Source organism: Budorcas taxicolor, chromosome 13, assembly GCF_023091745.1.
Source record: "Budorcas taxicolor isolate Tak-1 chromosome 13, Takin1.1, whole genome shotgun sequence".
NCBI lineage: Eukaryota > Metazoa > Chordata > Mammalia > Artiodactyla > Bovidae > Budorcas > Budorcas taxicolor.
The window spans coordinates 77,992,091-78,062,955 of NC_068922.1; the positions used below are offsets into that span (position 1 = coordinate 77,992,091).

Genomic DNA, 70,865 nt, shown 5'->3' on the forward strand with positions numbered 1-70,865 from the left:
GAGAACAGCCAAAGTCCTCACTGTGGCCGGCGAGAGGCCCCGAGGGGCTCTGTGACCACCCCGCCCTCCTGCCTTCCAGCCCTCCGCTGCAGCCACAACCAGCTCCTCCCTCTTCCTTGGACCTTAAGGTGACCTCACACCACAGGCCTTCCCTCTGCTTTTCCCAGACATTTAACAATCCCTCCTCCCCTCCCAACTCTGTCAAATGTCACCTCCTCCAGGAGGCCGCCCACCCTGATCTGCCTATTCAATATCTGCCACCGCCTGAACCTTCCTGCCTTCTTTCTCCCTGGCACTGGGTCCTGATACCTTACTGATTTGTCTGTGTCTGTTGCTCTGCCTAAAACACAGGCTCCACAAGGGACAGACAGGGCTGGCTTCTTTACCACTGAGCCTGTAACACAGCCCCCATCAACACACAGTAGCTGGTCAATAAAGGCTAGTGGATTGACCAGTGGGCTCAGCCTCACACCAAGAAGGCTGAGAACTGGAGAACTGATGCTTTTGAACTGTGGTGTTGGAGAGGACTCTTGAGAGTCCCTTGGACTGCAAGGAGATCCAACCAGTCAGTCTTAAAGGAAATCAACCCTGAGTTTTTATTGGAAGGACGGATGCTGAAGCTGAAACTCCAATCCTTTGGCCACCTGATGTGAAAAGCTGACTCATTGGAGAAGACCCTGATGCTGGGAAAGATTGAAGGCAGGAGGAGAAGGGGACGGCAGAGGACGAGATGGTTGGATGGCATCACTGACTCAATGGACATGAGTTTGAGTAAGCTCCAGGAGATGGTGAAGGACAGGGAAGCCTGGCGTGTTGCAGTTCATGGAGTCGCAAAGAGTCAGATACGACTTAGCAACTGAACAATGACACCTCACCCTCCCAAGTTTGTGGTGTCTGGGCAGCGGCTGTGGACAGAAGAGCTGGAGGCTGACAGTTTGCCCCTGGAGTGGAGACCCAGAAGGAACTCCCTGAAGCCAGGGGCTGGAGTCTTCCATATCCCAGCCTCCCTGGTTGCTGGTCCCCTCACCAGGGACAGCAGCGAAGATGGAGGGGACCCCAAAGGCAACTCTCCAACCATTCCAGCGTTTATGGGGCACCAACTGCATGCTCCACTCTAGACTAGGCAATGTAGGGGTTGTACCGCAGTGAATTCGCAGCCACAGGCTGTCACTTAACCATCTCACTGTCCCAGGGTAGGCAGGGGAACACCGGTCATCCATGTATTCAAAGAGTATGAAGCACCTACTGTGTACCACTGACTGTGCTGACTGCACCTACCTGCCAAGAAAGATAAGTCCCAGAGAGTGGATGCGGAGAAAGTCAGTGCATTTTTCTATCAAGGCTTTCAATGATCATTGCTTGTTTACAGAAAGCATTCTTTTTGTAAATAAATAGACTTGGAGAATTCCCAAGTTCAAAAAATACAACCCTATCATCTTCGGATGCCGGGAGGAAGTATAGGGGGCCTTGGGAGCCCCAAGGGGGCGCCTCTGGGATCAAGGAGACTCCCAGGAGAGGCTGAGTCCTAAGCTCAGGCCCCAGGTCTTGTGGGCAGGGACTCAGAACGGGGAGAAGGGTCACTGCCCAGGCGTACCCCAAGGCTCCTCCTCTGGTTGTGGGTGTCCCAAGTCCAAGTTCGCTGGTGGAGTTTACTAGAGCATCTCTTCTGTAATTATCTGTTCCTGTCTCTCCCCAGCCCAGCCCTGCCCTGTCTGGCCCACTGCTCTGTCCCCACGGCCTGGGGCACACAGTAGGCACTTGCAGTGAGCTGAATGGTGTCCCTCCCCCAATTCGCATCCACCGGAAGCTCAGAATGTGGCCTTATTTGGAAATGGGATGTTTGCAGATGGCATTAGTCAGGGACTGTAAGATGAGATCACACTGGACTGGGGGGAGCTCTAAAGTCAACAGCTGGTGTCCTTATGAGTAAAGGACACAGACACACAGAGGCCACGTGAAGAGGGAGGCAGCGACTGCAGGGCAGTGTCAAGGGGCCAGGCAGCACCGGGAGCCCCCAGGGGCTGGAACTGCCGGGGAGGATTCTTTCCTGGAGCCTTCAGAGGGGACAAGGCCCTGCTGACACCTTGATTTCAGAATTCTCCAGAACTGTAGGAGGATGAATTTCTCTCTTTTTCTTTTTTAAATATGTATTTACTTATGGCTGCGCTGGGTCTTCCTGCTGCATGCAGGCTTTCCCTAGTTGCAGGGAGCTGGGGCTATGCTTTGTTGAGGAGTGCAGACTTCAGAAGTTGTGGCATGCGGGCTGAGTGGCTCTGTGGCACGTGGAATCTTCCTGGATCGGGGATTGAACCTGTGTCCTCTGCATCGGCAGGTGGATTCTTATCCACGGCACCACCGGGGAAATCCAAGAATAAATTATTGTTTCAAGCCCCCGGATTTGTAGCAGTCTGTTATGACAGCCACAGAAAATACACACAGATTCCTCAATGCATACAGGTTCCTCGCATGGATGATCACGTGGACAGAGGAAGGAGCCAGGAGCCACTCAGCTTCAGCAGGTGGTCCGGACCAGTCATGTATAGCCCCATGACTCTGTGACTGGGTTTGCAGTCTGGGGTCCCTGCTTGGATTCTGGGGGTAGGGGGTGCTGGAAGTGGGTCTAGCCAGCGTGGAGGTGGCTGTGAGGAGCTGTTGAAGTTGGTTGGCTGAGCTGACAAGGAAATCAGGTTCTGCAGGCATCACTCCCTCCCAGCCCCCGAAACTCATGTCCACTCCCCACTTGGACGCCTGGGGCTGAGGTTCTGGGGACCTCACCCTCCACGACACAGATGCCTTTCAGACACGCTGCAGCCAGCACACCTCCCCACATCCTGGACACTCCACCGTGTGTCCACCCAAGAGACTCGTGGCAACTTCCGTTAGAGCCCAGATCCCAGGACGTGGGGAGAGAAGTTCTCCACCTGTCTGCCCTTAGTCCCTCTCACTGTGGCCTCTGGAGGTTGGGAGATGGCGGGATGCAAGGGAAGAGCCTAGAACCTGACTCTGCATTGAGTGATGGGATGGGTGAGTGCTTGTCCCGCCCTGAGCCTCAGTTTCCCCATCTGTAACCGGCGGAACGCTGTCAGCTTCCCGGAAACTGCCGTGGACAGTGGATGAGATGAAGTCTGCCTGGGCGGCCAGGGCACCTGCCCCTAGGTGTCCGCTGAGAGGAGGGGGCCTGTGGTCCAGCTCTCCCAGAGCGAGACTGTCCCTCTGATCCTTTCAGAGCCCAGTCCCCTGCCCCGTGGGCCTGTCCAGTGACCCCACAGGGCCACCCCACCCCTCAGGAGCTCCATGTCTCCAAAAGGACCAAGGCTTGGATTTCATGCCCATAAAATGCCTGAAATCAAAGCAGAGCTCACAACATGGAAGGTTTTGAAGTCAGCTCAGGACAGGGGGCATGAAATGCCCAGGGATTTGGCCCTTCTCTTGGGATCTACCATAAAGCAGGGTCTATGGCCTGGGAAGAAGGGTGGTGGCTGGGCAAAAGGGGCACCTGGCATTTTAGCAGCGATCTGAATTCCAACGAAGGCTTAGTTGTTCCAAGTTTTAGAGAAGACAACTGGGAAAACTCAACTGAAAAGATCCCTTTGCTTGATGTTCGAGGCAGTGAGGGACCTCATGGTGGAAGGGTGGGGACTTCGGTTCCGAAGTGACAGTTCTGATCCCTGCTCTGACAATTACTGTGTGACATTGGACAAGTTGCTTAACCTCTCTGTACCTCAATTGCTTCATCTGCCAAATAAGGGATGAAAACTGATCCCTCCCTCAACTGGTTGGGTGAGGGAGATCGGAGGGGCTTTATGCGACGTGCGGCCCCACCCCTGGGGCATGTTATTATTGTTTTTCCTAGTGACACAAACATTCACGTCTCCGGACTTCAGGATCTGCTGAGCCAGCCCCTTCACAGATATGATCTCACTGAATCTTCCCTTGGAGGTGTGCTCCCCCGACCACAGCTGTTGCTCAGAGTGGTAAGGACACTTGCCTGGGGGCACACAGCTGGCGCGATGTGATGTAAACCCCAGTCCTGGCTGCAGAGCCCATACTCTTAACCATTTCTCTCTGGGAAACAGGATAAGCTAAAGGAAAGAGAGACCCCGCCACCCCGGGTGTCCACACAGGCTAGAGCAGAGCTTCTCTGAGCTGGGGACCACCACGGACGCTGTGGGCTGGCTCACTGTCTGGGGTGGGGAAAGACTGTCCTGGGCACAATAGGATGGTAGGATGGCCTCTACCCATCAGATGCCAGTCGCACCCCCTCCCCCACCAGTTGTGACAATCCTAATGTCTCCAGATGTTGCCAAGGGTTCAGGGACAGGGCTGCCCTGGTCCGAGAACTGGCTGGAGTGAGCGTGTTAACATACTGGCATGTTTCCTTCTGGATTTTTTCCCCTGCATTCACACACACACACACACACACACACACACACACACACACACACACACGACATTCTTGCCTGCTCCTCAGATTCCAGGACCCCGGCACTCGTCTCGAGAGCCCCCCTCCGGGGTCAGGACTGTAGCAGCTGCAACTGATTTGCGGTCTGGCCACAGAGCAGAGATGCTCAGACCCCCATTGGAGCCCCCGGCAGCCAGCTGTGTGTCTCGGGTCACCAACACCCTTCTGAGCCCCGGGGTGCGGCCCACGCCCTCCTCCCACCCGAGGGCTGTGTTGGCCTTCGGGAACTCGGGACGTCCCCAGCATCCGGTCAGGGCCTCCGCTTTGGTGACTCATTTGAACAGAGCTGTGGTGGGTGCAGAGACCCCCACACACGGCCCTTGCAGATTCAGTCCGGCCTGGCGGGCTGGGGTCTGCCTCCCTGGGCCTGGCTCACACCAGGGTCCCTGCTCTGCTGGGACTGAGGGTCTCATGTCTATAATTTTGCAGGAAGCACAGGCCTTGGGTATAAATGTCCCAGGACATCAGCCTGCCGGTCTTGGGCTGGGAGTGAGGAGGGAGGGGTAAGAGCACCCCCTGGGGCTGAGTTTGTGAGCGGGCGTTGGGGGTGGGGGACTCAGGGCTCTGAGTCATGGCCTGTGGTCAGGCTGGGGGCACTGAGGTTCCGGGGCCAGAAATCCGCCCGAGTCACCCAGCATCGCTAGCCTCTCCCGCCACCTCGGGGGCCTTCGGGAAGGATGGGGGGAGTGGGGACACCAGGAAGTGCAGTGGCTCGTGGATCCCCTAAGACAATCAGTTAGACCTCAGCTTCTCCTTCCATAAAATGAGATCGATAAGGTGTCCCTGCCTCTTAGGGCTGTGGGTGGTATTTCCATAAATGTGCCCAGCATGCAGAAAACTGGAGTCAAACCTTGACTGTTACTCTTTTCTTTTTAATTAAAAAAAAAGATTTATCTGCTTATTTTGCCCGTGTTGCGCGGGCTTTTCTCCAGTTGTGGCGAGTGGCGGGGCTGCGCAGCTCAGCAGCTGTGGGCCCAGGCCCTAGAGCGCAGCTCCATAGTTACGCACGGGCCAGGTTGCCCTCCGCCCGTGGGATCTTCTCGGATCAGGGATTGAACCTGCGTCTCTTGCATTGGCAGGTGGATTCTTTACCACTGAGTCGTGTCTACTATTCTTAATCCCGAGGCCATCTGTCTTTTTCCTGCCCGGGGGGCACAGAGGGAAAACTCTGGACCCTGACCCTGCCAGGTTCAGATCCCAGCTCATGTGGCTCACCCCAAGCTAGTGACTTAATCTCCTAGAGCCTCATTGTCCCCATCTGTCAAATGGGGACCCCAACCACACGGGAGGATGGCTGGGAAGGATGTGAGTTCGGGGGTGTGCGCTCAGGCACTGTGAGTTATTCGGTCCATGCCGAGTCACTGGACCTGGCCAGCACGTTGAGTAGCTGATCATCTCCCTGGTGGAGGGGGGCAGTGGTTGGGGGCAGGCAGTTAAGGCAGTGTGACGGGTTCGAGGCCACGCTGGTCAGAGCTGAATCTCACTGAGTGGCTCAGAGCCGCATGACCTGGGGCCTCGGGTTTATCCTGTTACCATCAGAAGACCCCAGGGCCGCGCAGCAGAGGGCTGAGTGAAACGTGGGGTCCAGTCCCGGGTCTGCTCTGAGCCTCACATGAGGCTGTGCCCCCAAGAGGCAAAGGATGTCCTCGCCCAGGTGGGCCCCACGTGCAGGACGGGGACCTCTTCCCGCTTTGAAAGCTGCGGCCGGGCTGCAGAGACTTCCCCATCTCTGTCTGCCCTTGTTGACCCCCCACCTGCCCCGGGGAGCTCAGACGCAGGCCCTAAACTCCACTTCAGGGCGCCCCCCCACCCTGTCCTGGCTGCCCCGACGCGGATGCACCGCGATGTAACTCTCACACCTGCCCCTGGATGCCCCCCACCAACTGGCTGCTCCTGAGCCTTCCCTGGGGGCAGGAAAAGGCCATTTCCTGGGCGCGGCCCAGGCCTGGGGGCACCCCTGGCTCCTCCCCTCCCAAACCCCACATCCACCCCTGGAGCGTTCCCCGCAGGCCCCCGTTGTCTGAACATTCCACATCTCAGTGAACCTAAAAGGGCAGGGAAAATAGTGAGAGGCAGAAGATGGGACAAGGTGCCCCTTCCCTGATCAGCAGCACGTTCGTTGTCCGTGCCTGCCCACTGCCCGCTTGCTCTCCGGGGGCGCCTGGGGGGCTCCCTCCTCTCCTCGCCACCTCCCCACCGGGGGTCTGCTTCCGGCTCCTCTCTGGCCTTCTGTTCCACCGTTGCCCCTGCGGCCTGCAGGGACTCCGTGAACGCCTGGGTCCCGCCGCTCCTCCTTCGCACAGTTCCTGCCTGCCTCGGGGGAGAGGGGGCTCCTGCCCCGGTCTGGGGCTCAACCGCCCCTTCCCCCTCACCCACTCTCTTCCAGCCACACTGGCCTCCTGGGGGTTTCTCCAATCAAGAAGGCATGCTCCAGCCTCAGGGCCTTTGCACCGGCTGTTTCCTCCACCAGAATGACTCTTCTCCCAGGTGCCTACAAGACTTGCCCCCGTGCCTTTCTCAGGCTTGTATTTGAATGCCATCTTCTTGAATTTCAGGCTTTCCCTGACTGACTCCTGTCACCAGCACCCCCTCTTCTTCCTCCGTGTCCTTCATGGAATTTATCACCAGCCACTACGCTGCGTAATTGAGTGTTCACTTGCTTATTGCTCCGCCTTCACCACACGCAGAAGGCCAGTTTCGTGAGGGCAGGTGTTTCTGCCTAGTCTATTCCCTGCTGTGGCCCCGGCCCTAGGGCAGAGCCTGGCACACCATGCTGTGCTGTGCTCAGCCGCTCAGCCGTGTCTGACTCTTTGCGACTCCATCGACCCCGCAGGCCTCCTCTGTCCACAGGATTTTACAGACAAGACTACTGGAGTGGGTTGCCATTCCCTTCTCCAGGGGATCATCCCAGCTCAGGGATCAAACTCAAACATCTCTTACGGCTCCTGTATTGGCAGCAGGTTTCTTTTTTTTAACCACTAGAGCCACCTGGGAAGCCCAGCTGACACTCAGTAAGTGTGAAAAGTGAGAGTCGCTCAGTTGTGTCTGGCTCTTTGAGACCCCACGGACTATATAGTCCATGGAATTCTCCAGGCCAGAATACTGGAGTGAGTAGCCTTTCCCTTCTCCAGGGGATCTTCCCAACCCAGGGATCAAACCCAGGTCACCCCATTGCAGGTGGTGAGCCACCAGGGAAGCCCGACACTCAGTGGGTGCTTATTACACACTTGCTGAATGAATGACCCTGCAAGAGTGGATGCTGCCACGTCCCTGGGTGAAGTGGGAAGCTCCAGGGAGCCCTATGGTTCACGATCGCCCTGTGAACTGTCGCGCACCGTGTTCCCTGGAATCCACGGCTGGGTAGGCTTGTTCTCAGTGGGGGTTTGTGGGAAAGGGGTGGCTGAGGGTCCTAAGTGTTTGCTGTCAGATTCCCAGAGCTGGGTGCTTTTCAGGGGCAGGGCGAGAGAGGGGGACACGGGGGCTCCTGGGTCTGGCTTCAGGCCTCTGACCACAGTGTCAAGTTTGTGGAGTGAGAGGGTCAGGAAGCTGCAGTGAGAACAGTGCGGCCGGAAGTGGCCGTCTTCTGGCCTCAATTATCTGGGAAGAAAAATAATCGCGTTCCCAAGAACCCATGGCCTGGGCGCCGGGAACCAGTGCTGGGGCTGAGGGTGGGGGTGGGGCTGGTCTGGGCAGGTGGGCCCCGATGGAGGCTCAGAAGGTTGAATCCCTCAGCTCAGGGTGACCGGAGGGAACTAGGGTGCAGACTGGGCCGGTGCAGAGGCCTCCAGACTGTGAGTGTCTGGGGCGTGGCAGCAGGGTACGGCCTCTCGGGAGGGGAAACCGCCGCTGTAGGCTGGGGTGCCCCTCAGGGAGGCCCCTCCAGCTCCTGGAGCTGCCTGAGCCTCACCTCCTACCAGGCCTGTTCGTACCCCTCCCCCAGGTCCTGGTGGGGGCAATGGGCCAACACAGGGGACCGCTATGCTACAAGCCACAGATAAAACCTGACAGCCCTCCTTGGGATGGTCCCAGGACCAGACCCAGGGCAGACGATGGTGATTGATAGTGACAGTAATAATAATAGCTCATATTGTGTTTCAGCCACTTTCTGGCACTGTCCCGTTTAACCCTCACGTCACCCCATGAGGTGACCACGCTCACTCTTCCCACCACAGCAGTCCTCAAGGGCCTGGGAGGGCTGCCTTCATCCCACTACTCTCTCCTACCACAAATAGCCTCGCATACTCGTGTCCAGCTGCACTGATTTCCTTGCTGTTCCTCGGTCCCGCCAAGCTCACGCCTGCCTCAGGACCATTGCACCTGCTATTCCTGCAACTAATTCTTTCTCCGATGAGCTCTCAGCTCAGATGTCATTCCTTAGAGGTCGTCTCTGACCACCCATGTGAAGCAGTTCCCACCCTTTCTCCTTTCTACCACGTCAGCTCACTGTACTGTTCTTTTTTTTTTTTTTTCTAAAAAATTATCTATTTTCGGCTGTGCTGGGTCTTGGCTGCTGTGTGCGGGCTCTCTAATTGCAGCAAGCAGAGGCTACTCTCTAGTGCGGGGCGTAGGCTTCTCGTCGCAGGGCACAAGCTCTAGGGCGCGGGCTCAATGGCCGTGGCGCACGGGCTTCATTGCTCCACGGCCAGCGGGCTCTTCCCACACCAGGGATCCAACCCGTGTGCCCTGCACTGGCAGGTGGGTTCTCAACCACCGGCCCACCACCTCCCTGTCCTGTTCTTACAGCCCTGACTCCGTTGTGAAATTATCTTGTTGATTCATCATTTCTGTACCCTCTGTCTCCCATGCCTGGAATGACGGCAGAGACTTTTCTGAAAATTTCTGCATTCCCAGCGCCTGGCGCAAAGGAGACCTTCGGAGACCTTCAGACAGACAGACAGACAGACAGGCAGACAGATGTCCATTCTCTGTGTGCTGCTCATGACTGCATGGGCCAACTGGCCATCCTTCAAGAAAGATGGTATTTCATCTAGGCTGGACCCCAGCCCAGGGCAAAGGTGGGGTGGGGGCTTCTGTAGCCCCCAGATCACTGCCTTCCTCTGGGTACCGGCCTGATGTTCCCAGAACCTCCTGCCAAAACTCGACCCAGGGAAATCAGATATCAGCTCATTTCCCTCTCCACCCCCGACTCCTGGACAAGCCACATGGACTCTGGACAGTTTCTAGGCCACAGAAAAGGGGGCTCAAGCCAGATTGGGAGAAGACATCTGGGACTGTACAAGGCCTTTTCAGCCAGAGATAGGCCCGGACAATTCCCAGCCAGGCTGAATATGAGGCCAGAGTGTGTAGGGAGAGACTTGGGACCAAGGTGCTGAAACCAGGGCAGAAGCAACTGACTTCGGGCAAATCCTGGGTCTGTTCTTCTACTCGCTCATCAAGCGTCGCCTCCCCGGTGCCCGGCACGGGGCGTGGTGCAGCACATCCTTGTGCCCACTGGGCCATCGGTGCAGAGTGCCCATTATGTGCCAGGCACTGACAGCTGCTACCACGGCCACGTGGCACGCCTCTTCCTGCCCCAGGGCCCTTGCTCCGTGGTTCTCTTCACTCAGAACTGTCCACCCTGCCGAGCTCTGGGCATGTAATTTCTTCCACACATTTGAAGACGTTACCTCTGCAGAAAGGCCCTCCCTGCCCAGGGTGACCTTCCCATCTTGTTCTCTTGATGGGATATTTCAGGTATGTGCTTAATACTTTGAAATGACATTGTCAATTCACTCTGTCTGTTTTGTCTCTTCTATTCCAAAAGGGAAGTCGCTCAGTCGTGTCCGACTCTTTGCGACCCCATGGACTGTAGCTCACCAGGCTCCTCTGTTCATGGGATCCTCCAGGCAAGAATACTGGAGAGGGTTGCCATTTCCTTCTCCAGGGGATCTTCCCAACCCAGGGATCAAACCCAGGTCTCTTGCATTGCAGGCAGATGCTTTAACCTCTGAGCCACCAGGGGCAGCAATTTTAGTTTGCTTTGTTCTCTGCTGTGACTCTGGTATAGAGGTCTGCACACAGAAAGAGCTCAATAAATGTTTGTTGAATAAATGAATGAACAAACCAGTGAGTGAAAGCTCAGGGAAAGGGTTTGGCTCCTAACCCAGAGGGAGGAGGAGATCTATAACCTGAGGCCTGAGGGAGGGGGAGAGGGTGGGCTAGTGAAGACAGGGGGAGAAGGGTTTTGCCTTAAAATGCTTTTCTCCAAGGGAGGGTTAAAAGGTAGCTCAGAGGTGGTAAGGTGATTAAAATGTTAAAAGCCTTTAATCTATTGATACCATGAAAGTTGAGATATTTTACTAAATCTTGATGTCTGGCTTCTGTCTCAAAAAACGTAAAGATATGGCCATCCTGAGCTCTCATTCCAGAGGCAAGAAGGTCAGTTTCCCAGCTTGTAACATCAGCCCCTTGAAGCCTTTGAGTCTGTGACCCCTGAAGCCAGAGGCCGCCTTGGCATCGCTGCAGGACCCCACCGCAAACACCCGGGCTGGGCGACCTTGGGGACGCCTTCTGAGTCCTAGGTTCGTCCTCAGTAAAAGTGAGCTGTTAGCGCAGGTGCGCTGGTCCTCCAGGTGTGGGGTTTGGAGTGGATGCGCGCCAAACGCACACGCCCAGATGCTTGCGAGGCCGCTGAGAAATGGTCCTTCTTGCCCCGTCCTCCGGGCGTCCGTCTGCAGCGCGCGAGCGCCCTCTGCTGGCCCGAGCGGGGACGCAGCCCTGAGCCTCAACCTGGAGCCCTGGGGCCTGCAGACCTGGAGAGTTTGTCTCTGGTGCAACAGGGTGATTTCACAGTAGCTTGAAGGGTTTGCCGTGTGCTGAGGACCGTGAAAATCTCACGGGCGCATAAAATGTTACGTAATGCTTAGCACAGTCCTTTGAAGGGAGCCCAAGGGCTCTGCCCAGAGCCACACAGCCATAGGTGTACTGGGGTTGGCGTCCATGACTCCAGGTCATGTGCTGAGATCCGGGGAGAGAGAGGTGACATGTGAGCCTCTCTGCTCACCCACCCGCGTCTTCACCAGCTTTACCTGGAGCCGCTAAACTCCTTACTGGGCTGGTCCCTCTGTTCGCCCTCCCAGTTGGCCCACAGTCCCTCTGTCACTCCGCGAGTTCTCGGCAGAGCCACCGGGACCCTGCCCTCGTCACTGCCCTGGGCCTGGAGAGGAAGGCGAGGCCCCGCTCTGGAGAAGGATTCCTGAGCTCGCGGAAACCTTCTCAGTGTGTCCCAGGACAGCTTTTGTCGCTGGAGGCAGGGATGTGGATGAGCCAGGTGAGCACCGACCTGCATGGTGCCCGTTCCAGAGAGGGAAGGAGGAATCAGTAACCGAATAAATCAGTTCGTTAGGTATGAATACTTGCCAGGAGCAAAACAGCATCGGCTAATGAGGACAGCCAGCCCACAGTGGCTGCTCTAGAGGGGCCAGGGCTCTCTCGGGGGTGGGGGGGCGTACCTGTGCTGCCTGTGGTGGGAGCCCACCCCTGGACACAAGGAAGCAAGTCCTGGGCCTGGGCACCAGACGGGCGAGAGATAGCCACGTTTCGCCTGGGGGTGACGGGCGGAGAGCCCAGGGAGGGGGCCCCTGGGGTAGGAGGGGGAGGGCATGAGAACTGGCTTGGGGAAGCGAGAGGTTTCTGAAGTGCCAAACTAGTGCGCTGGCCGGCTGCTGCAGCGTCTCCGCTTCTCGAAGACCCCGGGGCACGGTGGGTCAGCGCACAGAACGCAGGCCAGCGTCACCCAGCCCCGCTCCGTGCGGTGTCAGGAGGCCACCGAGCCTGCCTGTCTTCCACCCTACTCGCCCACCGGACCCTGAAGTGGACAGGCCTCGAGGAGGGACCAAAAACGTGTCCCGCCAACCACCCAGAAGGGCTTCTGATCTGAGCTCTTTGCATCCCAAGGGCCCGGCGGTGCCTGGTGAGGGCGGCCACCCATAGCTGCCCCCGCCAAGCCACACAAGAGCCATCTGTTTATGCTTCAGATGACCGTCTCAGACGGCGAGGATGCCTGTGTGAGGCACTCCTACAAATCCGGAGGCAAAAGGAACAGAGATGACGTAATTGAGAGGGATAAAGGGCTTCTCAGCTCGAGGAAAGATACTCAGCGTATCACATGACAAAGCGCACAGGAAGCCATGAGCTAGTCAGCTCAAAGATGGGCGGGCAAGGACGTATGAGCGCAGATAAAGGGAAGGGAATGCAAGGAACTACCTTGCGTTGTTGGTGGGAGGGCGAGTTTGCTACTTCTTCGTTTGGAGGCAGTTTGAAAATGACAGGATTAAAACTGCCCATGTCCTTGGCCGGAGAAGTCTTTCTAGGCATTCTCTTGGCGCGGGTGCGCCCCGGTGCGCTCCGGTGCGCTGAGGCTGCTGGGCTGGGGCAGAACGTCAGGGATGACCTCAGGGTCTCCATGAGGCCCTGGTCCCTGTGGGTGGCACACGGACAGCGCTCAGCAGCTGTCCAGGGGCCTTGAGAGGTCCTGTGGGTGAAAGACATGTCTGGGGGAAGAGCGGAGTGGAGGCCACACGCCCAGTTATGCTAACTGGGAAAAAAAAAAAAAAAACAACCAGAGGGCGATGGGGAGCGGGTCACGGCTTGCGCATGCCTGCTCGACCTCGGAAGGATGTGCAGCGCGGCGGGCCTCGCCTTGAGGGGCGGGGTCAGGAGAGGGAGGGAACCTCACCTTCCGTTCTGCCCCCTGCTACTGTTTGAAGCACTGTTCAGGTTCCTGTAGTCTCTCTTTGGTGAACATAAAAGTGGGGTCTCCAGCTCAGATTTCTCATCACTAGAGTAAGGGGCAGGTTAATTTTTTTTTTAGCAAGGGAGCTGATGTGGTCTCTGTCTTTCACTGCTGAGGTGGCTGCCACCTCTGTGCTTATCACAACTGAGATACTCTGTGGGTGCTGTGCCAAGTCGCTTCAGTCGCGTCCGACTCTGCGGCCCCGTGGACTGTAGCCCACCAGGCTCCTCTGGCCATGGGATTCTCCGGGCAATGATACTGGCGTGGGTTGCCATGCTCTCCTCCAGGGGATCTTTCCGACCCAGGGATCACACCCAAGTCTCTAACGTCTCCTGCATTGGCAGGCAGGTTCTTAACCACTAGCACCACCTGGCAAGTTCAAAGTACATACATTGGCCAGGCATTGAACCTGCATCTCCCTCGTGGGAGGCAAGAATTCTACGACTGAACCGTCAATGCCTTGTAGACAACTCTTTACTCGTCAAACCTAAAATGTTCACTTATTAACCTCTTAACATTTCTGGAACTGGGACATTCCTTACAATCAGTGGCATCTTTATAATTGGCAGTTTTTTCTTGGTAGTGCATAAAATAATGGTCCATCTCACAGAGCAGGATCTCAGACTCAATGAAATGTGGGTCTGTTTCTTGGGGCCCCCGCGGCCACCCCATTACTTGGCACCTTCCACCTGGGCCACAGGGGTCCTGCCCATGCTCTGAGGACCCACCACATGTCCCTGGGTAGAGCTTCAAGGACTGCAGGCCTCCCAGGGGTCAAAGGCCACCTAGATGACAATCTGGGGAGGAGAAGGTACAGCTGGTGATGGAGCTTTACGTCCTGAGGCCTCAACTGTGGCCAGCCAGCTGTGATGGTGCTCCTGTTCTATACAGGAATGAAAAAAATGTGTGTGGCACATTAATGTTGGGAGATCTCACATAAAAATCTGTATCAGAAAGATTACAACTAAAATTAATATAATACTGTAAGTCAACTATACTTTAATTAAAAAAAAAATCTGGCATTCACTGAGCCCACATTCCCAGCACGTCAGGCACACACCGGAACCCCGAAGACATGGCCAGTGCCTTCCAGTGCCTTCCAGTGCCAGGGCCAACAACTGCGAGGCTGGTGCTGAGTGCTAAGTCCTCCCCTCTTTCAAGGCTGCCTGCAGCCACAGGTAACTTCATGGAGCCCCCAGGAGGAGGCCCCAGGGGGTATGTCCAGTTGTCACCCCCATAGCCCACAGCCACGTGTGGCCCATACAGCCCACCCTAGCATCTTCCTTCTCTCAAATTGAAAGAAGAGATGCTCTCACAAGCTGCCCTTCCTTAGAACGTTCTCTGCTCGAATCCTTGACGTCAAGACCAGAGTCCTTCACAGAGTTCTGTGGAGCAGGTGCAGGCCAGGGAAGGGAAGAGGACTGAGTGTCCACTTGCCATGGGGGTGAGGGGGTGGGAAGGGCAAGAGGCCCAGCGGGACTGGCTGGCCGCCAGCCAGAGGAGCGGGCCCTTGGCAGGGCCGGGGCTGACCTGATACCACCCATGTTGCTGCTTTACAGCCAGAGGCAGCAGGGCGCCGGTACCCCTCACCCACCCCCACCCAGGGGCCCCAGAGCTATCTCAGCAGAGAAGCAGCTCAAGGGCGCTGCCCTCCCCACAAGGTCGTGGACAGAGGTCACGGGGCAGCGGAGACCCCTCGCTGGTTTGCTGGTGGTCAGTCCAGGGGGGTGCTTCCCTCCCCAGCACCATCAGGCCTGCAGGTCCACATCGTGAACAGTGACAGCGGAGGGACCTTCTCTCATGGGCAACCTGGCAGGGACTGGGGGTCGGGGGCTACCCCGCTGAAGAAGTGCTCTCTGCACCTCGAAAGAGCGCTTCCTCTCTGCCCCATGTGTAGGCCGTAAGCTTGAGACCACCTGTGAAAGCACCGGCCGAGATAAGGGGCAAATCGCCCGACCGTGGGACGTATCCACAGACCAGCCTGGAGGCTGTGCCAGGAGGCTCCAGGTGAGTCCCGAGGCTCTAGGCCCCAGTTCCCCGTAGCCACCAAGCAGGTACCAGGTGCGGAGTCTCCGCTTTCCTGTCTGGAGGTGTCCGCACTCGTAGACTTGGCCCTGGGGGTGTCCTGGCAGCGTTCTGAAGCTCCCCTCCTCTTTCTCCCTTGTGAGCTGACTGAGGGTGAGGAGCCCGAAGACGTCCCTGGCCCGACCCCCTTTCAGGGGAGCTTGAGGCAGCAGCTCACTCCAGAGGACGGGCTCATGAGGACCTTTAGCAGAAAGTCTGGCAGCCCTTTCTGGAAGGTGGCCCGCTGTGAACCACCCGACTCCCTCCAAGCAGTCACTGACGTCCGCTCTGGCCCCAAGGGACAATCTGGCTCCTGGCACAGACACCCGGGTGGTGCCTGCTGGTGGTCGGGACCATGGCAGGGAGTGCAAATTCTGAGTCAAGATGGCCACGGACACGTCCTCACCCCTCACACAGTGGATGGCAGACACACTCTCCATCCGAGCAAAATTCTTGTTTCAAATGCTAGAAACACATGGGAGAATCTTTTCCATCCAACAGACAACTAAATCCAGCTACTAAGTACTAATAGTTGTTACTAGCAGAGACTTAATAGCTTGAGTTTCACAAAGCAACATTTTAAATCTAAGGGAAAACCCTACCCCTCCTTTGCTGGTTTTTTAAGACAGGGGTTGGCAAACTATGGTCCATGGGCCAGGTCTGGTCCACTGCCCAGTTCTGTTTGGCCCCTCAAATGAGGAACAATCTATACAGAGGAACGTCTGCAATTGATCTGGTAACAGGGAATACTAACTTTGAATCCCAATTACGTTATCCCCTAAAAAAAAGCATTCCATTCTTCTCAGTGTACCTGTTACCATTACAAAAAACTGTACTCAATTATGTTTTGAATTTCATCCAAAAGTTGTGGAAATTTTGTTTTCTCATTAAACACACACATAATTTCTTTGATTTTGCCTCTTGGCCAATAACGCTTAAACAGTTGGGGATTCTCTGGCTGAAGAATGGTTAGGACTCTGCCCTCACTGCTGAGGGCCTGGGTGCAACCCAAGATCTCACAAGCCAGATGGAAAAAAAAGCCTAAATGTTTACTAACTTGAACCCACTGTAGAAAAAGTTCCCCAACCCCTGCTTTTGGAAGTCAAATTGAACACCAAAGCATCTAAGACATTCAATTCTAATCCTGAATAAATTATATGCTGAGGAAGAAGAGCACAGCTTCTTAAATATTAACGCACACTTCTTTTTATTATATTAAAATCAGGCAATGGTCTGACAATAAAAAGACTGCTTATGGAATACTGTTATGTTAAACTTTACTTACAGGATGTTAAACCCTTAGAACTAAGGTTTCCTCCAGAAAAAGATTAATGGAAACATCAATTGCTTTTCAGACTTGATAGTTGCTGCTTCAAAAGGTAGTTTTACACAGACACTAAAAAAAAAAAAAAACCCTTGGAGCACAATGAATTGATTTTATTTCGGTAGGCATCCACATCTCAGCATTTAGTGGTCCTGAACAGAAGAGTGGAAAAACGCAGCGATTCGCCAGGAATTTCGGGGATCTGCCGTGCACACCGAGGTCTTTCGTGATCCCTGCTGAGGGCCGGGAGAAGCAGCAGCACCAAAACCAAAGTATGCACCGGATTCAAGGCTCTTTTCGCTCCAGTCGTCAGCTTCCGAACCAGACCCGAGTGGACTCAAAGGACGGCCCAGTGAGAGCCCTGTGTAAAGCTTCTTCCATGTTAGAAAGCCAAAGCCTCTACAGGAAAAGGACAATTCATTCAGAGGGGTCGTGTGTGCTTCCAAGTGGCCTTCCTCCAAGTTTAACCACCAAGGAGGCCGCGAGCTGGCAGGCCTGAGTAACCCTGGTGACTGTTCTTTTCACCTTATCGAAACCTGAGCTAAAGAAACGCATCAGCTGATGATGACAGCAGAGGGTGGCAAGGCTGAGAACCCAGTATTTGTTTCCCAGGCTGGTGGAGAGTAAATTGTGGTTCCAAGACTAAATGAGGGGAGGTCAGAGACTCTTTCCAACCTTACCTGATGGCTTCTGGCCAAAGCAAGGAAGCATCATGGCAAGTGTCGGGTGGTGGTGGTGCAGAAAGGGACTTGAGGAGGAGGAAGGAAAAAGCAGCACCCCTCGATTAAGGTGGGGGGAGAAGATACGGGGAAAGCCCTGAATTCCTCACCAAAGGCCAATTTCAGAGGGGAGCAGAGGGGTTACAATCTATGCCTCGGCCAAGGGCAGCAGTGGAGGGTGCGGGGGGGGGGGAGGAGGATTGATGGCTTGGAAGAGGGGCGTCACTTAAGACTTAGAGAGAGACCAGGGATGCGGACAGAGCAGCCCACACGCCAGCAGTGTCCCCCAGGCTGTGACCTGAAACCTTCACGCCTACTCTAATAAGCCACGCCTAGCTGGAGGGCTGTTGCAGGGAGTGGGGGGGGAGGCAGAGACCCCAGGCCGTGGAATCAGCAGCAAGGTGGCTGTGTGATGTGTCTTTTCACAGTTGAGTTAGACGTGCCCCACCGGTTAGGATGGGAATCAATTTAAATATCACTTTCTTGATCCCGGAAGTTCAACTATGTGGACAGTGGTTACACTTGACAGGATGATTTGTTATAGCACAACTTATATATTTCAAATGGACAAAAAATTAGTATCATTTACAGTATCTTAAGATAAACTGCCTTTGAATGGGAGCTTTCTTTCCAGTACTTTGAGGTCTACAAGACGAATCTAGAAAATTTACTACTGTGGAAAATGAAGACTGCTTAAATCGAATGGGGGCAGGGGAGGGCCTGTGGTTTTTCTTTTTGATTAATTGCTGTAACACTGTCCTTCAGGCGGCTGAGGGAGTTTCATATTTTCTTTAGACATCATTAGGCGCCGAAGCTCTTGCAGGACAACTTTGATGCTATACGAATTCTGCCATTTTGCTAGCACTGATATGGCTCTTGGGTCCACCTATAGAAAGGCAAAGATAAAACAAATTACTGTCAGGCTCTCAAACAAAAGGAAAGCTGTGTGCTGGAGCTAAGCTATAGCAGAAAAGTGAGTGAGAAGCATTTTCCAGGTGGAACATGCTGGTCACCCAGCAGGACTGACACGCGGAATGCCCACGGGGTTCCCTCCCTCCCACTGGTCTGCTTTGCCCTTGTTGGGTCCCAAACCCTCATGGCCTGGAAGGAGGGAATTAAGGGCAAGTAAAAGCCGCCTTTACAGATGAGGCACCAACGCCTGGTGAGGCTCAGCTGGCTGTGAAATGACGGCTCCGCCTGCTGGGCCAGCTGCGGCCACCGCCCAGGGCCTGTCCTGCCCACTCTGTGCCCAGGTGGCGGGCGATGCCCAGGGCCTGTCCTGCCCACTCTGTGCCCAGGTGGCGGGTGATGTTCAGGGCCGGTCCTGCCCACTCTGTGCCCAGGTGGTAGCCACCGCTCAGGGCAGTAGGGAGAGTGAGGCAACAGCAGCCTGGACCCGGGCTCTGCAGACCAGAGCCTGCCCGAGCCACCCTCCTCAAGTCAGTGCAGTGCCCCCCTGGAGAAATGCCTCCAAGCAGGAACTTCTCCTGGGTTTAGGAAATCAGGCGGGCCTCAGAGGCTCGAGTGCCTTTGGCGCGCGGCGCGGGGCCGTCGGCCACCCCTGCTCTGCTTTTACAGCGTTTACTGTGGTGTCACCACCAGCACCTGCTTACGGCAGATGAGACTGGTCTCCATTCACGGCAGTGAAAACAGTGGCAAAAATAAGAAAGCAAGGCCATTACAAGGAGAAAGTATTATATGTCCATGGTGCACAAATAAGGCCCGTGGGGAGAAGCGTGGCGTTGGGGCGGTCTTTTCCCTCTCGGCCTCCATTTCCTTGCCTCTGCCTCTTGGGGGTGAAGCAGGAAGGCTGAAGGAGCGCTCCTCTCAAAGTGACCGGCACAGGCTGAGTGATAACAGCCCAGAGCCAACGCCATGCAAGTTGTGCTGAAACACAACTGGGAAACAGGCCCTCCCTCCAAAACAGCACGTGTGTGTCCTGCGGTACATGTCATCATCCAATAACCAAGGAACAAATGCAATCAGGCCCCAAGCGCCCCTGACATTCGAGCACAAAGAATTTGGGGGACCCCCAGGGGACAAGGAGGGGCAGCAGAAACAACTTACCACTCCATTAGAACTATTAACTCCATTCATATTAATTTTTGTTACAAATCTTACAAAGGGGGCTGCTTCTGGGTATTTAGGTCCACATTCTATTTTAAGGCTGTATATTCGGTTTTCATAAATTGTCTGGAAAAAAAATAGAAGGCATAGCCATGTCAGGCAATTACAAAGAATTAAAAAACCGCACAACTTCTGAAACCCCATTTATTCCCCATGCAGAGCTGGTGCGTCTGCTGCCACCATTCAGAGTCTACTCGCTGTTTGCTAAGTTAGTCGTAATCAGTCCCTGCACCAGCGCCTTTGCATCCTGGCTTTGGGGGAATATAAACAAGCCAGGAAATTTAAGCCAGTGTCACTGAAGTCTTAGGGTGGCATCATTAGGCCCAATCAGATGGACTTGGCTTTTCTGTTCATTTGTCTACACTCTGGAAAACGACGTGTAAGAGGCATCCTTCACTCTGGGAAGTCACACCGATGTCTACTCATGCTGGGATCATCAGCCAAGGCACTAAATACCATCGTGCACAGAGTAAAGAACAAGCAACTCTAGAGAACTTTGAACTCAAGCACAAGGTCGGAGTGGGCACAGACACAAGGGTTGCCTTCCAGTCCTCACCACCGGGGCCACGCTCTGGGAAGGGATCTCAGCCACGGGCACTCCGTCCCTGCTGCCTTTAGGACCACCCGGCATCGAGGAGGTGTGTGGGGGGAGGGGGCCGAGGACGCCAGACCTGCCCAGGAGAAACGGTCCTTCTCCGAGCGCCAACCGAGCCTCCGCTGAGAAACACCGAGTCCCACCTCATGCCCAGGGATGGCTCCCTTGTCACTTCTGCCCCGTGAGCAGTGGAGTGCGCCGCCTTCTCCAGGCGGCTCCTTCTGCCTGGAGTGCTGAGCCCCCACTCGGACCACCTCATAGCCTTCGAGACCCAGTTCAAGCAGCATGTAAAACAGAAGGCTGTGCACGGTTTTCTCATGTGAAGCTGCGTTATCATCATTTGCGTGTCTGAAGACCACACCAAAGCGCGGCTGACACCTCCCGGTCAGACTGGCCCCCTTGCAGGGAGACCGGCCTCCTCCGGGGCCCTCACCCGCGCCCTGTGCCCTCTGCACCCCGGGCTGCACAAGAAACGGCCGCTGTGTGAACAGTGACATCTAGCGGCCTTTGGGGGGAGCACATTAAGAAGGATGATTAAAAGGCTTGAAAACATTCCATCCCTAGCTTAAAAACTGGAACATATATTTTAAGATCCAGAAGGCATAATATTCCCATACCACATCCACTTCACAGGGACCCCAAGCTGTGACAAAAGCTCAACTCAGGATTTCCCCCCACCTGCCTTCTTCCCTGGTAAGCAGGAGCACCATCCGGCAGTTAGAGCAAACTGGCAGCCAGCCATGACTCCCTTTCCCCTCGCTCCTTATCCCAGGCATCAGAAGGGATGCACACTCACCCAACCTTCCTCTACTGTCACGCCTCCTCCAGATGACCCCAGGCCTCTGCCTTCTCTCGCGCCCCTAGCACCTGCTCCCCAGACAGCCCTGGAAACTGTGCCTGTGGCCTCACCCCTCCAGTGGCTTCCTGGAGACCTGAGAAAGGGGGGCCCGGTTCCTGGACTGGACCCCACGCGGCCCTGCCCTCCTCTCCGTTGCTTCTCTTTCCTCATCCCGCCCCTCCGGCCTCCTCGTCACACTCTTCAGACACACTGAGTTCTCTCCTTGGGGTGCTCATACCAGCTGCTCCTCTAAGCCTCGCAGCTCAGCTCCCATGCATGTTCCCCTCAGAGTTCTCGAGACCCCTCGTTTGAAGACTGACGCCCAGTCACCCGCCAGACACCCCTCACTAATCTCAGAACAAGGCGGGCAGGGGCCTCAACCGAACTGGTACTCATCTGTTTATTGAATGAATGAACATTGCAACTTTCCTGTAAATCTGGAAGTACTATACAATGAATGTTTGCTTATTTATCTATTTATATAGCAATACAGTTGACAGTATTAGTTCCTGGCATACAACAGTGACTCGGTATTTTTGTAGATGACACTCCATTTAAAGTTATTATAAACTATTGGCTACATCCCCTGCGCTAATCAATATATTCTTGGAGCTATTTATTTTCATTCATGGTAGTGTCTCTCTCAATCCCCCATCCCTCTTTGCCCCTCCTCCCTTCTCTCTCCCTACTGGTAACACCAGTCTGTTCTCTGTATCTGTCTATTTCTGTTCTACATTCATTTATTTTTTAGATTCCAGGGAAAAGTGGTAACATACAGTATTTGCCTCTAACTTATTTCACTAAGCATAACCCCTTCCGGGTCCATCCACGTAGTTTGAAATGGCAAAACTTCAATCTTTTAAAAGTGTTTTTAAGACATGAGACATGAGAAAGTGAAAAAGGTATTGGCTGCAAAAATACGCAAAGCACAGCACAAAATCTCAATTAGCATAAAGAAGACGACGTCAGGTGCACTGGTCAACCACCGCTCAGCTCAAATGCTAGTTACATGGCAGGTGTGCTCAGCGTACAAGGGGCACGTGCTGTCAGAATAAAGGCTGGGGCTCTCAACAGGAGATGGGGTGCAGCCTGAGAGGACCCCCATGACGGAGGCCACGGACAGGCAGCAATGTACAGGAGGCGTGGGAGGAGACACGTCAAACCACTGCTCACGGTCAATCTGGGGATGATTAACCCCAGATTTCTGCTAGGGGATTTGAAAATCAGGGAAAAGCTTGGGAAAAAAGACACCACACTAGGTATTTTTAACAAAGAATTTAATATAGGAAATCGGTTAAACCTGTATTACTGGACTGAAAAAAGTTTTGAAAGAGGAACCTGAACAAACACAGAGGTAATGACTGCAGGGAGCAGATACTATCTTTGTGTTAGTTTAGGGTTACTGCTTTTTGCCCCCCTGAAGGCTGGGGGACAAAGGAAGAAAGCTGTAGCTGATCAGATCCAGAGGCTCAGAGGAAGAGGGTTCCAGAGTTGAACCCAGGTCTCTGAGGAGAGGCTGCTGTGAGGCTGATGCTGGGGGTGCCCCCAAAAGTTGGAGGAACCCCCAAAAGCTGGAGGCCGGGACCCACTGCTGATGCCAGGATGAAGGGTAATCACCAGAGTGGCGCAGACAGAGGAGAGGCAAGCAGGAAGGAACAAGGCTTCCTCTCTGCCTTTCAGGCTCTCTGCTGCGTCCTCCCCTGGCGCCTGACAGGAAGCCAGCTGACAGAGGAAACATGTAGCTCACAGATGCCAGCGCCAGGATCCAGAGCTGAGCAGGGAAGGTGGGCTTGGAGCTCACTACCCAGCACCTGCCTGGCCCACTCCAGACCAGGCAAGACAGACTTCCTCTGCACAAAAACTCTGTTCCCGTCAGTCAGGGCATCTACATGAGCCACAGGCCCTCTGACGGCAGTGCTAATTGGTCGTTTCTTGACTTCAATCACAGTGCCACCTGAATACTGTACAGCTGAAGACTTAAGTTGCTGAGCTGACTGCACAATGGCAATGAAAAATAAAAAGGCAAAAGGAGGCCCTCTTTCCTTCCCCTTTGCTTTCTGTTCCCATCAGGGTCACTCTGGCCCGAGGCCCCGTCTTGGCAGTGAGAGCTGTCTCTGGGCTAAGCCCCTGGCCTTTCGGGGCTCCTCCAACCAGCTCTGTGGGCCCCACAGGGACAAACAGCAGAGGGTGCCTGTCCTCCAAGTGATAGGTTTCAGTGGTCCTAGCGTCCCCTGACTCAGCCTTCCAGACCCAGGCTGTAGTTATTTTTTAGTGTTATCTGTGTTCCCCTGCTGCTGCTGCTAAGTCGCTTCAGTCGTGTCCGACCCTGTGTGACCCCACAGATGGCGGCCCACCAGGTTCCCCGTCCCTGGGATTCTCCAGGCAAGAACACTGGAGTGGGTTGTCATTTCCTTCTCCAATGCATGAAAGTGAAAAGTGAAAGTGAAGTCGCTCAGTGGTGTCCGACTCCTGACGACCCCATGGACTGCAGCCCACCAGGCTCCTCCACCCATGGATTTTCCAGGCAAGAATACTGGAGTGGGCTGCCATTGCCTTCTCCGTGTGTTCCCCTAGTAGGCTTTTTTTTCAGCCCAACACCTATTTGATCAACTTTCTATATTAAATTATCTCTGTTGAAATAATATTTAGTACGGTTTCTCTTTTCCTGACTGACACAAAGAATTAAATGGTACAAAGTGAACTGCTTAATCTGTATTGTTTGAAAAACTTTATGAGAATACATTCACATAGACATGTAACCGAAAGCTTTTAAGAAGGAGACAGGTATACTGATATGGAAAGATGTCTGTTAAGGGTAAAAAAAAAAAAAAAAAAGCTGCAAAACATTAAGCACAGCAAGGTCTCATTTTTATTAAAATGGTTATGTCTAAAAAAAAAAATAAAAAATAAAATGGTTATGTCTTTAGGTTTGTGTACCCACAGTAAATGCCAGGAGAAACACACCACACGCCACGTGACCAGTGTTTATTCTGTGGAGCGCATAATGAAGCGGGGAATGGATCAGTTCACACACTCCTGTAATTCTGTTTGTTCCTAAGTGTGCACAGAATACTTTTAGATAAGTATGTGTATAAACACACAGCTAGGCTCTCACCCAGCCATAAAAGCATCATCATGGAGAACTCCAGAGGTGTAGCAGTGCTGCTCACCCAGGGCGACCCCGCCCCTGTCCCACTCCCAAAGTGGTGGGAAGCAGGCTGCACCTGGAGACGTCTGTGGCTGGTACAACCCCGGGGGCGCTGCTAAACACCTGTCTAGTGACAGGACAGCTCCAAAACTAAGAGCCGCCCAGCCCGATGTGTCAGTGCCAAGGCTGAGGAACTCTGCTCTATAACCCGGCTACCATTACCACCCCATGGTCAAAGTACAAATCCTCTATATGGAATGCCGTGGACAGACATGTTTGCCAAATTTTGCAAGGGGCACTTGGACAGGAAGCTTTGCTTTTAGGTTTGGAAGATTTGCTTTACAAAAAGAAAAAATATATATACATATCTATTTTCAAATAGCTAACATACTCATATGATTAAAGCACACTCAAGGAGTCCAAAAAGGTATTAGGAATAAGTCTCCCTGCCCGCAGCCCTAGCGAGTGATTCCTTTGGAAGAACACAACCACCGACATCAGCTTCTTCTGTTTTCCGAAGTGTTCCCAGCGCACTGAAGCACAAGCTGTCCACCTCCTCCTCCGCCCTCATCCAGCCCGACCCCAAGTGACAGCATGTTCTGCACACTGCTTTGTACCTTTTTCCCACTGAAGTATCATGGAGATCACTCCATTTCCACACACATACATCTGTCTCATTCCTTTGAAAAGCTAAACAGTACATTCTATGGTCTACTGAAAGACACTGAGGTGGTGTCCAGTATTTTGCTAGTACTGAAAATAACGCATGAGGTAATTCTGTACAGACAGGATTCGGGGCAGCACGTTCGAGAGCAGAGGGGCAGATTCCTAGTAGAGCTGCTGCATCATTTGGCACACGCTTTTTAAACACTGGTGGAGGATTCTGTTAGTAACACAGCAAAAATATAACAGGGAGAGGAGCTCCTCAGGCTCTATTTAGAAGCTTTAATAATGAGGCTGGCTCTTCAGTTGCACAGCATATACCTTGTATGTTAACCACAAAATAGACTGGTCACAGGAAGCACCTAGAAGCAGGCAGTTCCTTTTATGTCTTTGCTTTTAACCTTAGGGAACAGAAACTGTAAGAGTAAAAAGGCCCGATAATAAGAACTGGTAAAGACGGAGAGAAACGCACACCCCATGCACTGCTGGCAGGAGTGTAAAATGGTGCAGCTACTCTGGGAAACAGTTTGGCAGTTGCTTGAAATGCTAAACAAAGTTGTCATATGATCTAACAATTCTACTCCTATGTATATACTTAAGAGAAGTGAAAACATCTGTCCCCATAAAAGCCTATACACAAATATTCATAGCAGTATTATTCATAATAGGAAAAAGTGAAAAAAATTCAAATGTCCATCAATTAATGGATAAACAAAACTTGGTATATCCATTAAAAAAGAATATTATTCAGCCATAAAAAGGAAAAAACTACTGGTAAGTGGTATAACATGGATGAACCTTGAAAACACCATGATAAGAAAAAGTCAGTCATTAAGGCCACATATTGATCCCAATCACATGAAACGTCAGAATCGGCAAACTCACAGACAGAAAATCAGATTGTCAAGGGCGAGGAATGCGAGGGTAGAGGGCAGAATGGGAGTGCCTGCCAGTGGGCATGGCGTTTCTCTCTTGGGTAATGAACATGCCCTCAAGTTAACGATAGCTGCACAATGCTGAATATGATTTTAAAAACCCACTGAACTGAACACTTTAAAAGTATGCTCTATGGAAGCGAATTCTCCATTGTGAATTATGTCTCAATTAAAAACAAAAAAAAGATGTAAAGGATATATGGGAAGTACCTTGCAGACTGCAGCTACTCACTAACAGCTTCCTTTGGAAAGGTCAATTGAAATTCAGGGTAATCTACAGTGTCTTAGATGGAATAGGATATCTTTAACAGAGCTGAGTGTTCATTTTATCTGTTCATGTGTTTGTGTAAGTATATAACTCAGTGGTACCACTGAGTGTATTCACTCAACACACTCAATTGTGGAATAATTTAGTGTATTCACTGTGGCACACTGGTTCATCCTTACTACGTTAAAGTCTGAAAATCGGTCTGTTGATTAACAAATCTATTGAACAACTACCTCATTCTGAGTCATTTCTAGGTGTTCTGGAGAGTAAAGAGGAGGGAAGAATAGTTTTCATCTTCAAAAAACCTAAACCATTCTTAAGAAGAGATGAAACGCAGTGAAGGAAACCATCACTATACAAAGGGCTTGCAGAGGCAGCAAGAGATGATCTGTGTGAAGACAAAAGCCTTCTGCATCAGGTTTTCCCTAGTACTTAGGAGATTCAGAAAATCCTGATTTTCACAGATTAAAATAAAAAAGATCAAAAAAAGAGTAAAAGCAGACTGCACATTTTTCAACCACCCCCACCCCCCTTAAATAAAACTAAGGCAAAGCCAGCCATTCACCCTGAGCATCTACGACAATCTCAGATGAACAACAGGCTGTCCTGCACTGAGCGGGCCCCACACTCTTTCCTTCTCAGCCAGGGCCACATCCACTTGTCTTTCTACCTCCCAGAACTAGTGCAGAGCCTTGCACAAGACGAACAGAATGACTGACCATCCTCAAGCACAAGCAGACACAGGAAAGGGCCTGCTACGCTTAAAATCTCCTACAGCTCGTCTGAAACGAGTGTCACATTACTGGAATCTATCTTCACTCCCACATCAAATTATTACTTAACACTAGATAACTTTATAATGGGAACAGCTGAAAACTCAAAATGTAAATAGGAAGGAAACAATATAGGCTAGTAGTTAGGAATACAAGCTCTGGGTGAGACCCGGTTTGGGAATTATCAGCTAAGTAACTGTGCAGACTTCTCCAAGTTGGCTTCTCTACAGTGGAATGCAACTACCCAACAAGAGCGTCCCAACAGCGGGCTCTTGGGAGAATTAAATGATGTTTCTGGGGAGTTGACTACATGCCATAAAAAAAGGTTAGCTGGCATTACGAAGACTGGGAACTCTTGCTAATTACACAGCTTAAGAGAGGTCACATTTCTCGTCCCCACTGTCTCTGTCTTCTTTGCAAAGGTCTCTGGGCTAAACAGTGCCTGGAACAGACCAGAGCAGACCACGCAGGCAATGACCCTTTGCTGAGTGGCCCAACGAACCAGGACACAGACACATGACAGGACTGGGACACGATGAATAAAACCCACAACCCAGAAGGCTTTCCACAGCCCATCTAGACCGTGCCTTCAGGAATGCCGGCTCTATCTGGAGCCTTGTTATTTGTAAGGCCAAGAATCTGTTCTAAACTACATCTAAAGGTACAATTACCTCAAACCTCACTGTCCACATTGTCATGTAAATCACACTATGAGTCTGAACAGGTTTTTGCTTACCATTTAGAGAGATTAAACAGCATCAGAGGAGGTTCAAATATATAAACTGAAACTGGTCAAAAAAGAATAGCCACATTTCAGAAAATACACCATTGGTGAGCTTTTCCCGTGACAAGGCTAACAGTTTTTAAAAGGAGGCACAGTGAATGTAAGACATTGACATTTATAGCCGTAGCTCGACGCTTACTCTTGGAGGCCCAATTATCATCCCTGTCCATCTTGTAAGTGTCATGTCTTCGTCATCTTCTAGACCCCAGCTAACTGTGCCATCTCCTACTCCTTTCTGGCCTTCTTCGAGTTCTTCCAACAGTCGGAAATTTCGAGGGACTTTTACTCCTAAAATAAATGGAAAGAGATTCAAGATACTAGCAACTCCAGGGGAACTTGCAAGCCTAGAGCTGGTCGCTCATCATCACTACCTGACGATAAAGATGCTCACATGCAGAACCTGCGGGAGCCACCGCGCCTCGAGCTTGCCTCAAGCTTGCCGCTTACGGAGCTCTCGGTGCTGACGAGCACAAGAAGGGGGGCACGGGGTTCCTTACCGGTGCAGTGACGACTAAACCATGGCTCGGAGACGGAACCTAGAAAGTGCCCCGCCCCCGCCCCTGGAGCGCTGACAGACTTCACAAAGGCTTTACGAGTCCAAATGTTCATTTGGGCCCCCGAGTTTGACATGAAAACCATAAATAAAGTGTTGACACAAGCGCCTTGGAAGAACAGAGGCCATTTCTTTTGTTTTACTCTTGTTCTACATTTCTAAGGGTGTGCTCCTTTGCTGGAATAACTCTTAAAACTACCTTAGAGGGAACAGCTGCCCTACTCCGAGCACGTAACAACAGTGTCCCCTTCATCAACTCAAGAGTCAAGTGAAGGCAACGGATGAAAATTTTCAAATATTTAAGTCACAGTTTCTCTCTCGTGAAAAAGCTAAAGGAGGGTAGCCAGTTCTCTGCTTTACCTGTTTCTAGAATCCCCCAAGCCTGGCAAGCAGCTCAGGGAAGCAGGCACACAAGCACCTGTCCAGGTTCACACCACTGGGCCCAAGTTCAGGCTGAGGCGTGCACTGCTGCAGGGTGTCTTCCAGAACAGAGCCTAGGTACTGGGGCCAGGTGGGGGTGCTCCTCTCCCAACCAGGCCTGCCCACCTGCCCCTCACCTCCCCTGGCACTCAGACTATTTCCTCAGGGAAAAACTCGGGATCCAGGCAAGTTACTAGCTTTCTTTACTGAGCCCCCAAGGCCAGACTCTCAGAGCCAAGCAGCACTTCACGGATGATTGTGAAGAAAGACCCACTTGGAAGGACTCAAAGCTGTGGGAGGTGTTTCCAGTATATTTTAGTATTTTCCAAAGTGCAGAACCCGCTACTATTAATTCGACTGGAATAAATATCTGAGGACATCAGATACTTTTCCAGGCACCAGGAAATAAGCTGTGAACAACACAAAAACGCCTGCCCTCACGGAGCTTACATTCTAGAAGGAAATACATGCAAATTATTAATATGACAGATGGTGGTGTTCTGGAGCAGAGAGTACTGATGGGAGAAGTTACAATTTTAAATAGGGAGTAGGATTTATTGATAGCTGAAAGGAGAGTCTTCCAGGCAGGGGCAAAGGTCCTGAAGCACAACCTTGCCCAGAGTGTCAAAGAACAGCAAAGATACCAATTTAGCTAAAACCAAGTCAGTGAGATGGAAGATTAGTAGGAAATCAGGGGCTCCAACTGTGAAAAAAAAACACTGGAGTTGTGAGCAGAGGAATGACAGGATCCAACCTGTTTTTAACAGGATCCCTCTGGCTGCTGTATGAAGAACACAGTGAAGGGAGCTAGGGCAGGAACAGGAGGCTCTGGCAATAATTCCAGCAGAAGCTCGCAGGGGATGGCAGTGAAGGTGGTGAGAAGCTTTGCTATTTCAGAGGCCTGAGTGGTGAGATGTGCTGTCAGGCTGCCTACGAAGTGCGACAGAAAGAAGAGTCTATGGCCCCCCAGCTTTTTGAAGATGGTACATGAGTGAACACTTCACTCTACAGTCATGCATTTATTTTTGAGAATAGCCTATTTAGGGCACGTAACATTATACTAATTTTTCACTTATGACAATGATAAAATTTTCCTTTTAAGAATAAATATAAGCAAAAGAGTCAGCTGACTGAAGAAAAATATTAAACAGCACAGATGGTACTTGAAACTTAACAGAAAAGTCCTGAAAGCATTCTTGAATGGTCCATTTGGAAAACACTAGCATTTTTCACCCACAGACTAGCCAACTGGATTATGCAGCTACAGTGAATAATTAAGTCTCCTCCAACACACACAAAACTAAGGGAGGTTTTTGATATTATAAGCAAGAAGCCAGACAATAGAATGCCTCTTGTTTAGAAAGAGTGAAATCGTTAACAATCCTAACTAATTTGGCTCAGGGAGAAAACTCACTGCGCATTGCCACCGCTATTACACTGGCTGGTATATAACCCTCTCCAATAAAAACGAATATTCCAACAGCGCGGAGCTGCACTGACAGGGAGACTGATGAATATCTGAGGTAGCTGTTCACAGATGGGGTGATGGGCTGACTTGTGTCCCGTCAAATTCATACACTGAGCCCTAGCTCCTGGCATCTCAGAATGTGCCCATGTCTGCAAACGGCCTTCCAGAAGGTGATTAAGCGGAAATGAGGCCACGGGGGTGGGCCCTGCTTCAGTCTGCCTGGTGTCCTTCTGAGAAGAGGAAGCCCAGGTGCCCAACAGGCACGCACACCTGTACGGGGTAAAGACCACACGAGGACCCAGTGAGAAAGCGACCACCTGGAAGCCAAGGAAGTCGAACCTGCTGACACCCTGATCTTGGACTTCCAGCCTCCAGAATTCTGAATTTCCATTATTTCAGCAACCCAGTCTGTGGCACTCTGTTCTGGCAGCCCTCGCAAACTAACACAGATGCTAAGTGACATCTTAAGAGATCTGGAAAGGAAGCTAAGAGGGTGACAGAGGTCATCTCTGGGTGCAAGAATGATGGGCGACTCCAACCCCTTTCTATATTTTATGATTGAAAAAACCCCCAAACCACGATTGTGGTATTTGATCAAGAAAACACTTAGGAACCACTCAACCAAAGCGCACTTGCGATTTGCTTTGCTCGCACGCCTCCCCCAGGTGAGTCACATGGGTCACGCTCCCTCACCTTCTCCAAGCCTTTAGTTACAGGGCACCTGACTGAAGTGAGGACTGAGGATTTCCTGAGAGGGGGAGTCTCACCTAATGGTATTCCCTAAGAGACTAACTCTAAGCGGACTGTGTTTCTTAGTGTTACCAAAACCTGTTCAAGTACAATGATCAACAGCAAAGTCCAGTAGTTCCCATGGCTAAGCCCTTCATCACTGAATGAAGTTATACATGTGATCTGTATTTCAACTTACTCTCTTTGGCAAGATAAAAAAATGGGCGTTTTTTGGGGGGCGGGGCGGGGGGGGGGGGGGAGCTGTGCCAGTTTGCAGGACCTTAGAGATTGGAGCCAAGGAAGGTCCCAGAAAGCACCAGGTCTTAACCACTGGAGCGGGAAGAAATTCCAGAAAAACTGTGCTATTTTTTGGTGTCAGATCTTTAAAGTCAGGTTGGATTAATTACTTTAGGTGTAACTGTTCCTCCTATAAACTTTAGCAAAGAATATCCTTATGGCTGTAAATGTTCCCTCTTCATCTAACAACCAGGTCTAATTAGGAAATCCTTTTCGTAAAACAAATTTTTTTGCTACACCACTCGGCATGTGGGATCCTAGTTCCCAACCAGGGACTGAACCCGAGCCCCCCGCGGGGGAAGCAGAGTCTTAACTGCTGGACCACCAATGAGGGCCCCCTGATTAGGAAATCTTCATCCAAATATCACAAGCTCGTTGCTATTAGTTTCAAAGCAGGTAGTGAATTCAAGTTATATCTTTCTGATGCTTCATTTTTTTTTTTTACTGGTGAAGTAGGGAAAAATATTATATCAGTAAAGAATCTTGTACTTCCAAGTACTTCCACTGGAGTAGACATTCAGTTACTTAAAGCGTGCAAAGTCCACATACACAACTGAACAACAACAAAAAATGAGGCAGTTAAATTTATTTTAGGTTAGCATTTGGAACAGTAACTGAGCACCACAGAGGACAAAGTCAGCTTTTGTTACTTCCAGACTGACATTATAGGATGATTCAGTTTGAGTCAATTATGAAACAGGCATTAAAACAGCTTAATAAATGACAAACTTTGGATTGGCCAGTATCTACTAGGCAGTCTAGAAATAGTGCAAGCAGGAGTTGGAATATACATATAAATATCAGAATAACTGTAATATATACTGATTAATTACAGTAAGCATTTATTCTATTTGAATTGCAGTTCTCAACTTTTTTGGTCTCAAGACCCTTTTATACTCTTAAAAATTACTGAAGATTTCAAAGAGCCTTTGTTTATGTGGGTTCTAGCTACTGTTATTTATCAAATTAGAGAATTAAAACTGAGAAATTGTAAAAATATTTAACTCACGTAATAACTAACCACAACAAACCACTATGTGTTAAGATAAACAACGGACAACTATATTTTCCAAAGAGTAAAAATAAATTGGTTAGAAGAGTGGTATGGCTTTGCAAATTTCTTTAAAATGTCTGGCTCAAAACAACAGGAGTGTGGAGAACTGGAGAACTCATGTCCCGTCTGAAGCGCACAGCCACTCCTTTGCTCTGGCCAAGCGTCTGTGGTTCGCATTCTGTTTATGAGCTGCCATTCTGCAACATCTGAGGTCACCTAATTGTTCTCAAAAATCCCTTTGAGCCTTAACACGCAAGGTTTACCTCCGAGGATATTTTAACCCTCTAAGGGTAAGAATACGTAAAGACTGATAAAGGATGTATCTGGCATCGGGCAGTTATGTACTCAGTTAACCTTTATTTAGCTAAATCTTGAAGAATTTAAGTCCACAAAGTGGACAGCTTTTTAAGAGGGCTGTTACTTTTTAATCTTCCTTAAGCCATAAACGTATTTTCACTCGAAAACTGATTAAAAGCCTGGGGAAGAACAGCCAGCAGCTATCAGCAACTGAAAACACACACAAAGTGTGCAGAGATTCATGCAGCTGCTTCTCATCTTAAGAGAAGCGGCTGATGAGTGCCTGGTTAGCCGATATACTGAACTCCATAAGGCGGGAGAAGGGGATGACACAAGATGAGGTGGCTGATGGCATCACTGACTCAATGGACGTGAGTCTGAGTGAACTCTGGGAGCTGATGATGGACAGGGAGGCCTGGCGTGCTGCAGTTCATGGGGTTGCAAAGAGTTGGACACGAGTGAGCGACTGAACTGAACTGATTTAGTAAAGAACCGTCTAGGGTTCCATGTTCCATGTGTCTAAAACTGAGCTCACTCCACGTTCACAAGCAAAATCCTCACATTTAGGACAGCAATTTTGAAAGCTGGCGAGGCTTTTTAACTGTTTCTCAACATTCCCCTACCCATAAACTGGTCAGTAATATATATGTACACACACTTTTCAGTACAATGATGACCACTCACCCTATGCTAGACCTTACAAGGGCTATGAATGAAAGACAAAACAGGGGCCTCCCAATCAGAGCATGAAGTCTCACTATGGACACAAGACACACACACATGAAGTCCAATAAAACAAAGCTATTAAAACATACAAGAGAAATATAATCACAAGACAACGTTTCTTTAACCTTTGAGAAGGTCACAGACCCCTCGGAATATGACGAAACCTAAAGAGGTGGGGCTGTGTTTCTAAGAGGGACTAGCCTTTATCCTGAAGGTAATTAGTGGGGAGCTGCAACAGGCTCTGAGCAGGGCAAGAGATAAGGCAAATCTCCCCGGTAATGTTCAGGATGTGCCGAAGGATTAGAGGCCAGGTTAGGGATGTGTTACTCTGAACATCTCAGGATACAAAGGCAGAAGCATCTGCTTGGAGCAAATATTGGGACAACAGAACAGGTCATCAAACGACTTACAGGCTGAGGTAGGTGGGATGTTAAGAGATTTAAGGTAGCACATATTAATTTGTATGACTGTGGTGGTGGTTCTCATTTTTATAAAGAGATATTAAAACACTGGCCTTTACATGGTAGGCTTTAGATGAATATTTGTTGACAATTTAAAAGAAACTGAGTGAAAAATAAAAAGGTATGTACAGTCCATTTTATAAAAGATAAACACAAAGTCAACCCATGCATCCCTACATGTCTCCCCGACCCAGGGGTCGAGCCCATGTCTCCTGCGTCTCCTGCAGTGAAGGCGGGTTCTTTTCCTCGGGGCCATCGGGGAAGCCCCTTACACGTGTATACTCACATAAATTATCTTTCGATGTCATGGAAGTGAAAAAAACGAAAGTGTTAGTCGCTCGGTCCTGTCCGACTCTTTGTGAACCCATGGACTGTAGCCTGCCAAGCTCCTCTGTCCGTGGAATTCTCCAGGCAAGCATACTGGAGTAAGTTGCCACTTCCTACTCCATGGGATCTTCCCACCCCAGGGATCAAGCCTGGGTCTCCGGCAATGGGGGCAGGTTCTTTACCCTCTGAGCCACCGGGGAAGCCGTGGAAGCAGAATCACAAGCGGAAGGGTGTCTGGTGACCACTCTATTCTGAAAAGGCTGCTCAGAGTCATGGCGAAGTGGCCTCCCACAAGCAAGAATCAGAACCTAACTTCAGAGAAAACTCTACAATCTCTCAGCAGAGGACTAAGAGCACGGACCTAGGCTCAGGTCCACACTCCGCCACTTACTAGCAATCTAGTTGAGGGACCGTGCAAGTTACCTTGAACCTCAGCACAACAGGGGTGCCGATACTCCTTGCTTCTGCAGGAGGTGAGGAAGAATCAACACGCTGAAACCTATAAGGCACTTGGTGTTATACCAGGCGCAGAGCCTGAGTCCCCTCCGCCGGCACACCATCACAGTGTAAAAACCCTCACTTGATCCCATATCCCCTTCTAGCTACTAGCGCATTGTTTTGCTTGTTTTTAGCAAAAAAACAAGAGGGCTGTCTTGACTCCTTGTCTGCAGTTTTTCACCTGACCTGCACCTACTCCACTCAAGGTTCTCTAGCGAGTCACTCACCCAAACTGCTCCCCAGGGCGCGAGGCCCCTAGCCAAGCCCTGTGAGGGACGCTCAGTTCCCACCTCCCGATCTGGAGCGCCGGCAGCGCCCCCCGCTGGTCCTGTGACTCCTCCCTAAGCCTCGGGCTCTCTGCAACCTCACGCACCGAGGAGCCTCATCACCCTGACCTCCTGCCACTGGCTGCCCGGCCTCAGTGCACAGCTCACTGACCGCTGTTTTTCTGTCTACTTGACTCCCCAAGTGATCTTACCCAGATCAAGGATGCTAATAACTCTCCAATAAGAGGTGGGAAGAATACACAGAAGAACTGTACAAAAAAGATCTTCACAACCCAGATAATCACGATGGTGTGATCACTCACCTAGAGCCAGACATCCTGGAACGTGAGGTCAAGTGGGCCTTAGGTAGCATCACTACAAAGAAAGCTAGTGGAGGTGACAGAATTCCAGCTGAGCTATCTCAAATCCTGAAAGATGACGCTGTGAAAGTGCTGCACTCAATGTGCCAGCAAATATGGAAAACTCAGCAGTGGCCACAGGACTAGAAAAGGTCAGTTTTCATTCCAGCCCTAAAGAAAGGCAATGCCAAAGAATGTTCGAACTACCGCACAATTGCACTCATCTCACAAGCTAGTAACGGTAATGCTCAAAATTCTCCAAGCCAGGCTTCAGTAATACGTGAACTGTGAACTTCCAGATGTTCAAGCTGGTTTTAGAGAAGGCAGAGGAACCAGAGATCAAATTGCCAACATCCGCTGGATCATGGACAAAGCAAGAGAGTTCCAGAAAAACATCTACTTCTGCTTTATTGACTATGCCAAAGCCTTTGACTGTGAGGATTACAATAAACTGTGGAAAATTCTGAAAGAGATGGGCATACCAGACCACCTGAGCTGCCTCTTGAGAAACCCGTATGCAGGTCAGGAAGCAACAGTTAGAACTGGACATGGAACAACAAACTGGTTCCAAATAGGAAAAGGAGTGCATCAAGGCTGTATATCGTCACCCTGCTTATTTAACTTATATGCAGAGTACATCACGAGAAACGCTGGGCTGGAGGAAGCACAAGCTAGAATCAAGATTGCTGGGAGAAATATCAATAACCTCAGATATGCAGAAGACACCACCCTTACGGCAGAAAGTGAAGAAGAACTAAAGAGCCTCTTGATCAAAGTGAAAGAAGAGAGTGAAAAAGTTGGCCTAAAGCTCAACATTCAGAAAACTAAGATCATGGCATCCGGTCCCATCACTTCATGGCAAATAGATGGGGAAACAGGGGAAACAGTGGAAACAGTGTCAGACTATTTTTCTGGGCTCCGAAATCACTGCAGATGGTGATTGCAGCCATGAAGTTAAAAGACGCTTACTCCTTGGAAGCAAAGTATGACCAAGCTACACAGCGTATCAAAAGGCAGAGGAGACATTACTTTGCCAACAAAAGTCCGTCCAGTTAAGGCTATGGTTTTTCCAGTAGTCACGTATGGATGTGAGAGTTGGACTATAAAGAAAGCTGAGCGCCGAAGAATTGATGCTTTTGAACTGTGGTGTTGGAGAGGACTCTTGAGAGTCCCCTGGACTGCAAGGAGATCCAACCAGTCCATCCTAAAGGAGATCAGTCCTAGGTGTTCACTGGAAGGACTGATATTGAAACTGAAACTCCAATCCTTTGGCCACCTGATGCGAAGAGCTGATTCATTGGAAAAGACCCTAATGCTGGGAAAGACTGAGGGCAGGAGAAGGGGATGACAGAGGATGAGATGGCTGGATGGCATTGTTGACTCAATGGACAGGGGTTTGGATGATCTCCGGGAGTTGGTGATGGACAGGGACACCTGGCATGCTGCGGTTGATGGGGTCACAAAGAGTCGGACAGGACTGAGCCGACTGAACTGAATTTACATTTGGAATTAATTGCCTGCTAGCCATCTCCATTTAGATGCCTAACAGGCCTCTCCAACTTGATTCCAAACAAAACTCCCTTGCACTCCCCAAGAAACAAAAACTACCCACCCCTCGATCTCAGTGTACGGCACAGATTTCCCAGACTGGAGACCCTGGAGTTACGGTAAGAAATCTTTCCCTTATAACCCCATATTTAACCCATTTCCAAATATATCCCCAGCACGACCGTCTTCACCATCCGGACCGCAAGCACCACAGCACACACCGCCTCAGCCCCCCGGTTTCTGTCTACTGGCCATTCTCTACAGCGAGCTCTTTAAAGGTAACTCAGACGCCACGGCTCCCCTCTCACCACCCTCCGCCGGCTGCCTCTTCCAACTAGCCCCAAACTCCTGAGCTCACCCACAGAGCCCCGCTGACTTCCCTAACACCATTTCCTGCCTCCCGCCCCTTGCTCCTCGCCCTCCTCCAGCCACACCAGCCTCCCTGAGCTTTCTGAACAGGCCATCTGATGTTGCTTTGCACTTGACGCTCGCTCACCCCAGAATTCTCTGCCCCAGAGCTGGGCATGGTGGCGGGCTCCCTTTTTCTTCATCTAAAGTCTACCTTCCCATTCCCTTATCATGCTTTATTTTTCTTCACAGCATCATTACCACTCGACATTTAAATGTACAGTATTCATTTCCACGTCATTAGTTGTTTATGGTCTGTCTCTCCCATCTGAACATAAATTCCCTGAGAGTAAAACTTCTGTTTCGTTCCCTACTGAATTTCCAATACGTCAGAGTGCTCTGCCAAAGCATGCACTCAAATGCCTGCTGAATGACTGAATGGGTAGCTGGGTGTTAGCTACGGATGTTGTTTGAGAATGAATAATGCTCATGTCACAAAATTCTAACTCTGGTTTATTTTTGAAAACATGGCAGGGAAATATTCACAGCACTATTAAAAGGGAATCTAATATTATAAAGATTATCCAAGGGACTAATATGGATTTTAAATCACCCAGGAAAGTTATACGTTAAATTTTGAATGTGAGGATATGAAGAAGAAACACCCATCTTCAGCGAGGAGCTGGGCAGTCTGTAGCGGGCCTCTGAGAGCCGCTGGCCCCCTACCCCATGGTCCTTCACACAATGACTGTGCCGCACCTTTTCTTTTTCTTTAAATTTCATCTTCTTTCCTTTTCATTGTCTGACTCACTCTCGCAGCTTCTCAAGCTAAGAGCTGTGACTCACTCCACTCCCTCTCCCCAGGATCCGGTGTGCTCCCTGGTATGCAATGGTGCTCAATTAATGCTTCCTGACTCAAGAAAAGGCAGCACCTCCTCCTCTCCTATCATAGCCTCTAATATGGTCTGCTGTGGCCAAAACACTGAATACTGATACTATGTAAGTGAGATACCAAAGGTTCTTTATTTTGAGGTAATTAAAATTCGGTAAGTAGTTTTATTTTTTAATGAAGTGTGATCAAGACTTTTAGAGAACCCCCCCTTTTTTTTTAAAAGAGGGAAAACTGTTTCTCTCCCCAGACCACACAAGTTAAGGATTCTTTACAAACTGAACTTTGCTTCATTACATATATATGAAAGCATGTTACTGATATTTCAAACCATTTAGAAACTGCTTACAAAGTTAATACACCAATATTTTCTACAAAACAAGAGCATTTAGCTCTGAATGGCCTGACCACACCCTTCTTCTAGAACCTCAGGGGCAACTCCAGGGATAAAAATCCAAATACTTGTCAGAGATCCTACGGACCCTGTGAGTGTATCAGTCACAGGGGGACTTCATCCCATCCCAATGAGAGAGAATGGGTTCAAAATCATGATACATTACTTTAAACAAAAGACTTCAGTGAATACATTAAAAATTAAATCCATATATGTCAAAACCCAGAAGTATTAACAGGTTAGAAAAACTCAGGAACACTAACATATTTTCTTCCTCTGGCACTCAATCTACTGAATTAACCTAAATTTTAAGATTCCTAAAATTTCTAAAATCTCCTAAAATTTCACCTAAAAGGCAGCTGAAAAAACAGCTTCAAGAGACAATACCTTTACACGAGTATGTAAAAATGGACTCTTGTTAAGCTTAATAAACTGTAACTATTCAAAGGTTAACTATGAAAATGTTAAGATAACTTTATCAAGGTGCTAAAATAACACAGCAATCCAAGATTTATAAAAAGAAAACATTTGTTACTGTTACTTCAGAATTCTTCTTTCCAGAAGGATTTTTCCTGGATCTGTGTCAGTATTAACAGTCAGCCAGTTATTCTCTTGGCTAAATATAAACTGAAAAGTCAGCAGCTGCAGGATATCACGAAGAAAAGATGACAACCAGGTTAAAAAAGCATGAATAACTGATAGGGTTTTACATCACGTCCTAGTAAAACATTTAAATGCAGTAACGTGAAATACAGTAACATATTAAAATATTTGTGGTACAAAAAGAATTTTGAAGCCCTTTAAAACAAGTGGCAGGTATCTCAGCAGGTCAACCCTGGAAAACCCTGGCCTGGCTTGGGTCTTGATTTAAAATGGCAGCGCCTCACAGGTCTCTCTGGAAAGAAAGCCACCAGCTGAAACTGACTTTGGTGCCCATTCAGGGAAGACAGTGAACTGAGCTAGGAGTTTGGTGGTGCTACCATCTGGGAAAATAAGGATACCTGGAAGGTGAAGCACCTGGATTAAATGCTCCTGACATAAAGTGAGGGGGCAGGTAACTTTTATTTCTGAGCAACCAGCATGTGAAGTCTGGGTGCCTACTTAGGACCTGTCCCGAGGAGGATGTTTCTTCTCTCCTTCTCTATAGGAATGATTCTCCCAAGTATGGTCCCCAGACCCGCAGCCTTCACATCACCTGCGAACCCACTAGAAGTATGAATTCTCAGGCCAGACACCAGAACACTATGCTACAGCACAGAATTATCCGATCAAAAACTGAGGGTAGAGCCCAGCAACCTAACAAGCCCTCCAAGTGATTCTAAAATGTTCCAGTTTGAGAACCGAAGAAGGCGATGGCACCCCACTCCAGTACTCTTGCTTGGAAAATCCCAGGGACGGAGGAGCCTGGTGGGCTGCAGTCCATGGGGTCGCTAGGAGTCGGACACGACTGAGCGACTTCACTTTCACTTTTCACTTTCATGCACTGGAGAAGGAAATGGCAACCCACTCCAGTGATTGCCTGGAGAATCCCAGGGACGGCGGAGCCTTGTGGGCTGCCGTCTATGGGGTCACAGAGTCAGACACGACTGAAACCACTTAGCAGCATCTAGGGGAAGAAACATCCCCCCTTTTATCATCCTTTAGAGTCCAGGCGATGTGACAACAAATAGCTGGTGACAAAATGCAAGGCCCCATGTCTCTCTGCTGGGGTGATGAAGGCCAGAAACTGCATTTCCTCTGAAAGGGGTGGAGACGAAGAATAAGGTGGTAAGTGTCTCAGGACACTAGGGAAGGAGAGGACAGAGCTAATGCTATTCTAAAATCCCCCTGTAAGTACCAACTCATCAGGGCAAGAGCTTTCCTTTTTGAAAGGCTGAACAGGCATTTTCGCTTCTGTCCTTCCGGATTAGTTCACTGTGACACTCAGTGTCTGTTGAGCACCTGCTATTTGCTAGGGACCACACGAGTGCTAGGGACACAGCAAAGAGCAAGGCAGAATCCTGTCCTACTGGAGAGGCCCAGAAAATATGCTTAGAAAAAAACACTCTCAAACAAACAAAAACACCCTGAGAAACCTTCAGACAAGGTTAAGCAAGGTTTAGAAGAGAACAGAACAGAGCTGTGATGGGTGAGAAGACCAGGCTGAAAAGGGTGGGAAGGACGGCCTTTCTGGAGAGCTGAGACCTGAAGGAGGAGAAGCAAGCAGTCAGTCACATGCAGGCCAAGCTTCCCAAAGCGGAAGGGCAGGAGCAGAGGTGCTGTATCACGCGAGGTCACAGCAGGCAAGGCCAAGACTACGGCAGGCCCTGAGGGCCATGGGAGAGAGACGGATTTTATTCTAAGCGCAGCAAGAAGGGCTTTCTGCTGGGAGTGGCAGTTTGTTTTCTCATCTGCGAGAAATCATTCTACTTCCTCTATAGAGAATGGATTGGAAAAAGGCATGACTGCAAGCAGGAGGCCTTTGCTGTCTTCTAGGCGAAAGGAAGGTGGTTCTGCTGGGAACCACTGTCTCGGTGGCAATAATGCCGAGAGAGGAGGAGGATCTGGCGTCTATTCTGGGGTTACACCTATGGATTTGCACAGGGTGAAAGTGACAATGAAGAAAGAACCCTACTCGGTGTTATTATTACCACCCATGAAGGAACCAATTTGCCAAGGCAGGAATGTCAACAGACCTGCCAATGGCTGAAGGAACTTGAGATGCCCAGCTGGAGAACAGGTAACAGGGGCTGGTAAAACGCTGCCATCGCCAAACCGCATGCCCTGGAGCAGAGCTGTCCCAGTTCTGCACCCCGGATCCCCCGCCCTGGCTCTGGGCTTCAGGCGAGCCATTTCTCTTCTCTGGGCCTCAGTTTCCTCATCTTTACAATAGATACCTGCTTCAAAGGGTTACTGTCAGAAACAAGATGATGTATTTAATATAGCGTCTAGCACATAGTTAGCCCTAGAAGTGCCATTTAAAAAGAAGTCTGAAAGGCCTGCATGTAACTGAGGACCAGGACTGACAGACTTTGTACACGACATCACGGAGCCCCAACGAGTGTGAGTTATTGAGTGTGAAGTATAAGCAAGAGCAAGCAGTGGCCTTCAGTCTCATCAGACAGCACACAGCCCAGAATGGGATAAGACGTGGTCAGGGATGCTATGAAGAGTTTCTGCTACAGGTGGCACTAACTTCTCATTAAAGCCCATTCTCACCAAGATTAAACACGCCAAGACCAAGGAAGAGCACACAGGCAAATCCACGCCTTTCCATTTCCTTCCGAAGGTGCTGGAGTAAGCTGGGGAAGGACCAGGAGTCAAAACCCCTGGCTCTAATCTTGGGTGTCACCACGCCTCGGCCAGCCACCAATCTCCCTTGGGAATGCTATGGGGCCAACACCGCCCCTGGAGAGCACACGAGTTGTGGAGGGCTGAATGAGATGATATAACAGGTAAGTCAAAGCATGAGGAAACCTCTAAAACACTATATGCAATGTGAAAGAAACAGTTTTAACATCTCTCCGCCACCCAATGTGCTGCTCTGTACTTCCCTGGGGACTTTCAGAATTAGAGACTTGAGTGAAGGCGAGAGAAAGAGAATACAGTTGGGGGGAGAGGGTGGTTTTAAAGTTCCTGTGAAGGGGAAAATCATGGCCATCACACCCTGGCAGTCCCTAAGAGGAACCATAGGTTGTTCTGGCCCAACACAGCGTTTCCCTCCATCACTGGGGCAGACTGGTACTTCTTCAGCTGAGCACCACGTGACGTTCTCTTGAAAGCAGAGTCCCTGTTGTACAAAAGGCACCTACCTACAACCGGCACAAGAAGATGCTCACACAGTGAGACACACGGGAAGGAGGCAAGCTAAGAGACTACAGGTTCTCTCATCTGCCTGCTCCAGCTTTCTGGGGAACACTCTTGAACGGAACGCAAGACCGTAAGCTCCACCGCCCATGTGGTGACATGTTCGTAAGAGGGCTGTGTGCATGAGGCCGCTCCAAAACATGTGGGTTTAAAATGTAACGGGCTTACTCTCCTGGCACTACGCTTTTGGTTAACTGTCAGGGTAGCCTGTGGGATGCTGGGTCAGAGGAAAGACCTGGCCGCCAAGGGTTACTCTTTGAGGCCCTGCAATCTTGGTCAAGGCAGGAGGAAGTAACCTGTCCTAACACGAGCATCCTGAGGACTCTGGTGGGGATTTCACAGTTCCACCCTCTAAGATCTATGCAGAAATCACACACTGCAGAAGCAAAAGAGGCAGAAAGGTGCTGTCACCAAGCGCTGAAAGCTGTGGCCACGGAAAACAGAGCTCAGCCCTTACAGGAACTCAGAGGCTTCACAGCTGTTTCCTGGGACCCAGGGGCCCAGACTCATCAAGAGGCTTGTTCTAAAGCTGCCTCAGGAAGGCCTCGGGGCCCCTGACCACACCTGAAAGACTTCTCAGGGTTAGAAAGCAGAGGGGCCTGTGCACTTGTTTCAGTCTAACCCAGCAGCCTGCCCCAAGTCATAGCAATACAATCTTTCTGCTTCCCACTTCAGCGCTCTACACTCCTCTTACTGCCTGGGAGGAGAGGTCAGATCCTGCCATTCTTCTCTTTTTAAGACCCTCATTCATTCACTCACCAAATATTTACTGAATGCCTACTTCAGACAAGGTGCTTGTTCAATGGCTTCCTTTCACACTGAATAAAATCCAGAGCCCTCTCTCTCTAACCTATCTCTTTAACAAGCCTCCCTTGCACACTGAAGTCTTCGGTTCTTTCAATCTGCCAAGCGGATTCCTGTCACAAGGCCATTCCACTCACTGTCCCCCAACCCTGGCCTGTGACACACACAGCCAGCTCCTTCCATCATCTGCTTCAGTCCAAATACCCGCTCTTGGAGAAGCCTTCCCTGACCACCTCTCCGGACAGCACCATATCACACAACTTCCTTCACAGCGTTTACTGCTATCTGAAATCTTAATTATGTATTCCTTTAATGGGCTTCTCCTTGACTAGATTAGAAGCTCTTTGAGGACAGGGGCTATGTCCACCCTGTTCACTCTCCATAAAGGGGCATAGTAAATTCTTAACAAATATCTGTTGAACGCACAGACAAAGGAGTTCTCGGAAGTCCAGTTCCAGGGCATCTCAAAACCTGTTCCCTGTTACCTAAACCATGCCAAGTGCTCTTGTATGCCACTAGACAGCAGCTGACCATGTTTTATCTGATGACCACAGCATTTAGGAAGCACTCTTCAACTGGGAGGATCTCAAGAAGTTAGAATTAAGTAGCTGTTAAACCGGATTATAGATAGCCAATCTCCAGTCACTGCCAAGGAGCTGAGCGGCAATACCACCGTAAGGACGGCGGCTATGGGCAAAGCCGTGTGAACAGCCTCCCCGGTCCACAGCAACCTGGCCGGGTGTTACTCCGCTGAGAGGAGCCTCACGGCAGTCTGGCCTGACTCAGCCCCTCTTCTGAGAATGTCCGTGGCAGTCTCTTGGTAAATGAATTGACTCAGCACTGTTCCAACTGAATCCAAATCCAGGAAAGGGAGGTGTGGTTTCCTCTATCCTTCAGGAAGACCCCATGGCTTTCAGTGTAAAAGACAGCTTGTGGTAGGTGACTCCGGTCAGACCCCCGACGTCCAACTCCTTCCATGCCCATCTCACAACCAGACAAAGATGGTCCCTCAGGACACTAGAGGAGTCACATGCAGGGAAGACAGACTCCCTCACCCTGCTCACTTCAGGTCACCAACCTTTCCTACCACTGCTGCTGCGGCCTTATACAGCTGGAGGATTCCAGTGCCCAGCCCGGTGGTCCTGTTTGTTTCCTCCCTCAGAGGCCGCCCACAGTCACCTCATTTGGGAGGACTTCTTTGGCCAATTTCACTGCCAGACACCTCAGGGGACACCCTGCTCGCCAAAAGGGAGACGCTCCGTCACTCCCAAATCCTGCACTTCCAGAATCTGACTCTCTTGCCTCACTGGCCCCTCTGGGGGACCTTCCCCAAACAATCATCACCCTGTCTCCTCCAGAAGGCCACCTGAGTCCATCCCCTGCTCCCCAGCTGTGAATGTTCACTCTGAAACAGATTTCTTCAGGACTTGACCCTCTGGAGCATCTTAGGGGAGTACAGAGCAAGGAATGCAAAATAAATGCTGCTTCCCTTTACCTACCAGAGTCTGGAAGAACTCCCCCTGGCCCAAAGTGCAGCCCCCTCAATCCCTCTTGCATCTTGATTTTCTTCTCCAGTTCCCATTTCATTTATTCCTCTCCCCATGACCATCCAGCCACTGGGGAACTTGTGACCTGAACCCCCATATGTTACCAATACCTGAAAGAGTGGAAGAGAGACAGTCTCCATATGAGACACTCCTAAGGTATGTTTCCCTCACCCAAATAAAAGAGATGTTTCTTCTCTAAGAAGAACATCTCTGAAACCTGATTTCCAGTCTCACTCACTGCATGGGGCTTCCCTCAGTCGACCCTTCCCCTAACACACACCTCCAGGGCTCCCAACTCATCTGTTCTTCACCCAGGATCGCAAGCTTCCACCGACTGCCCTACTCAGAGCTCGCCTCCTCAAACCTAACATCTATCTCCTCAAATAGGGGCCTGGTAATGATGGGGCCATTGCACTTTCAGCTGCTCCAACCAAATCCCTCTGGAATCTGAGAAATCCCTCTCCCCTTCTCACGTATCCTGTGGAGATGCCCTTAATTCCAGCTCGCCCACCGCAAAAGCTGCCATCCCAAGACGCCCACCTTTCTAATCAGTGTAAAAATTTTCTCAGCTAACCCAATGCCCTAAACTTACACGGATCATGCCCTTAAACAACGGGGCATCCTATCACTCACCCCTCAGGATCCCGTTTCCGTCCCTCATTCTTCCTCAGGGGCTTCTCGGAAGTCAGGGCCAAACAGACATCCCCAAGGCTCCTCCCCCCGCTCAAACACCCAGCATCCAATAAAGGACTTCCATCTCTTTAGGGGGGCCTCCTTGTCCTCTAGGGGACCCCCCGATCTCGTCTAAGGAGCCGCCAGCCCCCGACTCCTCCGGAGTGGCCCTGGGTTCCCCCTCGCCCGCTCCGGCCGTTCTGCAGCGCCGCAGGGCCGGGCCCTTCCTCTCCGCAGGGCCCTCACGCCGCCCGGGGGAGCCTCGGCCTCACCGCGCCGCCCACAGGCCCCTCAGGCCCCCGCCCGTGCTTCCGGCCACCGCCTGCTCCTCCTCCCCGCTCAGGCCGCCCGCGTCGCCGCCGCGGGGCCCAGCGGACAGCGGCCCTGCAGAGGCCCTGGCCCCGCAGCAGGGGCCTGTGCGGGTCTCCGGCCCCCGGCCCAAACCCGTGCCCCCTCGGCCGGCTGGGCCCGGCGCCCCCGCTCACCCGAGCCCGTGGTGGCTGCCATCTTGCGTCGCTGTCGCTCAAAGGCCGGCCCCTTCTTCACCCCCCACCGTCCCCGGGCTTTTCTGCGCAGGCGCGTGCGCAGGCGCGGACGCCTCTCTGACGCCTGCTCCGCGGGCCGCTCGACCCGTTGCCTGGAAGGTTCTTTTTCCCCCTGCCCTTTTAGAGCGAGGAAACATTTGCGTGCGTGAGGGCCCAGCAACCTGCAAGGCCCTCCAGACTCTGGTGCGAGGCAGGTATTGAGGTGCTTGGTGAGAAGGGCAAGGGTGATCAGACTGGGAAGGGTGTGATTAAAAGACAGGAAAGCTTTAAAAGAGCGCCTGTTGTCATAATCTATAATACAATGTAATCTGAAGAAAAAAAAAAAACAACCCACCAAAACCCCAAAACCTGAATCACTATGCTGTACACCTGAAACTAACACCATATTGTAAGTTAACTATACTTCAATAAAAATAAGCAAATAGATGCAAATTTATAATATTGTTTAAAAGCACTTATCTTGCCCTGGGCTTTTTCCTCTGTGAGGTTTGGGTTAAAGTGAAAAATGAAGGCGAGAGGGGTTAAGATATTTATATAAACTCAGCCCTTAAGTAATTGAGTCAGAATTTGAACCCAGGCCATATGCCTTGCTTCCAAGATCAATGCTTCCAGGTCAGAAGGGGCTTGAAGCAGGGCGGTTACAGGATTCCGGGGCATATATATATATTACTATATATATATATATATATTACTACCTATATATATATATTACTATATATATATAGGTGGCAGTGAAAACATTTACTAATTCACTCAAATATTTACTAAGCATCTACTATGTGCCAGACACTTTCATAGGTGCTGTAGATGGATATACATCCCTGAAGAAGCAAGCTCCTGCTCTCATGGGCTTACATTTTAGTTGGAGGCAGGAAGCAACTAAACAAATAGGGAAGAACCTAATTATAATAGGATAGGAAATAAACCAAGGGAGGAGTGGTCAGGCCTCTTATGGAAGTCACATTTCAACAGAGACCTGAACGATGGGAAGCAGATGGTGGGAGTGACATGTGCAAAGCCCCAGGAAACATATATTGGCAAATGTTAAATTCAAGAAGTTGACTCCTCTAGCATAAGTGGTCTGAGAAACCCTTATGTGGATGTGAAGACTGAGGCTGGAAGAGAGGAAAGGTTTGCCTCATGGTGGCACAGCTACACACTGGCAGAGAAAGGACCAGAACTTTCAGTACAAAGGAACAAGGAAGCTGGACACCTGCACCCAAGTCACCTGGTTCTGACAGCAGTGCCTCCTAAGCATCTCTCTACCCCATCCACGTCTAGGCTCCCCTTGTCTCCCACGTGGAGGATCCCAGCAGCCTCCATTCTTGCCCCCATGTTCCATTCTCCTTATGACAGCCTGAGTCTGCTCAGTTGCTCAATCGTGTCTGACGGTAGCCCGCCAGGCTCCTCTGTCCATGGAATTCTCCAGGCAAGAATATTGGAGTGGACAGCCATTCCCTTCTCCAGGGGATCTTCCCCACCCAGGGGATGGGTTGCTATTTCTCCAGGAGATCTTCCTGACCCACGGATGGAATCCAGATCTCCCGCATTGTGGGCAGACTCTTTACGGTCTGAGCCACCAGGGAAGCCCCTTCCCACTACTGGTCACATGCAGTCATCTTGACATTACACCCTGTATCAAGTGATTCAAATTTACCTTGAAGGGCACACAAAATATTTGCCCTGGACTTTCAGTCACCATACAATGTTAAATAACAGATGAGAAGCATTTGGGTTCCTAAAGTGGACTCACCTCTGGAGTGAAATGTTCTGGGTTCAAGTTCGCCACTCACTTGGCTGTGTGACTTGAGGCAAGAGACTTGAACCTCTCCTGGCATCAATTTCCCCTTCTGAAAAGGGTGATAAGGATACCAATCTCATGGGATTGCTATGGAGATTAAATGCGCTGATAAACGCTTGGGCACCCAAAGAGGAGGGGACATCTACCAAGCTGTCAAATTCAGCTTTTAATCCTCACAGCTCAATGACACGACAGCTCCTAGGAATATCCTCATTTTAGAGATGAGGAAACAGACGCAGAGCTAACAGGTGGAGGAATTAGGGTTAGAACAAAAGCCCCTTATTCATGATGCGCATATGTGTTTACCCGCATAGATTCCTTGGTTCCCGTGGGGAATGTCTGTCAAGCGAAACTGACCATAAAGAGAATTTCTGCACAGTCCGCCTGGCAGGAGGACTAAGTGAAGGGCGACAGCCCGGGGCATGCTGGTTGTTGTAGTCCAGCGGCGCGGCAGAGCCTATTGGGAGTTGTAGTCCTCCGCGTGCTAAAGCGCTCTCAGAGTCACAGCCAGTCCCCAGAGCCGCATCGCTCTGGCGCCTGCGCCCCAGCCTCTCCCTGCGTTTGAGCTGGTAGCTTCAGCTGATTCCGTTGGGAGTCCCGTTTTATCGGATGCGTGGGAAGGTGAAAATGGGTAATACAGCTAAAGAATTTAGAAAACAGCTTGACACAGTGGAAGGGCTACAGAAGGATTGGCTGCTGGCTGTCAGTATTTATTTCCTCGATGACTTTTGCAAAGTTGGCTGTTATCTCCACATTTGTCAGACTTGGAAACTGAGATTCGGTGGAGTAAGATGGCTTCCCCAGGTCAGGCAACAAGAGAAGTAAAATCAGGTTTGGAATCCAGTTCTTTTAACCCTGGGGCGCTCGGTGTTCCCTCTGCGGTGAGGGACCTGAAGCCTGGGAAGCTTTAAGCGAAATGACGTGGGCAGGTTTGCATTTTAACAAGTGCAGCCTGGCTGCCTCAAGGAAATTGAATTGGGCTGCAGCAAGACTGGAGGTGAGAGGTTCAGAGAGGAGGTGTACCAGGCCGTCGTGTCCTTCTGTCCTTCAGAAGCCTGGTTTTGTTTAGGAGGCCGAAGGTTCGGCCTCCAGGTGTGAACCCAAGCCAGTCACAGGCACTGCCATTTCCTCTTGCCAGTGGTTGGTCCAGGGGTGTGCCTATGACCTAGATCTTTCTGACCAGTGAATTGGGGAGAAGGCATGTTTGGAAGTTTCCTCTCATGAAAATAGCTGGGGAGAAAGCCTTTTTTGTCCCCCCCTTTTTTTTTCCGCATAATATGATGTTGTGATGGTTGGAGCTGTGGCACTCATTAAGATACCATGAGGCACAAGCCTGATGCTGAAAAGCCAACACACCAAAGATGCCAGCACAGAAAAATGGCAAGAGCTAGGTAGGACCTGGATGATGTAGTTGAGCAGTTGAACAAATCTCAGAGCTGCCTACCTATAGGGTTCTTAAGACATGTGATTTGATTTAGGTCATACCTGAATGGTCTAGTGGTTTTCCCTACTTTCTTCAATTTAAGTCTGAATTTGGCAATAAGGAGTTCATGATCTGAGCCACAGTCAGCTCCCAGTCTTGTTTTTGCTGACTGTATAGAGCTTCTCCATCTTTGGCTGCAAAGAATATAATCAATATGATTTCAGTATTGACCATCTGGTGATGTCCACGTGTAGAGTCTTCTCTTGTGTTGTTGGAAGAGGGTGTTTGCTATGACCAGTGCGTTCTCTTGGCAAAACTCCATTAGCCTTTGACCTGCTTCGTTTTGTACTCCAAGGCCAAATTTGCCTGTACTCCAGGTAGCTCTCAACTTCCTACTTTTGCATTCCAGACCCCTATAATGAAGAAGATATCTTTTTTGGGTGTTAGTTCTAGAAGGTATTTTTTATTTTTTTATTTATTTAAAAAAAATTTTTAAAATTAATTATTATTATTTTTTTACTTTACAATACTGTATTGGTTTTGCCATACATTGACATGAATCTAGAAGGTCTTATAGGTCTTCATAGGACTGTTCAACTTCAGCTTCTTCAGCATTACTGGTCGGGGCATAGACTTGGGTTACTGTGATACTGAATGATTGCCTTGGAAATTAAGAGAGATTATTCTGTTGTTTCTGAGATTGCATCCAAGTACTGCATTTTGGACTCTTTTGTTGACCATGATGGCTACTCCATTTCTTCTAAGGGATTCTTGCCCACAGTAGTAGATATAATGGCCATCTGAGTTAAATTCACCCATTCCGGTCCATTTTAGTTCGCTGATTCCTAAAATGACGATGTTCTCTCTTGCTATCTCCTGTTTGACCACTTCCAATTTGCCTTGATTCATGGACCTAACATTCCAGGTTCCTATGCAGTATTGTTCTTTACAGCATTGGATTTTACTTCCATTACCCGTCACATCCACAACTGGGTGTTGTTTTTGTTTTGGCTCCATCTCTTCATTCTTTCTGGAGTTATTTCTCCACTCTTCTCTTCAGGCAGTGATCAAGACCAAGAAAAAGAAATACAGAAAGGCAAAATGCTTGTCTGAGGAGCCTTACAAATAGCTGTGAAAAAAAGAGCCGTTAAAGCAAAGGAGAAAAGGAAAGATATACACATTTGAATGCAGATTTCCAGAGAATAGCAAGGAGAGAAAAGAAAGCCTTCCTCCATAATCAATGCAAATAGAGGAAATAGAGGAAAACAATAGAATGGGAAAGACTAGAGATCTCTTCAAGAAAATTAGAGATACCAAGGAAACATTTCATGCAAAGATGGGCTTAATAAAGGACAGAAATGGTATGCACCTAACAGAAGCAGGAGCTATTAGGAAGACGTGAGAATACACAGAAGGCCTATACAAAAAAGATCTTCATGACCCAGATAACCACGATGGTGTGATCACTCACCTAGAGCCAGACATTCTGGAATGTGAAGTCAAGTGGGCCTTAGGAAGTATCACTACAAACAAAGCTAGTGGAGGTGATACCGTCATAACAATCCTTCCCTGGTAGCTCAGCTGGTAAAGAATCCGCCTGCAATGCAGGAGACCGTGGTTCAATCCCTGGGTTCGGAAGATCCCCTGGAGAAGGAAAAGGCTACCCACTTCAGTATTCTGGCCTGGAGAATTCCATGGACCATATAGTCCATGGTGTTGCAAAGAGTCGGACACGACTGAGTGACTTTCACTTCACTTTCACAACGACCCTATGATGTAGTTACTCACCTTACAGATGAGGAAACTGAAACACAGAAAAGATTAAGTAACCTGTGCAAAGAATCACACTTGTAAGGGGCAGAGCTGGGATTTGAACTCTAGGCTCTTAACTACCACTGTCCTGCCTCCCCATCCCCACCTACCACGCTCCGCCCCCCTCATCTGGCAAAAAAAGAATAGAACACATACAGAGTAAGAAAATGCAATAGAATAGCCAATCCCACTCAACATATTCTATTTCAGTGATTCTAAGAGGCAAATTTTATATTCAAACATTTCTGAAATCAGGTGCATGGTACAATCAATGATATCTTAGATTCAGTGAAATACAGTAAGAGAAATGCAAATTAAAACCACCTATCAGATTGGCAAAGAACAAAACACTCGATAACACCCTGTGTTGGCAAGGGTGTGAGGAAACTGGCGCTCTCAAAAGTTCTGAGAGTTTAAATGGGCATGGCCTTGGTCAAAGGCAATTTTGGCATGAGCGCTCGGAAGGTAACTCACAGACATCCCTAACCCAGCCATTCGATCCCCAGGAATTGACCCCTCAGGTCTACTGGCCCTCATGAGCAAAGACTTAAGTCCTTCAGTGCACACCACAGCAATTTGTATTACCCAAGACTGAAAATGACCTCAAAATGTAACAGGTGATGCGTTATAAAAGAAAGGGCCATCCTGAGGTTGGAATGTTATACAGCTGTAGAAAGGAAGAAGGAAGGAAATATGGAAGTGGTTGATATTACTTCCAAAACATATTGCATGAAACAGGCAGGGTGCAGAACTGTGTATGTAATATTCTTCCCACTGCGTGAAAAGAGTGGGGGCAAGCCACGCCTCTGTGACTGTGGAAAGGACTTGCAAGTGTCTCATCCAAATGGTGGGCTCTGGGGAGAACTGAGGGCTTGGGGGAGCATGAGTGGGGAGCACTCTGGATCTGGAGTTGGTCCATTTTTCTCTAAAAAGGGCCAGATAGTATTTTAGGTTTTGTGGGTCATTTGGTCTCTTGACTCTGCTGCTGTATTGAAAAAACAGCCATAGACAATATGCAAATGACGGGTGTGACTGTGTGTCAGATTTATGACTGACGCCGAATTTGAATGTCATTTGTTAGGAAAATATTCCTTATTGCCCCCACTATTTAAAAAAAAAGTGCTCATGGGGACAACAGAAAAACAGGTGGGCCAGATTTAGCCTACTGGCCATAGTCAGCTGACCCCTGTATTGTTCATTACTCTTAAAAAAACCCCTATATTTATCTATTTGGCTGTGCTGGGTCTTGGTGGAGAAGGAAATAGCAACCCACTGCAGCATTCTTGCCTGGGAAATTGCACGGAGAGAGGAGCCTGGCGGGCTACAGCCCATGGGGTCGCAGAGAGCCGGGCGTGAGCGAGAGACTGAGCATGCGCGCCGCGTCTTGGTTGAGGCGCGTGGAATCTTCGGTGCAGCATACAGTATCTTTCAGTTGCTGGCATGTGGCATCTAGTTCCCTGGCCAGGGACTGAAGCCAGGCCCCCTGAATTGGTAGTGTGGAGTCTTGACCATTGGATCACCAGGAAAGTCCCCTATTACTCTTTACCTTATTCATAGCTTACCTATTACAAAATTATGTTTAAAAGGGTAGCTCCAAATTGTTAAGTTTATTGGAAGGGGGTGAAGTTAATGTTGGGGGCAGACACGGTGCCCAGAACCCCTCTAAAGACTAGTCAGCATAGGGGAATGCATAACATTTCCCAGTGGAGCTGGGAACCCATCGTTGGCGCTGCCACCTGCCCGGGTCCACCACCAGATAGCAGCACACACCCAACTAAAGTCAGGCGGTGGTGCCTGCACCAGCCAGGAGGAGGAAATGGTACCCACTCCAGCATTCCTGCCAGCAAAATGCCATGGACAGAGGAGTCTGGTGGGCTACAGTCCGTGGGATCACCAAGTGTCGGACACAACTGGGCAACTGAGCACCCACTAGCTGGGAAGTTGTGGGCAGACGTTCACCTAGACACCTGTTTTATTTTGCCCATGGTAATGGAGCCAGCGTTTTAAAGCATCTGGATTTTCTGGCTCTTCTTTAATCAGTTGATGTGAGTGGTCGTTGCCCTCTGGGGTCTCATGTCTCCGGGGCACCCCACTCCTCGGTGTCAGCGGCTGTTTCTCATCCTGCGACGTTGCTGGTTTCCCATGGAAGACACACTAGAAACCCTGCCTCCCCACCTCCCTGCCTCCACCGGGGCTGCAGGTGTGTGTGAAACCTGCCGGAGCTCAGCGTCAGACCAGGGCTCAGATTCCAGCCCCGCCATCGACCATCTGTGTGATGTCTGATATGTTATTTGACTCTGTGCCTCAGTTTCCTCATCTGCAAAAAAATGGGGCTAAGTGTACAGACCTCTCAGAGCTGCAGGGACCGTCCAAAGGGACTCTCGCTCGGGGCTCTCCGCCTCTGGCCTATGCTAAGTGTGCAGTGGGTATTAGTCAGCATTTCCTGCCCCGTTTCTCAGTGGGAACTTGTTGAAAAACTCCCATCTCACAAATGACCCCAGCTTTCCCAGACGTGGCACAAAACATACTTCACTCTGGTTTAGAAAAATACGTTTCCAGTCCTTGGGATTCAGGAGCAGCGAGACCATCTGAGTCTGAGGCCTGGCTGTGTCTTACTAGCTGTGTGGTCTCAGGCAAGCCACTTCACTCTCTGAACTCGGGTGTTTGTTCTTGCTGGCTTCTGGGAGGCTCTAGAAATATACTGCCTGCAGGGCCTGGGAATAGGAATTAGTTCAGTTCAGTAGCTCAGTCGTGTCCGACTCTTTGCGACCCCATCAACCACAGCATGCCAGGCTTCCCTGTCCATCACCAACTCCTGGAGTTTACCCAAATTCATGTCCATTGGGTCGGTGATGCCATCTAACCATTTCATCCTCTGTCGTCCCCTTCTCCTCCTGCCCTCAATCTTCCCCAGCATCAGGGTCTTTCCCAATGAGTCAGCTCTTTGCATCAGGTGGCCAAAGTACTGGAGTTTCAGCTTCAGCATCCGCCCTTCACTGGAAGGAAGGACTCCTTTAGGATCTCCTTTAGGATGGACTTGTTGGATCTCCTTGCAGTCCAAGGGACTCTCAAGAGTCTTCTCCAACACCACAGTTCAAAAGCATCAATTCTTCGGCGCTCAGCTTTCTTTCCAGTCCAACTCTCATATCCATACAAGACTACTGGAAAACAATAGTGTTGACTAGATGGACCTTTGTTGACGAAGTAATGTCTCTGCTTTTTAATATACTGTCTAGGTTGTTCATAACTTTCCTTCCAAGGAGTAAGCGTCTTTTAATTTCATGGCTGCAGTCACCGCCTGCAGTGACCATCTGCATTGTCTGCACTGCACCATCTGCAGTGATTGGTGCAGGGAATAGGAAAGCAAGCCCTGTAGCCCCAAGGCTGCTTACCTGGCCCTGATTTCAGCTCTCTGCCCCACCCACTCAGTTCAGTTCAGTCGCTCAGTCGTGTCCAACTCTTTGCGACCCCATGAATCGCAGCACGCCAGGCCTCCCTGTCCATCACCAACTTCCGAGTTCACTCAGACTCACGTCCATCGAGTCAGTGACGCCATCCAGCCATCTCATCCTCGGTCGTCCCCTTCTCCTCCTGCCCCCAATCCCTCCCCCTCCTGCCCCCAATCCCTCCCAGCATCAGAGTCTTTTCCAATGAGTCAACTCTTCACATGAAGTCGCCAAAGTACTGGAGTTTCAGCTTTAGCATCATTCTTTCCAAAGAAATCCCAGGGCTGATCTCCTTCAGAATGGACTGGTTGGATCTCCTTGCAGTCCAAGGGACTCTCAAGAGTCTTCTCCAACACCACAGTTCAAAAGCATCAATTCTTCGGCGCTCAGCCTTCTTCACAGTCCAACTCTCACATCCATACATGACCACTGGAAAAACCATAGCCTTGACTAGACGGACCTTAGTCGGCAAAGTAATGTCTCTGCTTTTGAATATGCTATCTAGGTTGGTCATAACTTTTCTTCCAAGGAGTAAGCGTCTTTTAATTTCATGGCTGCAATCACCATCTGCAGTGATTTTGGAGCCCAAAGAAACGAAGTCTGACACTGTTTCCACTGTTTCCCCATCTATTTCCCATGAAGTGATGGGACCAGATGCCTTGATCTTCGTTTTCTGAATGTTGAGCTTTAAGCCAACTTTTTCACTCTCCTCTTTTACTTTCATCAAGCTTTTTAGTTCCTCTTCACTTTCTGCCATAAGGGTGGTGTCATCTGCATATCTGAGGTTATTGATATTTCTCCCAGCAATCTTGATTCCAGCTTGTGTTTCTTCCAGTCCAGCATTTCTCATGATGTACTCTGCATATAAGTTAAATAAGCAGGGTGACAATATACAGCCTTGACGCACTCCTTTTCCTATTTGGAACCAGTCTGTTGTTCCATGTCCACTTCTAACTGTTGCTTCCTGACCTGCATACAGATTTCTCAAGAGGCAGCTCAGGTGGTCTGGTATTCCCATCTCTCTCAGAATTTTCCAGTTTATTGTGAACCACACAGTCAAAGGCTCTGGCATAGTCAATAAAGCAGAAATAGATGTTTTTCTGGAACTCTCTTGCTTTCTCCATGATCCAGCGGATGCTGGCAATTTGATCTCTGGTTCCTCTGCCTTTTCTAAAACCAGCTTGAACATCAGGAAGTTCACGGTTCACATATTGTTGAAGTCTGGCTTGGAGAATTTTGAGCACTACTTTACTAGCGTGTGAGATGAGTGCAATTGTTCAGTAGTTTGAGCATTCTTTGGCATTGCCTTTCTTTGGGATTGGAATGAAAACTGACCTTTTCCAGTCCTGTGGCCACTGCTGAGTTTTCCAAATTTGCTGGCATATTGAGTGCAGCACTTTCACAGCATCATCTTTTAGGATTTGAAATAGCTCTACTGGAATTCCATCACCTCCACTGGTTAACACCTTTTCTTTCAGCAACCATCCTTCCCTCCTCTCATCCTGTGGTTGATCCCACTTCTGCAACTCTAGGTGGGTATTTCAGCTCTAGCCAATCAGAACACTTTACCATCCCACTCCAACGTGGTTGGTTGACCCAATCCAGGCCAGTAAGAGCCTGCCCTGGGACTTTGGCTGCATCTGCTGGGAAGGAAAACATTTTCTACTGAGATATGAAGCTGGTCCAATGTCAACCTCGACTCGCTTGACAGAAAATAGAGCTAGACAGAGACACCAAGTTCTGATGAATCATGTGTACCCCGGGGTCCCACCAAACCTTAAGTCAGAAACACCTCTCAACTTTTCAGTTACATGAATTATTTTCACTACTCATTTTTGCCTGACAGTTATAGTTTCTGTCATTTAGAGTTGATAAATTCTAATACCCCTTCCTTTTGTGGTCCCCTCAGATAGTCTCAAATCAAAAGTCTACACTGGTGGTTTTCTTAGAACTACAGGAGAATCTAGTTATCTCAAAATAAAACTTTTTAAAAAAGTCTAGTGGTGGGCAAAGTTTAAGGAAAATAAAGTTATGGGTCACGTTAAAAAAACTCTTATCTGTGACTGCTTGAGTTTTATCATTCTCTGTCCCCAAAAGGTTTTTGTTTTTCCTTATTAACATTATAGAAACTATCTAGCCCAGACTAGATTAACTGTAAATGCCTATGTGTTCACTGCTGAATCCCAGCGCCTGGCATATAGGAGGTATCTTGTATTTGTTCAATGAATAAATGAGCAAGATAACTTGTTTAACATGTCCAGTCTCCCCATTTAGCTGTCCATATAGTTGGTCCCTATTTTTCAAACCTCATCTTCCACTGTCCCCTTGCTCACTCCAGTCCAGCCACATTCTTTTAAAAACCCCAGGCATGTTCCTGCCTCAGCGCCTTTGCACTACTGTCCGGCCAGGAGGGCTTTTCCCACAGTTCTTTCCCCAGCTGGCTCCATCTCCTCCTCCAGGTCTCAGCTCAAATGTCACCTGCTCAGAGGCCCTCCTTGACCTGCCAAAGCAGCCTCACCCCGCTTTTCCAATGTCATCCCAAGCGTTTCATTTTCTTTACAAATCACCATCTGAAAATCTGTGTGCATTTGTGTATGTTTATTGTCTCTCCCCAGGAAGTCGACTCCACCAGGGAGGTCCTTGTTTGTTGGCTCATTTCCACGCTTGGCGCCAGTAAATCTTTGCAGAAGGGATTCCTCAGTAGGGTTCTGCCTCCATGTCTCTACCCCCATGATCTCTGACATGAAAACTCCTCACAGAATCATGGGGCCCCCTTCCAAAAGGGTCTGGAGCAGATGTCAACACTGATTCACTGTCTTGGGGGACAAAGCCTCCATCTTAGCAGAGGGCTGTGGGTGAAGCTGGGAATAGGGGCGGGTGGGGCCTCACCCTCCAGCCTCCTTACTTCCCCTCCCCCAGCCAATCAGGAAACAGGAGGCAGCCCAGGTTAAGTAGACTCTTGCTGCTTTGTTATAAATATATTATGTACATCCAAAACATGACATTAAAATATTACTCCGTGTTACAGAAAAGATATTAAGGCTTTCTATTATTTACATTAAACAAGCAAGCACCGTTAAAAAAAAAAAAATAACCGAAACAAAAAAGCCCCACTCTTCCTTCTCTGACATACCCTCAAGTCAGAGGAGACACAGTGTCCCTTTCCAATGACCAAGACCCTTTGCAGGGGCTGTCCCCTTCGAAGACATCCTCCAATTAGAAACGTCAGCTCTGGGTGGAATCACACAGGCAGATGGGGGAAGGGTTGGGGAGCACAGAGTCCACTCGATCAGGAAATTTCGGCTTCATCTGGCCAGCTGCCCCCAGACCCTTACTGCACTTTGCCGCCCTTGGGTGGACAAGCTAGGCTGAAGGTGGTGACTGGGCAGGCTGTTCACCGAGGCCTTTGGAGTCAAGTCTGCAGGGCCATAGCGGGGTGACAGTCCAGGGACACTCAGCTGTGCCTGGGGGCTCCTAGAGCCCTGTGGGCAGACAGACAGGAACAGGTAAGATGACTCAGTGCTCCTATACCAGCCACGCTGAAGGGCTGCCCAGTGGGGCAGGGGGTGGTGGGTGTGTGGGGAGTTGGTGAGCTTGTCCTGAACCCAAGGGATGGCTGAAAGGGTGGGGCTCTTTTTTTTTTTTGCAGTCAGGCTTGGCAGACAGAGCAGCTCAGGTGGCTAGGGAGGGGCCAAGGGGAAAAAAAATGAAGGAAATGAAAAAAACCAGTGGCTCAAGTATTGTGTCACAAGGAGGGGGTGGGGGGTGGGCTAGAGGTGCCCGGGCCCAGCCCAGGAGGTGTCCTCTCCACCTGGAGTGGCCAGCGCAAGGCGGCTGGAATTTGGCAGATGGCTTCAGTTTGGGGGAGCTGGGGAAGGTTGGCAACGAGGTGGTGCCTGGAGGAGTTATTTGATCTTCTGCGCCCATTTCATGTCATCTGCCCGAGGCTTCTCGCCTGTCAGGGCCTGGATAATGTCCTCCAGGCGTCGCCAGAAGCCCATCCTCTCCAGAGGGTAGTTGAGCCAGCCTGCAGCAGAGACAGGGCAGGGGGGTGTGAGGAGGGGTTGAACGGGAGAGGAACAGTAAGAGCAGACAGACAGCTGGCCCCGCCTTGGGCAGCAGAGGGACTGGGAGTAGGGTCTGCAGAGGGCAGGGGAAAAGGGCTGACCAAGGAATCTGGGGATGGGGGCTCCCCATCAATGGGCTGAGGGGCTGCTCAGACATACACCTTCATCCCTTCACTCACCTTCTTACTGAGCTCTTACTATATGCCAGGTAGGGAGGCAGTGTTTCCTATCATTTGGCTCTAACGCCACCTCTTCCAGGAAGCCTTCCTTGACTACCACTTAGCAGCCCTCCAGGCCTGTCGCATCACCCATCCTTATTTCTTTACAGCCTTCATGATAACCTGTAACCACCCTCATTAATTTGTCACTTCCCTGTTTAGTGTTGGTTTTGATCTCCAGCTCCCAACCATAACCCCATGTTCTTTCACTGTTGATCCTGTTGGATCCCAGGGCCTAGGATGATGCCTGGCATGGTAGCTAAGTGAATAGTCTTATTTCCGTTAAATAAGTCTCATAATCTTCTTTAATCTGTATTACAGTCTCCCACCTGAACCTTGAACTAGGTATTACTATGAGTCCAATTTTCCACATGAGAAGACTGTCTTGGAGGACAGTCTCCCAGTTAGTACCTGGCCAAACCAAGACTGACCCCAGCCCTGGCTGAACAATTAAGTGATCTCCAGAAGAGCCTAAAATTTACCCTTCTCCACCTGCTCCTAAAAAGCATGACTTTAGGATGTACAAAAAAATATTTTCTGTGGCTCTCAGTTCTGCTTTCAGAAAGGCAAAAACAAAAAACCCTACAAAATACCTGACCAAACCAAACCAAACCAAAACCCAACCCTTCCTCCAAACCCATACGTGTAGCTTACTGAGTACCCGCTAAGTGCCAGGCACTTTGCATCTGCCGTCTGACCATTCACACTGCAGCCCTGGCAGGTGGTCTGTGAAGGAGTGGCTGTAGCCTCATCTTGTGAATGAGAAAACTGATAACCAGGGAGGCTTGTGAGCCTCTGAAAGTTGCATATGGAGTAGCTGAAAGTTACCCAAGTTGGCCTGACTTAACAGCACCCGTGATAAACTTAACCTTAAAAAGATACCCACGGACCCCGGAAAACCTACTTGCCTTACCTCCTTGGCACTGGCTCACTGGCTCCGCATGTGGGCCTCCCAACTGCCCCCGGGGCACATGTTCTGGCCTCAGGGTCTTTGTCCTTGCTATTCCCTCTGCTTGGATTGATCTGTCATTTATCCGCAGGGCCCCTCTCACAGTTTTCAGATTTCTGATCTCCCCCCGATTCTTTGCTCTTCGCCCTGCTTTGTCTGTCCCCATGGCATCTCTCACACCTGGAGCTTGCCAGCTCCCCTATCCTGGCCCTCATTCCACACCGGCCTCCTCGCTGCTCCTGAAACAAACCAGGCGTGTGTGTTCCTGCCTCCGTCACCTATTGCTCCTGCTGCCTGGAGAGCTCTTCCCTCCAGGTCTCATGACTCTCCCTCAGTTCAAATGCCACTTTCTCCAGGAGGCCTTCCGTGACCAACTCATTTAAAGGGGCAAAGCTCCCTATTTCCCTCTGCTACCGTCTTCTGTGTTATTTTCTTCCTTGGCAGTTAGGACTGTCAGATGTAGTACTTATCGCCTGGGCTGTCCCCTCTTAGAATGCTATAAAGGTAGGGATTTTTGTGTTTTGTTCAGTGCCATGGCACACAGTAGGCACTCAATAAATATCTGCTAGATGATGGGTGGCTGGCATCACAACTCTACGAAGAGGGTGTCTGAATGTCTATCTTATTTATGGCTGTGTCCCTGGCACCTAGAAGGGTGCGTGGCACATAGTAGGTACCCAAGAAATGTGTGTTCTGAGAGAAAGTTCCTCCAGGACTGTGCCGCTTCCCCCTGTGACCTCTGCCCCCAACCCTAAGGATGGAGCAGCAGTCGGAGTGGGGGCAGCCCGCCCCTGCTATCCTGTGAACGCACCCGTGGTGATGCAGAAGTAGGTCTCATGGGGGGAGACGTGGTGGATGCGATGGTGTTTGCGGGGCAGGATGATGTGCCAGTCCTGCAGGAAGATGACCCAGCGTGGCAGCCCGAAGTACGTGTGCGACCACTTGTGGATCTGGTTGGTGAAGGTGCTAAAGATGATCAGGCAGAAGACGAAGCACTCCCAGGGGTACAGCTGCTCCAGGACTTCTGCAGGGTGGGGAGAGGGTGGGTGCCCATGGGCCCCAAACAGCTGTCACATAGGGCAGGGGCCCACTGCCAGCCTGGCCCTCACCCCTTGCCCCTGGGCGGCAAACTTCCCGGGATGGCAGGCACCCTGGGCTCCTTCTAACCTCCCACATGGCCTCTGGCAGGCTCAGACTCTCCTGTGGCCTCAGTCTTCCCTTCTGCTCAGTAGGCGGAACAGGAATAAGCAGAAATAATAGTTGAGACTGTGGGCTTTGGAGTGAGGCAGGGCTGGGTGCAAGTCCCTGCTGTGACATTTCTTGACTGTGTGAACTTGGGTCAGCGACTCTACCTCTTTACATCTCAACTTCCTCATCAATGAAATGGGAATAAATCTTGGTCCAGATTCCCTAGAAGCAGAGCCTCGCTGAGACAAGGACTCATGTGCACGTGATTTATCTGACTGGGGAGGGGAATCTTCTGAAAAACACCCAAGGGAGTGAGGAAAGCAGGACAGGGCAGGGGAAGAGTTAAGCAAAGATGGGATGGGGGGAGTCTTGTCTCAGCCTGATTGGGGGGTGGGCAGAGGGTGGATTCTGAAATGCTGATGACTCCACAGAGTTGGTCCCACTCAGAGGCAGGGGGCTGGTCTTTTGCCACCGTTTTGGGTCACTGACTTCAGGCTTATCCCAAGGGGAGGGGCGGGACCTATGCTGGCAGTTCTCAGAAGGGAGTTCACAGCCACTCAGAGCAGCGGGGAGAGGATGTGGTCAGACACCACACACACTCAGCCCATCTCCCCACAGGGGGCTGCTCTGAAGACCAGCAAGGTGTCAAGCTGTTAGAACAAGAGCTGGCTCAGAGGAAGGGGTCTTCCCCCATCTTCCCCCGCACTGAGGTCACTGAGGCTCAGAGAGGTGATGGAACTCGCCTTGGGACAAGTTCCCTTCCCCAAATAGGCAGGGCAGAGATCTGAACTCAGGAGTGAGTTTGGATCAGGCTATACATACTCTTTCCACTAAGCCCAGACAGCAAGATCAGAAGCCCCTAGGGCCAGGCAGGTGAATTCAAATGAACAAGGTGGGGGGCGGGGGTAGGGAGGCGGGTGGAGATTAGGACTGCAGGGAGCAGCGGGGACTGTGGCAAACTGGAGAGCATGCATCTTGTGCAAGGGGGACCCCACAGCTCAGCTCCGGCCCAGTGCAGCCAAATGGGAGCCAGGACACAGGTGGCCAGGTTGGATTGTTCAAGAGAAGTTGGAAACAGATCTTTATGTCAAATATCCCAATTTTACACGAGGGCAACTAACTAAACTTTTATAACACTGAGGGGCGAAACAGCCACACAAGGTATGGGAGGCTCGTGGTGGGGGGTGTGTGTGCTTGTCCGAGGGCTCCCTGGAGGTTCCCCCACCACCAGCTGGCATGCTTACCTGGGCTCCGGGTGCGGAACTTGTAGGCCATGTTTAACAGTGGCAGCAGCGTCAGCAGGCAGTTGTCCCCGTTGGTCTCGATGAAGTCGTGCCGGGTGATGGCTGTTGGGTCAATGTGATGCTCCCGGAATGGCCGGATGAAAGCCTAGGTGAGGTGGGGGGATGGGAGAGGGGACACAGCCGACCAGTCAGCCCCTCTCCCTGACCTCCTGCACACACACTCCGCGCGGGAGCGCCTCCTTGTCTCTGGCATGCTGCCCCAGCACGGCACTGCTGTGGGTCCCTCCAGCCTTCAGGCTCCGGGTCTAGCAGCTTTAGCAGATGGGTGGAAATGACCTGGTGGGACCTCCAGCTGCTTGCCCCTCTGTCGGCCTCAGTCTCCAGACCTGGGCTATGGAGGGGGGGTTGGTGACAACCTCCACCCTCCTCTCCTACCCTGAGGCAACTGAAGAGACCCCTCACACTGACAGGCAGGACCCTTTTATTTTTTCCAGTATCCAACCCTTCCTTCTGGTAAGAGCCTCTGCTTCTTCTCTTAGCACCAGCTGCTCCAATCAGGCTGCCTCCTCGGACCCCGGCCTGGCCAATCAGAGCGTCCCATTCCTCTGGCCACAGTGACTGGCTGTGTGATGGGCATGTGACCCAAGCGAGGCCAATGGGGACGAGCCGTGGGACTTGGGTACTAACTATGGGAAAGGGGGCGGTCTCCGTGGAGCGCTGAGCTGGGATGGACCTTGAGGCAGTGGATGGTCATCCCGGCCACCTTACCAGGGGAGAGCCCGCGTGAGTGTGGAGCCAGCAGAGGGGAAAGCAGAGACAGGCGTGGAGAGCGACGGGGTCCAGAGAATACAGTCCGTTTGTCCTACTGGACCCAACCACGCCCTAACGTGGCTTCTAAAATTTTTAGTACACAAATCGGTACCTTTCTGTGGTTAAGTGTGTGCCAGATTTTCTATTGCAATCAAAACGTCTGACTGACACCAGATAAAGTTCAATGTTAACGAACAGTGAGGTGCAGCAGGGCAGGCAGAGGAGAACAAGATGCAGTATGGCCCCCAAGTTCAAGGGGGTCCAGTGAGGTGGACATGTATCAGAGCTCTCTGTCCCAGGCCTGATGCTTTTGCTTCCAGGAAATCACAGGGGATTCCTCTTCTGGTGTTGAAGGCGGGGGAGCGGGGGTCAGGCTGGAACCACGGTTCCCACGTTACAGATAGGAAAATGGGCTCAGAGAGGAAAGGGGACTCAGCTCAGATCAGACAGCCCCACCTTCTTCTGGAGGAGACAGGCTGGGCTTCAGGGCTGGGTCAACAAACGTACCTTCCCCACGATGGGCAGCTCCACGGAACCCCAGGTGTCGGCTCCCCAGTGCACCAGGCCAGACAGGAAGTCAGCAAGGAGAGCCCCTGCCACTGTGGACAAGAGGAGGGTGAGCTGGAGGTGGGGATGGGGGGTCGAGGGCACATCCCTGCCCACTCCCCACCCCAACTCAGGAAGTCATTCGCTCAGTCATTCAGGTTAGGGTGTTCCCTTCTCTCCTTGGGACACTTTGCTCCCTGTGAATGGAGCTGCAGTCCCTTTACTTGATCATCCCCAGGGAGACGTGGGGTCTCACTTCCTAGGTGAGTCTGGAAGAGTAAACTGGGCTCAGATTGCCCGGCCTTTCCCTGTTAGGAGCCGACTGGCACTTTCTCTCTGACCCACAGTCGCCCTGCTCTACTCCAGTGCTATTGGTGATAGATGGCAAGGTCATTCTGGGGTTTGGTGCCAGGAAGGACCCAAGGTCCAGACAGAAGCCACAGCCCTGCAACCCAGCTTTTACCAACAGTCAATGTGATCACTGGGGACCCAGCAGCCTTTTCGGAACAAAGACCCCTCAGCCCCGAAACCACATGCTTACTTGAGGGTTCAGTATAATCCAGAGGGTAAGTGCTGTTACGCCTGGACTCACATGCCAGCTGTCACTCGCCAGCTGTGTGACACTGGGCATGTTCCCTAACCTCTCTGAGCCCGTTTCCTCTAGCCAGATGAGAATGAGGATTAAAAAAGAACACTGCAGCTACCATTTACTGAATACTTTCTCAGTGCCAGACACGTTCGATCTTCACGAATTCTCACCATCTATTAGAAGCTGGTATCATCCTTATTTTTACTTTATAGAGGTGGAAACTGAGGCTTGGAGAACAGAACTAACTAGACTGAGGTCGCATACATGGCCAGTCGCAGAGCCAGGCTCTTAAGCTACCTTGGGGTCCAAATATCTCGGTAGGATGCACCACGACACTGTCCACATGGGGAAACCACGGCAGAGTGGCCAGCCCGCTGCCCAAGGTGACTCCCCAGTACCACCCCCATCCTGCTCCCCACCACCTGCGTCTCAGCCCTGCTGGCATATTCCTCTTCCCTTACACCCCTTACAAGCCTCTGGGTCTCTGCACTTGCTCTTCACCCTGCTGGAACATTCTTTCCCAAAATGTAACGCAGCTCACTCCCTCACTTCCTTCAGATCTTTGCCTCAAAGTTCCCCGAGGATACCTAATCTAAAACCGTAAGCACCCCCATCTCCCAGCATTTCCTGCCTCTTGTCTTCTCCAAGCACCTATCACCTTGGACTTCATTTCTGTTTACTGTCTTCCCCTATAAAAATGTCAGCTCCACAAAGTCAGGAATTTTCGCCTTTCGTTTATGGCTGCATCCCACTTCTCGGCACACAATATGGGTCGGTACACGTGTTGAGTGAATCGATGGGAAGCGCTAAGTACAATCTGTAGTGCAGAGGGAGCCCTCAATACTGTTACTATCTTTGCTGTTGTTCATTTAGTCCATAAAGGCAACATTCTGCCAGGGACCTACTGTGTGCCCTGCACTAGAGCCAGAGATGCATTGGACATTGGCTGAGCTCATGTTATTGGGACAGAGAAATAAGGGGCAGGGGGATTTGCCAGGGGGTACAGTGGAGAGGAATCTGCCTACCAGTGCAGGGGACACGGGTTTGGTCCCTGGTCTGGGAAGATCCCACATATCGCAGGGCAACGAAGCCTGGGCACAAGCAGAGAGTAGCCCCTGCTCACCACAACTACAGAAAGCCCGCCCGTGCACAACAGTGAGGACCCAGCGCAGCCAGAAAAAGGAAAAAAAAAAAGACAGGGTGAGGAAGGGGTGATGCTGCCTGGGGGCCACGCTGGGGAGGGGTAGGCCGTGCTGGGGCTCTAAGGCCGGTGCACAGGGCTGGGCAGTTGTGCTCCTCAGGGCGGTGCAGGGAGGGTGGGCCGGGCTAGGGAAGGGGCTGGCGAAGGCTGGGAAGCCCAGGGCTTTTGCACTTGCTGCTCCTCTATCTGACGCCCCACCCCCTCCCTGAGACCCCTGAAGGGCTGGCTCCTCCGTCTTCTAGCTCAGGGTAAACATCACGAAGCCCCCGGCTAAAGCCATCCTCCCAGGCAGGTGCTCTTGGTCACGTCTCCTTGCTTTGTTTCTTTCACAGCACTGGTCACCATCTGAGGGGACAGCCTTGTTTATTTTCCCCACTCCTCGGATGCGGAAAGGGGCTCAGGGAGGCTGAACCACCTCCCTGAGTGGCAGACCTGGTTTGAGGTTAGTCTACCAGTCTCCAAAACCAGCACCCTTTCATGCCCTTAAACTGTAGGTGTAGGGGCATTAATAGAGCTCCTGCTGCATACGCAGGGTGCTGTGTACACACTGCCTTGTGTCTACCATGAGGGAATCGTGGCACTGGGGCCAAGCTAAGGGGGAGCTAGATCAAGAGTTGGAGGCACTGCTGTGTGACCCTGGGCCAACTCTTTGCCTGCTCTGGGCCTCAGCATCTTCCCTTTGCCAGCGAAGCGTCGGTGGAGGTGCCTCTTGAGCCCCTGTCCCGTCAGCCTGAGTTAAGGCTGCCTCAGGAGAACACAGCCCTCCAGCAGGTTCCCTTATGGTGCCGTTTTCCTCCTCACCTTTGTTCCATGCAACCACCAATCTGCTTCCCATAATTATACACTGGTTTTGCCAATTCTGGAACTTCACATAGATGGATCCTTATGGGATGTGCTTTTTTGGGTTTAGCTTCCTTCCCTAGCATAATGCTTCTAGAGGCATCCATGTGGTTGTCTCAGGAGTTCATCCTTTTCAGTGCCAAATAGTATTCCACCACCTGGATGTACCACAGTACATTTATCCATTTTGCTGGTGGACAACGAGGCTGTTTCCAGGTTGGGGCTGGAATGACTCAGCTCCTGTGAACTGTCATTCACAAGCCTGTGTGAGGACATATGCCTTCATCTTTTTTGGGTAAAGATGTCAGCCATCTATCTACCTACCCATCTACCCACCCACTTGCTTATTTAGTTTTACTTGATATTTATTGAGCACTTATAGTTACCAGGCCCTGTGCCAGCACCTTAAATGTTTTATCTCTCTTAATCCCTAAACTGTACCAAGGCCAGTCCTAAGCCGGTTACAGATCTCATCTCCTTAATCGTCCTAAGCACTTAATCCTTACAGATGATGTGTGTGTGCTAAGTCGCTTCAGTCATGTCCCACTCTTTGCGACCCCACGGACTATAGCCCGCCAGGCTCCTCTGTCCATGGGATTCTCCGGGCAAGGATACTGGAGTGGGTTGCCATACCCTCCTCCAGGAAATCTTCCCAGCTCAGGGATCGGACCTGCGTCTCCTATGTCTCCTGCATTGGCAGGCGGGTTCTTTACCACTAGCGCCACCTAAGAAACTCCTTACAGATGATAATGATAATAAAAACAATACTAGAAAAACGTTTTATAATTACAGTTAACACTAGGGTGCTTCCTGTGTGCTGGGTCCTTTGTCAAAGGTGTTAAAAAAGTATATTATTGGGAATATAAATCCCCACAGATTAAATGTGTGCTGTGCAGTGACTTCTCTACCAGGGGAATAACAATATGAAAGGGAGGTGGTGAGAGTAACCTTAAAGGAACCTGACAAACACCACTTGAGCCTGGTGGTCAAGGTCAATGTCACAGGGATCAGTCATGCTGATAGTATATATCCTTGCTATAGATGGTGATGAAAATGGCACTTGACCTCTGGGCTCTTCCTCCCCAAGACTCACAGCCCACTAACAAAAACACTAGACAAATCTCAGCAGACGAGCATCCCACAAGACACCAGCACTCCTCCAAGCTGTCCAGGTCACTGAAAACAAGGAAGATCCAAGAAACTCACAGCTCAGGAACCTCAATGGACATGACAACTAAATGTGATGTGGGATCGTGGATGGGATCCTGGGATAGAAAAAGGGCAGTAACTAAAAATTAAGGACATCTGTATATGCTGCTACATTTAAAATGGATAACCAATAAGGACCTACTGCACAGCACAGACAACTCTGTTCAATAAGCGGTAGCCTGGATGGAGGGGAGTCTGGGGGAGAAGGATGATCTCTGTGGCTGAGCCATTCTGCTGCACACCTGAAACCATCACAACGCTGGCAACTGGCTATCCTCCAGCATAAAATAAGAAGTTAAGACACAACCAACCAACCAAACAAAAACACCCGAGACCACACCGTTCAGGGTTCCATTTACATGAGATATCCAAAATATGAAAATCTACTGATACAGAACGGAGATCAGTTAGGACTTAATGGTTAAGAGGTACAGGGTTTCTTTGCAGGGTGACGAAAGTATTCTAAAATTGAGCGTGGTGATGATTAGGTAACTTGATAAATTTACTAAAAACTACTCAATTGTGCTCTTTGTATGGGTGAATGCAATATTGTGTGAAATGATATGACAACAAAGCTGTTACCTAAAAAAATTTTAAAAACTGAAAAAAACTTAAGGACCTCTGATAAACTATGGACTTTACTTCATAATAATGTATGCATATTGGTGCATTCATTGTAACACACATATGATACCAATATGAGGTGTTACTAATAAGGGGAACTGGGGCCAGGGCTTATATGTGAACTTGCTGTACTGTCTATCTGCTCATTTCCTGTAAATCTAAAGCTGTCCTAAAAAAGAAAGTCCATTAAAAAAAAAGTGTATCATCTCACTTCATGTCCACTGTGACAGGCCCCACCACATCCCACCTGCCAGAGGAAGAAATGAGACCTGGAGGGTAGTAAGGAGGGGTCAGAGCTGCTGGTCGGTGGCCAGGGACCAGAGAGAAGGCTGTTCATGATGATGCTGAGCCTCCATGTCCAGGTCTGAGACAGGAATGGTATTTATGTCGCTTAAGTACCATTAGCTAGTAACAGGCGAATGCAGATCCTAAGGGCTTCCCAGGTGACGCAGTGGTAAAGAATCCGCCTGCCAGTGCAGGAGACGCAAGAGACGCAGGTTCCATCCCTGAGGTGGGTAGATCCCCTGGAGAAGAAAATAGCAACCCACTCCAGCATTCTTGCCTGGGAAATCCCATGGACAGAGGAGCCTGGCAGGCTGCAGTCCATGGGGTTGAAAAAAGTCAGACACAAAGGAGCGACCGAGGGCACAGCGCAGGCCCGTGGGACACAGTGAGCGGTCCCCCAGTGCAGCCACAGTTAGTAGTTAAATATCGCTCCCCTCTCGGAGCCTCTGCGGTGTCATCTGTCCAGTGACCAGCCCCTGGCCTTTTCTGGCTGCCCAGCAGGGAGGAGGAACGTGGGCTTTACAGAGATGCCAGGAATTATTTTTGGAGAGAAGAGAGTCCTCCCCCCTCCCCCTCTCCGGGAGGAAATGGCTCTAATCTATGGGCCGAGGCCGTTTCCAGAGTGTGAGTCCAGGCCTCCAGGCCTGCTGCCCGAGTCCTCTTTAACGGGAGCAGGGCTGGCAGAGGCGGGCACACAGAAGCTTCTTTGTCCCAGGGCTGGTGTCGGCGCCTGGTGGCTGGCTCACCCTGGGGGCGGCCTGAGCCTGGTCACCACCCTGCCTGCAGGACACGGGGCCAGGCTAGACCATGATGACTCACCCCAGCCACCCTGAGACTGCTCCCTGGGGCCTCCACTTCCCCACAGGCCACTCGCTGGGACTTCTCTGCCCCGCCCACCCTGAGGCCTGGTGTGGAGATGGGGCTGAGACATAAACACTGCTGAGGGCTGGTCCCTACGGTGTAGCGTGTGTGTGTGTTTAGTCGCTCAGTTGTGTCCGACCCTCGGTGACCCCATGGACTGTAGCCCACTAGGCTCCTCTGTCCATGGACTTTTCTAGGCAAAAATACTGGAGTGCACTGCCATTTCCTCCTCCAGGGATTGAACTTGCGTCTCCTGCAATGCAGGCAAATTCTTTCCCTGCTGAGCCATTAGGGAAGCCCTGGTCCCTCCAGTCCTGGGGCCAAATCCTGTCTTTACCACCTTTCAGCTCAAATCCAGGTGAGACTCCTCCAGGCCAGACTCCTGACGCGAGAGGCCGCCACGACCCGAGGCCCTGTGACTGCGGGATCACTGCTGACCTCTGCACTCACTGTGCCTTCCATCTGGAACCCCCCCTCCTCTGCCAGGAATTTCTAGTCCCTCCTTCGGGCACCAGCTCACCACCCCCCACATTTTCCCTGCCCTTTCCCCAAGTGCAGCAAACAGCTCAGGGCTCCCGCGGTCATCTCTGGGTCACTCATCCGCTGTGGCCAACGCCGTCCTTGTGCGGGCCGCTGAAGACCTCCAGGGGGACAACTCCGACAGTCCCTCGTGGCCCCGTCTTGCTGCTCTGCTTGGTGGGTGCTCCTCGCTGACCCCCAAGTCTTCTGAAACACCTTCTCGTGTTTCAGGTCCCCATCTTCCCTCTTGGCTGGCTCTTCTTCCTCTTCCCGCTCTGGAAACTCTGGGGGGTCTCAGGCCTCTTCTCTGTTCGCACAGAGCACTCCCGGGGGCCCTCTGCCAGCACCTAGGCTTCAAACAGCGTCTCTCCTCCGGGGACACCGGGATTTCCGGTTCAGGTTTCCTGCTTCCCCAGGCAGCTCCTTTCTCGCAGCTCCTCCACTTCCCTCCTGGCTGTTGGCGATCACTTCCCTCAGGCCGCCGACCCGTCTCCCTCTCACCGCCACAGCCAACCTGTCAGCACCTTCTGACAGCTCACCCTTCACAGCACACCGGGCTCTTCTCAACACCTCCGCTGCCCTTCTGGGGTCTGGGCCACCACCTTCGCCTCTCCTCCAGACCTCTCCGTTCCCACCCGCCCACCCTGCTGCATCAGATGATGTCGGCTCCAACGGGAAAAGGTCAGTTTTCATTCCAATCCCAAAGAAAGGCAATGCCAAAGAATGTTCAAAACAACCGCACAATCGCACTCAACTCACATGCTAGTAACGTGATGCTCAACATTCTCCAAGCCAGGCTTCAACAGTACATGAACCGTGAACTTCCAGATGTACAAGCTGATTTTAGAAAAGGCACCAGAAAAGGAACCAGAGATCAAATTGCCAACATCCACTGGATCATGGAAAAAGCAAGAGTTCCAGAAAAACATCTATTTCTGCTTTATTGACTATGCCAAAGCCTCTGACTGTGTGGATCACAACAAACTGTGGAAAATTCTGAGAGATGGGAATACCAGACCACCTGACCTGCCTCCTGAGAAATCTCTATGCAGGTTAGGAAGCAACAGTTAGAACTGGATATGGAACAATGGTCCTTTTCCTAAAGGAGTATGTCAAGGCTGTATATTGTTATCCTGCCTGTTTAACTTATATGCAGAGTACATCATGAGGAATGCTGGGCTGGATGAAACACAAGCTGGAATCAAGATTGCTGGGAGAAATATCAATAACCTCAGATATGCAGATGACACACCCTTATGGCAGAAAGTGAAGAACTAAAGAGCCTCTTGATGAAAGTGAAAGAGGAGAGTGAAAAAGTTGGCCTAAAGCTCAACATTCAGAAAACGAAGATCATGGCATCCAGTCCCATCACTTCATGGGAAACAGATGGGGAAACTGTGGCAGACTTCATTTTTTTGGGCTCCAAAATCACTGCAGATGATGACTGCAGCCATGAAATTAAAAGACACTTACTCCTTGGAAGAAAAGTTATGACCAACCTAGAAAGCATATTAAAAAACCTGAGACATTATTTTGCCAACAAAGGTCCATCCAGTCAAGGCTATGGTTTTTCCAGTGGTCATGTATAGATGTGAGAGTTGTACTATAAAGAAAGCTGAGTGCCAAAGAATTGATGCTTCTGAACTGTGGTGTTGGAGAAGACTATAGATTCCTTTGGACTGCAAGGAGATTCAACCAGTCCATCCTAAAGGAGATCAGCCCTGAATACTCATTGGAAAGACTGATGCTGA

The 70,865-nt window shown here is 50.5% G+C and overlaps 2 protein-coding genes across 2 annotated transcripts in view; both read right to left on the bottom strand.

Annotated features, from left to right (window-relative positions):
- Positions 1-16,458: 16,458 nt before the first annotated feature.
- UBE2V1 (ubiquitin conjugating enzyme E2 V1) lies at positions 16,459-45,484 on the bottom strand. The gene is made up of 4 exons (XM_052650539.1): positions 45,423-45,484; positions 27,574-27,722; positions 19,371-19,496; positions 16,459-18,189 (listed from the first exon to the last, which is right to left on the bottom strand). The coding sequence occupies exons 1-4, from the start codon at positions 45,442-45,444 to the stop codon at positions 18,043-18,045; spliced, it is 444 nt and encodes a 147-aa protein (XP_052506499.1). The 5' UTR covers positions 45,445-45,484; the 3' UTR covers positions 16,459-18,042.
- An 11,076-nt stretch (positions 45,485-56,560) lies between these two features.
- The window catches only part of PEDS1 (plasmanylethanolamine desaturase 1), a 25,328-nt gene continuing 11,023 nt past the window's right edge, over positions 56,561-70,865 (bottom strand). The window contains exons 3-6 of the mRNA XM_052650538.1: positions 62,948-63,039; positions 61,631-61,775; positions 60,010-60,222; positions 56,561-57,991 (exon numbers count right to left, since the gene is read on the bottom strand). Coding sequence (XP_052506498.1) covers positions 57,870-57,991; positions 60,010-60,222; positions 61,631-61,775; positions 62,948-63,039 — 572 coding nt within the window. The 3' untranslated portion in view covers positions 56,561-57,869. The remainder of the gene's footprint in view (positions 57,992-60,009; positions 60,223-61,630; positions 61,776-62,947; positions 63,040-70,865) is intronic.

What these genes read in the sequence shown, in the direction of transcription:
- UBE2V1 (XM_052650539.1), bottom strand. Translation starts at nt 45,444, where the DNA reads ATGGCAGCCACCACGGGCTCGG. An exon ending in GGCAGCCACCACGGGCTCGG is followed by an intron (nt 27,723 to 45,422) that starts GTGAGCGGGGGC and finishes CATTTATTTTAG; the next exon opens with GAGTAAAAGTCCCTCGAAAT. An exon ending in TTAATAGTTCTAATGGAGTG is followed by an intron (nt 18,190 to 19,370) that starts GTAAGTTGTTTC and finishes GCCTTTCTATAG; the next exon opens with GTGGACCCAAGAGCCATATC.